We start from the raw sequence: 60948 nt of genomic DNA, 5'->3' as shown, positions 1-60948 counted from the left end.
AACTAATATAAGATTGTAAATCAGCTATACTGTACTTCAGTTTTTTAAAAAGGCAAAAAAAATTCTTCAGTTCTAATCACAAGAGAAAGCCAATCCCAAAAGCTCAATGAAGCAACGTGGAAACACGACCCCAAGTCGCCTCAACCTCCCGCCGCCCCCCCAGCGTCCCCCCCCATCACCCCACCACCCAGAAAAGACAAGGTCCTAGAGGGGGGAGGGTGGTTTCAGACCTGCCAAAGGCCCCAGCCGTCTGCTTCCAGGGGCATCTAAACGTAACTCCCATACCTGCCCCCACCCCGCCCCACTTCTGCGGCAGGGAGCACCCTCTCCCCCCACTTGGGGGCTGGAGACTCCGAAGGAAGACGAGGAGAGAAGAGAATGAAGAATCAGACACCAGAAAAACTTTGGGGGATCCAGGGCGGGGAGGAGTGCTGAGAGAAGCGGGGACGAAGCAGGGGGTGGGGTGGGGCAGGGGCGGGAGAGCCTCTGCGGAGTGGCCACGCCCTCCCCGCCCCTCCAGTCTCGCGCTCCGGGCCCTCCCTCTCCTCCCCCTGTCCTCCCGTTCCTCGTCCTACAGCTTCTCCTCCCCGGGTGGATGGCGGCGGCCAGAGTCGGAGCCCCAGCCGCGCTGCCCGTGAGTGACCGCCCCCAGGGGACAGACGGGGAGGCATGGGAGCCCCCTCTCCGGGGTGGGTTACCCCCGGTTTGCTGGGAAAGTTTGAGAAGGGGGGCCGCAGCCGACGTCGCGGGACGCAGGCATCACCCGGGCAGGCTGGGTGCGCCGCGCGGTGCCCCTTCTCCCCCTCGCCGCCCTCGCAGCCCCCAGAGGGCAGCGCCCGCACGGGGTGAGCCCCACCCGGCTTCCCGTCTACACCACAGCTCTGGGGCTGCTGCTGTGACCTGGGTCCCGCTCTCAAGAGAAAGAAAACTCAAGCAGGAAAGAAAAGAATCTAGACTCAGCTCCAAGGGGGGGCGGGGGGCGGGGACTCGTTCCAGCCCGTGCGGCCCTGGCCTCCCGGCCCAGGGTCACCAGCCCCGGTCCTCCATCCCTCCCCTGGGAGGCTCAGCATCCCCCCACCCCCAGGACTCTCACTTTCCTTGTGTTTTCCTGGCTCCTGTTACTCATGCTGCTACCTTCTCCACCCCCGTACCCCCCATCTTTCTCCGGGAGGCTCCTGTCCCACTGGCTGATATCTCCAGCCTGGTGCCCCCTCCAGCCCTAGAAGGCGATGACCCAGGCCAGGGAGCCATAGCCACAGGGGTCTTCACACTTGCCCAAAGATTTCCTGCAGGAAGGACTTTAAGTAGGAGTTGATGTTCGATCCCTTGGCCGCACAAATCATGCCTTGTGTGTCCAAGGGGAAATGAAAATATATTCCTCCTTGGGATTTTACTATTTCTGTTGGACATCTTTTTTTTTTTAACCTCTCTGACTGTGCTTTCTTCCAATAATAATGATATGTCATTTAATTAGCCTTTCTAATTCTGAAACAAACAGGAAAAAATAATAAAGAAAAAAATAGAGAAAAAGAGTGCTTGCTAACATACTGTGCAGAACCTGATCTTTGGAAAGTAAAGACTTCATTCCATACTTAACTGTTTTAGTGGGAGATGAGAGTTCACTGTAGCTTATTTTCGGACTACCCCAAACAGATTATTGCAGCCTCTCCCAGGCTAGAAGTTTTCATTTGCCTGACATAAACCGCAGTGTTTGTTGGCATTCTCCAGCCTGGCTACTCACCCTGCATTTCTCTTCCCTCCTACTAGCCCTCCTCTCCATCCCTCTCCCAACTTCCCGACTCCCACTTTCTCATAAACAGGAGTTGTGAAAACAAGGCAGTGGAAGAGGCAAAACTGAGCAGGATCGCAAAGAAAAAAACAGCCTCACTTACTTTAATCCTGAGGCTGTTGCTTCAACTTGACTCCGTTTGGGTAGAGGAATGTTTAGTTCACTTGTGTGGTTTTTATGTCTGTTCTCATTAGGGTTGAATCAGTGTTTCCATGACAGCCTTAGTTCTCTGGGTGCTGAGAAGGAGCTTGTTAATTCTCAGATGGGTCTGCTCAAGCCTGGAATCTGGAGGTTTTTGGATTTTTTCTTTTAAGGGGTTGATCGGGCTTGATATTACAAACTTCTGCCCACTCACTCAGAACTGGAGCAGCCGGGGGCAGCCTGAACTGGGGTTTGCTTCCACGTGACCAAGGAGGAAAAAGCTTTCCTAAGGAGTGAGCTGTCTGAACAGGACTGTGGGGAGTGTTGAACTTTTATTGTTTTTAGGGAGAATGCCCTTCTCAAGAACGTAAGCCATTCCTGTTTCTATATAAACAATAAATGTTGTTGTCACATATGTCTTAGATCAGCTTCAGAACAACCCGTCAAAACAGGTCAAGGTGTTGAACTATTCAGAAATAAAGATTTTTTAAAAAATGAATTTCATTGGAAAGAAACTTCTTTATTTTAAGAAGGATATAATTCATTTTTCTCTGCTGATTGAGTGGGGTAGTTCCCCATTAGTATGAATTAGTAAGGTTTTACTGTGGTTTCAAAATGTCATTGGTAAGAAAGTGTTGTGACTTCCATTCAAAAAGAAAGCCCTTAAAAGTTTTGAACTTGTTTGGCCCTGGTGCTTAGAAAAACAATGCACTCAGATAAAAATCTTCAGTCTCTTCCTCTTCCTGAGAATTTTAAATAGTGTATTTAATGTCCCAGAAGTCAGCCTCATACTATTTGCAAAGAAATTGCCTTTCTGCCGTGTTCAGCTTTTGTACCACCTCATGGAATCTTGTTAAACTGGGTGGTTTGCCATCATGCACGAGGGTTTGCTGTGCAGCCCCAAATGGCTGCTCTGGATTCTGGGGATGTAATGAAGGCTGGCTGATGGAGCAGGTGGTCTGGACGGTGAGATGAAGGCTGCATCCCCAGTTAGCCAATAGAAAGCAGCCAGCTATCATCTGACGGGTCAGATGAGTTGGAAACAGACGAACAGTGGAACCTGCAGAGGAGAAAGGAGGGAAGGGGTTATTTTTACTTCTTATTTGTTTTAAGAAGTAAACCTAAAGGAATATGATGTGGCCTTTTAAAATCATGTTGTACAAGGATACCAAATTATATAGACATGCTTAGGGTATTTTGTTAATTTTTTTTTTTTTTTTTTTTTTTGCGGTACATGGGCCTCTCACTGTTGTGGCCTCTCCCGTTGCGGAGCACAGGCTCCGGACGCGCAGGCTCAGTGGCCATGGCTCACGGGCCCAGCCGCTCTGCGGCATGTGGGATCTTCCTGGACCGGGGCACGAACCCGTGTCCCCTGCATTGGCAGGCGGACTCTCAACCACTGCGCCACCAGGGAAGCCCTGTTTTGTTAAAATTTAAAAGCAGGTTATGAACTAGAAAGCATTGTATCTCACTCTTTGAAAATACACCCCCAAAATACTGGAATTGTATGCCTGAAAATGGATGGTGGGATTACAGGTACTTTTGATTTTCTCTGTGCTTGCCTGTATTTCTCAACATTTTTACAATAGTAATAGCTAACATTTATTGAGTATAAAGCACATACATATAGTATTTCATTTTGAAACTCTTTGAGGTAAGTACCAATATTATTCTCATGCTATAAGATTCAGAAACTAGAATCAGAGGGTTGCATAGCTACTATGTGCTAGAATCAAATCTTGAAATCAGGTCAGTGGCCAAAGTCTATTCATATCAATCACTGCTGTCTACCATCTCCATGCACATGTATTATTATTATTATTTTTTAAATTTAATTTATTAATTTATTTATTAATTTATTTATTTATGGCTGTGTTGGGTCTTGGTTGCTGTGCACGGGCTTTCTCTAGTTGCGGCGAGCGGGGGCTACTCTTTGTTGCGGTGCGTGGGTTTCTCATTGCGGTGGCTTCTCTTGTTGGGAGCACGGGCTCTAGGCGCGCGGGCTTCAGTAGTTGTGGCATGTGGGCTCAGTAGTTGTGGCTCATGGGCTCTAGAGCGCAAGCTTAATAGTTGTGGCACACGGGCTTAGTTGCTCCGCGGCATGTGGGATCTTCCCGGACCAGGGCTTGAACCCGTGGCCCCTGCATTCGCAGGCAGATTCTTAACCACTGTGCCACCAGGGAAGTCCAACATGTATTATTATCGTTATTTTAATTATAAGAAAAAATAGAAAAGGAAGGGAAAGTAATTTGTGGTTCAGTAAGAACTGATATTTTGATTAATTGTAAAATACCTCTATCTCCCATCTCTTCCATCTCCCACTGTCACTTCTCTTTGGAAGTCCTTGGGAATTGCTCCAGACTTAGCCAGAGGTAGCTCACCTTCCCTTGGGAGCCAGCTATACCCATGAGAAATAATCCAGAATTCCTCAGACGCTTCCTGGACAGCCTGGAATTCCAGGAACCCCATGGGACTCTGGAACAGTCCTGGTAAAAGGCAGAATTTTTAAAGACCAGCAAATTATGTCTTCAGAGCCCTACCAGTATGGGTGTTCATTTTTCTTGGCATTGTCAGGGGAGTGAGATGGGTAGGAAGGCCCAGGGAAAGCTGCCAGGCTCCCATTTATCTTATCTACGTGTTGTATGGAATGTCAGGATAGGTAGGTCAAGGATTTACCATGGAACAGGAAAGGAAGAGAAAAGTGTATTGCTTCTCGATGTTTATTACTGTGAAAACACAATAATAAACTATTTTTTGGAAGCCTGGCTACGTGGGTGATCCCACGCATTGGCAAGATGAACCAGAGATGGAGATGTTCTGGGGATAGCTCTGGAGAAGAAGCCCACATCCTGTACCACCATGTATCCTCACAGGCAACCAGGCCCCTAGAGGTCACCTTATCCATCCTCTTCCTGGAATATACCTAAAGATGGGCTTTTCTAAAACACTTGGTCATTCAAATAACACACCTTAAGTAGGAGGCTTTATCTCTTTTATTCTTCAAGGAAAAGTTTTCTGAAAGGCTGATGCTTCTAAATCACCTTCTTGTTGAAAAAAAATTGTTAAGAGTCAAGGATCTCTTTCCCACATTATCACACTTGGAACAAAATCCCAGATCTTGTATCTGTTTGACCATATGAGAAATGTCTTTGTGGTCTCAGTGCCAGGAATAGTTCTTGTGAACAACTTGTCTGTTTTGTCTTGTGGGTGCTGTGAATCCTTTAATTGACGTTTCCCATTTCCTATTTGGCCAAAAGGAAGACAGGGCCAACTTAGTGGCCTACTTCTAGCATATGCATAGGACTTTATGGCCTGTACTTCGAATAACTAATAACATTATTATATACCTTCTATTTCCTATGTATACTTGGTTCCACCTTTCTCACCTACTTTACCTTGTTTTGTTTTATTTATCCAATGCATTTTGGAGGCTGCTACTTCTGATACCCCACTCCTTCCTTCTGAGTTCATATCAATGGAAATTTAGAAGTTCTTTCATAGAAGGAAGGCCTTTGGTAAACTTTAAAATATTTATATTGCTGAAAATGTCTTTATTTTGCTCTTATAAATGAGAGTTTGACTGAGTGTGGAATTCTGGACTCATAATTATTTTCCTTCAGTATTTGGAACATATTACATAATTGTCTTCTTTTCGTCTATTGCTGCTCGTAAGAATACCAAATAACCTTGGGCAAGTTTCCTAATTTCTCTTAGTCTCCTTGTCTATAAAATAGATAATAGTATCCACTTTAAGGATAATGTATGCAGAATGTTAGAATAGTGCCTGCCGTATAAGGAAGCACACAATAATTGTTAGCTATTACAATTACTTTTATATTTTTTCAGAATTTCTTGGCTTTCTTGGATTTTACTAGTTCATATAAATGTTAGTTTGTCTAGTTGCACACAGGCAAAAAATCATGTTGGTATTTTTATTGATTTCATTCAATTTATATTCCAGAGAACTGACACCTTTACAATATCAGGTCTTCCCATCTTTTCCTTTTATTCAGGTGAAAGATGACTGGTGATTTCCTCCATAACTGTTTTACACAGCTCTTGCTATATTTATTTTGTATAGGTTTTGTTGATGTTATAAATGTCTTTTTTTCTTATTATAATTTCAAATTGATTATTTGCTGGCCCATAGAAACGTTCCTGATTTTTGAATTTTGATCTTGTATCAAGCATCCCAGTTGACTTCTCTTATTAGTTCTAAGAGTCTGTATGTAGATATTCTCGAAATCTCTAGGTAGACAATCACAAAATAATATTTGTCTTTTCTTTTTAATTCCTTATGACCATATCTTTTTCTTATCTTATTGCATTGGGTAGACCCTCAGTACAGTATTTAATAGTAACAGTGATGGCGAACATCCTTGTCTTCGTACTGTCTTGTAACAAGTGCTTTTAAAATTTCTCCATTAATCGTGAAGTTTGCTTAAGTTTCCAGTAGATATTCTTTATTAAATTAAGGATGTTCCCTCTATTAATATTTTTTAATAACTTAAACATTTTATCATGACTGAGTATTGATTTTATGTAATGCCTTAATGTTTTTATGTAAATTATATGAGGTGATATAATTTTCTTTCTTAATATTATAAAGTGATAATATGAGTATATGTAATTACTTTGAGTCATACTCACATATATATATATATACACATATACAGATGTGTTCTTTTATTCTATGGGATATCATTTGCTAGTATTTTGTTTAGGATTTTTGCAAATGTTCATAAGTGAAACAATTGGTCTATAATTTTCTTTTTTTAAAAAATATTGTTTGGTGTCAAGTTTATATTAGTTCCATGAAATAAGTTGGGAAACTTTTTCTCTTTCATATGTATTTTTCTTAAGCAGTTTGTGAGAGATAAAGACTATTTCTTAGAAGTTTGGTAAAATTCATTGTAAAATCCTCTGCACTGCTTAGTCAGGGTATGTGTGTCAAGTTTTTGACAATGCAATTTCATAAATGATTATTGATAGATTTGATCTATTTCTTTTTGATCCAGTTTTGATAATTTGTTTGTTTAGATGATCCATTTCATGTGTTCTCAAATTTATTAGCATAAATTTATTCATAATTTTCTTTTATGGTTTTTATAAATATTGACTATGTTTTAAGATATGTTCCCTTTTTAGTTCTTAATATTTTTTTTGTTGTTGTTTTAATTTATTTATTTTATTTATTTTATTTTTGGCTGTGTTGGGTCTTCGTTGCTGCGTGTGGGCTTTCTCTAGTTGTGGCGAGTGGGGGGGGCTACTCTTTGTTGCGGTGCGTGGGCTTATCATTGCAGTGGCTTCTCTTGTTGCTGAGCATGGGCTCTAGGCGCACAACCTTCAGTAGTTGCAGCACGCGGGCTCAGTAGTGGTGGTGCACGGGCTTAGTTGCTCAGCGGCATGTGGGATCTTCCCGGACCAGGGCTCGAACCCGTGTCCCCTGCATTGGCAGGAGGATTCTTAACCATTGCGCCACCAGGGAAGCCCCTTAATATTGTTTATTTGTGCCATCTCTTTTTAAAAATTAATATAGAAGTCTACTTAATTAGTCTTTTGATAGAAGCAGCTTCTTTCTTATCTATACTTTTTGCTTTTCATTTCTTTTTTTTCCTGTTATTTTTATTATTTTTTCTTTCCATTTCTAGCTACTTGAGTTAACTTCTAGCTCATTTATTTTTTGTTTTTCAATAAATGCAGTTTAGAGAATTCCCTGGCGGGCCAATGGTTAGGACTTGGCACTTTCACTGCCATGGCCCGGGTTCAATCCCTGGTCAGGGAACTAAGATCCCGCAAGATGTGTGGCACGGCCAAAAAAATAAATGCATTTTAAAGCTATAAAGTTAGCTCTACATGTTGCTTTAGCCACATCATACAAGTTTTGATATGTGTACTTTCATTACCACTTGGCTCTAGACTTTTTTTTTCTATTATAACTTTTTTTTTAATTGGGGTATAGTTGTTTTGCAATGTTATGTTAGTTTCTACTGTACAGTGAAGTGGAGTTCCCTGTGCTATACAGCAGGTTCTCATTAGTTATCTATTTTATACATATTAGCGTATGTATGTCAATCCCATTTTCATATTTCTTTTATTTTCTTTTTAACCCATGGATTTAATTTTCCATTTTCAACTTTTAAAAAAGCTTTTCTTAACTTTATTTAAATTATTGTTGATTTCTAATTTAGTTGCATTATGAAAAGACAGCATGGTTTGTATAATAGCAATCCTCTGTGTCCGATTACATAAACAATTTTTCCAAATATTTCATGTGTGGTTTAAAAGAAAAATATATTCCCTGCTTGGTGGCTGTAGCATTCTATATCAATCTAACAGGTCAAACCTATTAACTGTGTTTTTCAAATTTCTCATGTTCTTTCTGATTTTCTTTTGCCTGCTTTCCGAGTTCTCTTCAGTTTCTTGAGAAAGGAATGTTAAAATCTTCCACTCTGTGGATTTGTCAATTTCTCCTTGTAATCCATCAATGTTTATGCAAGTTCACCATTGTTATTTCTCTGGGGTGAATTTATTATGTTATGTACTGTCCTCTGTTGATGCTTTTGGCATAAATTCTATTTTGCCTGAAATTAATGTTGGTATACCTACTTCCTCTTGGTTATTACTTTTTGTATGTCTTTTTATATCCTTTTATATTAACTTCTCTCTATAATTTTGCCTTAATTGTTAATCTTAGGAACAGTTTTTATGTGTAGCTTCATTTTCATTTTTATTATAACCTGAAAATGTGTCTTTTTAATAATTGAGTTTAAACTTTTACATTCTTTGTAATTTATATGCATTTGACCTCTTTCTGCCGTCTTAAGTTTTTGTTTTTCCTATTTAGCATTTTTTGTTTGCTTCTTTTATACTTCTTTGCATAGTTTTCTTTGGATTGATCATGTTTTATATATTCCTACTTCTGTCAACTGTTTTGAAAGACAAAATTCTATTTGTATTACCTTTTAGTATTCATAAATTTTTAACATGTGCATCCATTGAATCTAAAGTTAATCAATTTCTCTATTTCCTGTCAACAATGCAGTGGCCTTAGATGGCTTTAAACCTAATCTGCCTCTCTTCCGATCTTCCTGGTTATTGTGGTCTAGTGGTTTAATCCCACATTGTGTATAGTCCTCTCCCCACCCCTGCAACTAGTCATCATTGTTATTTCCACTTTTTTTTTCTTTTTTACAGTCAAAATTTATTTAACTTTACCAATTTCTTATCTCAACATTGCCTCTTGCATACCATTCTATACTTCTGTGTTCATTTTCTTCATACTAATAATTTTTTCACTGAAGGTCTAGAGTTGTAATACTCCAATCTTGTGGGTAGTTTTGGTTTGGTTTTGAAATTGTCTTTATTCATGTCCCACTTGAGAGAGAATTTATCAAGGTATAGAATTCTAAGTCGATATTTTCCCCTCAGCGTTTTGTAAATTATTACTCCACTGTCTTTTCATCTCAGTTGTTCCTTATGGGAAATCTCTTTTCGGTCTGCCATTCCTTTGCAGGCAATTTATTTTCTCTCTTGGAGACTTTCAGTCTGATCTTTTTGTCTTTCATGTTGTGCCTTTTCATTATAATGTGTCCAGGGATAGTCTGTTTTTATATATCCTACTTGGAATTCAGTGTGCTCGTTAATCTGAAGACTCATCTCTGTTTTCATATCTAAAGGTTTCTCAGTTGTTTTCTCCACAAATCTATTTTAAAGTAATTATTGAGCACTTATTGTATATCAGGAATGCTTCCAGGTGCTAGAGATATAGAAATGAGCATAAGAGACAAACGCCCCTACCCTGATATTGAGTCCCTCATACTCTGTGTTCTCTCCTTTTGAAATACCCATTAGGCAAATGTTGAACCTTCTCATTTTATCTTCTATGCCTTCTTCGTCTAAGATTTCTCTTTCATACTACAATGGACGCTTGAACAATGCACGAGTTAGGAGTGATGACCCTCTGTGCAACTGAAAATCTGTTTATAACTTATAGTTGGCCCTTCATATATGCAGTTCTTTTGTATCTGCAGTTCCTCCAAGTCCGTGGTTCCACATCTCCCAGATTCAACCGTGGACCGTGTAGTACTGTAGTATTTACTGTTGAAAAAAATCTGCGTATAAGTGGACCCTCATGGTTCAAACCCATATTGTTCAAGGGTCAACTATATATATCTCTTTATCTCTCAGCTGTATTCTGAGTGATTTTTTTAGTTCTATTTTCCAGTTTATTAATTTTTTTCAACTGCATTTGGTCTACTGTTCAACCCATCCATTGTTTTTTTTTTAATTTAATGTCTATATATTTTTATTTCTAGAATTTCTATTTGGTACTTGATATCTACCTGTTCTTTTTTTTTAATATTATCTCTTTGCCTTTTAATTTCTAGTCCTTTTTATGTCTTACAGTATTTTAAACATGTTGTAGTTTTAGATTTTTTGTTATTTCTGCTTTTGAATTTTTTAATTACGATTCATTTTCTCTTGTGTCTTGCATCTTCATTAGGAGTTGTGTTCCATAGAAATCCTATGTACCTCAGGATTGCTAGCATAGCACTATAAAGTGATTTCACATTTGTTCCTGCTGATCCTCTCTGGGTTTTACCCATTCCAAATTAGCCTTTTTGTTAATGTCTTGGCATACAGGCCCTGTATAACCTGAAAGTATGCATTTAAACCTTGTTCCTGCATTGTGCTGTAAGCCTGGATTTCAAATTTTTTTAGGTCACTCGTTTTCTACTCTTTGCCCAAGCAGATGACAAGCTTTCTTACGGTTTTCCTCAGATTGGCAAGTGATGTTCCTCTCGAACTCTTTCACTTATGAAGTAGGCCTTTATGACCTCCAGCCTTATGTAATTGCTTCACTGACAGCTCCTGGCATCAGGTGGCCATCAGGTGGACTCCCCCCACTGCATGCATGTCATGAAAGTCTCAGCCGCCAGCCATTTAGGCCTCTAACTGGTCTGGATGGTTCCATGAGGCCCTTAGCTTCAGCTTCCACTGACTGATCTGCTTTGACTTCCCTCCTTATTTCTGGTATCTGGAGATTTCTGTTTTATCTATGTTTTATGTGGTAATATTTGTTGTTACAGCTTTGTTCAGTGTTTTGAAGTGTTTGGATTGGAAGGCGTAATTTCTTATGTCAACTCAACCTGTCATATTGACTGAAGTTTTTAACTACTGATTTTAAAGTTTTTATGTAAAGTAGAATACAAGTAAGTAAATGCATCTACGTTAGCCCCTGGATGTGAAATCCGCTGCTACTGAATGAATGCAGCGGAGAAGAGGCCCTAACAGTACAGTGTGCTAACACCAGCATCACAGGGGGACTCTGCACTGTGGGATGGTGTCTCACTCAACATCTGGCCACATGTTCTTAGTCCAGAAGGGATCTGAATTTCCTCAGCACCATTCCAGTCCCCAAATGCTGTCCTTTAGATTCTTTATAGTAGATTAAAACCTTCTCACAATCAACCAGCATCCTAACTCATACCAATGTTGAGAAGAAAAGCCTTTATGGAGAGGTTCCTGTTCCCTTTGGTCATGGAGATGATGTTCTCTCTCCCCTGACATGTGTGTTTACTTGTGTCTCTAACGGTGCAGAGAGGTTTACGTTGAAAAATTGATTCTTTACTTGTGGCTGATAGCATCTCTGGGAATGTTGATCGAGATCAGCAGAGCTTGTTTATAATGTTTAAAGAAATCTATATAGACATATCTTTCCCATAGCTCCCAACAAATTCTGTTATTTTAAGGAAACCAAAGCAGCAGTCATCTTTGGCCTTCTTCTCTGGCCCTCACATCTATGTGATAATGGAAAAGAAATGGACTTAGGAGTCAAGCAGATCTGGGGTTGAATCCAAGCTTTGCCACTAACTTAGATGTGTGGCTCACTGGGTCCAGGCTGCTATGACAAAATACCGCAGACCAGGTGGCTTATTAACAATAGAGATTTATTTCTCACATTTCTAGAGACTAGAAGTCCAAGATCAGGGTGCTGGCATGGTTCTGGTGAGAACCCTCTTCCAGGTTGCAGATGGCCAACTTCTGTCTGTGTGACTGCATGGTAGAAGGGGTGAGCTAGCTCTCTGAGGCTTCATTTATAAGAATCCCCATCATGAGGGCTCCACTTCCATGACCTAACCACCTTCCAAAGGCCCCACCTCCTAATACCATCACCTTGGAGGTTAGGGTTTTGACATGTGAATTTTGGGGAGACACAAACATTCAGACCATAGCAGTGGCTTTGGGCAAGTTACTTAACATCTCTGGGGCCAAGTTTCCTTTTCCATAAAACAGTGATAATAAAACCTACCTCAAAAGTTTGTTCTGAAGATTAAGTGAGATAACAGGGAATAACATGGGCCACGTGCTTGGCATATGTTAATGCTCACAAATGTTAGTTTCCTCCCATCATCTCCCTTCCCCTGCATTGGTTCTTCTGAACCAGGATTGTGCTTCAGAAGTTCTAATCAGAGAGACCTCTGGGGAGAGGCCATGGGTACGTCTCCCAATATATTATATTTTCTTGGTAATCAGTTTAGATTTCTCTTGGACGAATTTCCACCATTTTTATTTTGCATCTGTACCACTTCTTCATAGCCCTCCCAGCCTATGGATCAACCTTTCTATAGAATAACTATGTTATTACTTAAGAACCATGCCTCTCTTAACCAGGAATATCTCTTTGCTTTATTTGTTGGTGCTTCTGTTCTTTAAGGAGATAAAAAACCTTCCATTTCATTTTAGAATATAACCTTTTAAATGCAAAGACCTCAGAGAGCGTACATAAATAACAGAACTACTTCTGGGACTAGGTTTTCCCAAGAGACATCATGAAGGCCCTGAGTGATTGAGGGGTAGGTGGGGTTAGGGAATTGACAAAGAAGAGGCAGCCATAGTGGATAGAAGAACCGAAGGTATTTCTTAAGGATTTCACAAGATGTAAAATCGGCCTATTTTACAACAATCATTTATCCAGGCCTGTGGAATCTGTACTTGGCCCAGAGCTTTTTTATGTGTCTTATCAGAAATAATAATAATGATAGTTATGACTGTTCTTAAGTAGAGGAAAAGGACATCATGAAAACAGAACATAATTGGAATTATGGATATGCTTCCATATAAATGTCTGTGGCTCAGAGCACAAAAATAACTTTTCTTGCAGAGCTAAGCCAGGAGTTTCATGGAAGCGGCATTGAGAATCTAATTTAAAACAGCCGTGGCCCAGAACTTCAGAGTTGGGGCTGGCACATTGGCCTCTGTTCATCACTTTGAATGTTTTTTGGTTTTTTTTCCCCCTAGCTCATGATAACTCATATTCAGGCCAATTTGGAGGCCCTAGAAAATGGTAATTGATGCCATCAACCTTGCTTTTGTTGGCCTCAGTTTACCGTTAATACAAACATAGAGAAATGTTTTAATCTCAGATTTTTACAACTGAGAACCCCGCCCCCCTCCTCCCACTGTGCAGCTCCAGGCCTGTTGCTAGTTTGTGGCTTGAAGCAGAACCTTGTAAACTTTGTGAAAGTCCCTGGCTAGTCGTGACTGCAGTGGAAGGTGTCTAGTTGGGGTCATTCTAGGTAGCACACGGGTGGTCAGGTGTTCCTGATTCTCAGAAAAATTATCGTGGGGGAGGGTGGGGAATAGCAGTCAGGCTTTCTTAGGAACTGGGTGATAATCTGAGAATCTTCCAATTCCAAGAAGGCTCAGACCTTCCTAGATGAACATTTTTCCCTCATAAGGAAGGAAATTATTTTAGGGTTTCCACCTCATCCTCCCTTCATTCGTCTTTGACTCTGAACTCCCAGTGAGGATGGCCCTGTACCGCACCTGATGGGGTACCTGGCTTGAGACAGCCCCCTGCTTGTTGAGATGTGCCTCATCCCCACCCACACGTTCCCCACTCCAGCCAGATGCTCCTACTTACCCACTCACACGTGCCCATCCGCATGCTCACATAGGCTCTCACCGGCTCTGGGTGGAACCTGGCTGCAAAGTCCCCCACTTGTGGCATGCTTGCTGTTGGTCTGGCCGGAGGGGACGCCTTTCCCAGATCCTCACAAGGGCGCAGTGTGGGCCCCGCAACTGCATCGTGCCTACAGAGACCCGCAGAATCTCACCACCTGAGACAGGTGCTGGCTCCTTCATTGGTTTCCTAGTCTGTCTGTGCTCTTCATCCTCTGTTCCTGTGGAGAACTGGATCCTTTAATCCCATCCCTCCTGGAACTTTTCTGTTTGTCCTATTTCTGACTTGTTGCCTTGCTCTGACCTGACTTATTCATGCTTCTGGGACCCGACCGTACTTTGTTTAGGGCTTGTCCATCCCCATCCCCTTTTGGTAGATGTGGTTCATGCAAGCAGCCATCACTTATGGAACAGCTGCTCTGTCTGAGGCTCCTGCACACCACGACTTGTGGTGACGCTACAGCCAACATCACTTTTCTGGTGCCACCACGTCACTGTGGAGAATGATGAAGGTGATGTGGTTCTGCACAGTTTTGCGGAAATGGCCCCAGGCCACGAGAGAGGTACGGGAAAACAATCTCTTCTCTTTTCTAATATTTCAGCCTTTAAAACTACGTGTGTGTAGGCTGGAACCATCAGCTTCAACCCTGGTTTCTTTCCTGGATTCCTGCCAGAGCTTCCTGTCTGGTTTTCCTGCCTCTGGCCTCACCCCTTGCACTCCATCCTCCACCGTCAGAACTTTCTAAAATTCTTATCTGATCCTGTTTATTCTCTCTCTAAATTCTTTCACTGAATCCTGTTGCCTTTAGGATGAAATCAAACTACTCAGCATGCTACAGCAGGGCTTCTGCACCTTACTCACCCGTCTGCCTCTTCTGCTGTGTCACCCGCACGAACTCCTGGCCTCAGCCACGCCCGTCTACCTGCAGCAGCAGCCCCTCCCTGGGTTTACACACACACTCGCCTCTCTCCACTCTGTTCTGCCTGATCAACTTATACCATCCTTCAGGATTCATCTCAGAAGCCCACTCTTCCTGAGGCCTTTTCACACCACCAGAACCAGCAGCTTTATTCCTATCAAAATTATGGACATTACCACCATCTCTGGCACCAATCTTAATGAAGCATGTGGCTTAATTAAGTACTGCAATGCCCTGCCTTGGGCTTTATCACATTAACATAACATTTGAGAATTGTCCCTGCTAGACAGAGACTGCCCTGGGGTCACAGACTGTGCCTTTTTCACTTGCACCAGTGCACAGCATAGTGTTAAGGGTGCTCAGTTATCATATTGTTGAGTGAATGTGAGCATGCATGAAAGAATTAACTAATTCACACACACACACACACACACACACACTGCGTGTGCACACACACAGCAGGATGTAGATCTGTATGGAAACTTACTTCAACTCTTACTGGGATATTTACAAAGCACATAGTAGGTGCTCAGTGAATATCTGTTGAGTCAAAGAAAGAATGAATGCACATACACACAGACTATGGAAAATTTACTCCAAAATGTACCCTGAGCTGCAGTGAAGCCTCGCTTCCTCTAACTGCAGTAGAGAGAATGTGGGACTGGAAAACCAGAGATTAGAGTTCACGTTCATCTTCCTGACTACGTTAGCTGTGTGCCTCGCTTTACCTAGTTGGACCTCTGTTTCCTCATCTGTCAAATGAGTCGTTAGAAAAGATATTTAATGCTTATTGAACATTCTAGATTCAATATTTATCAGAAGGCTTAAAGTCAAATGACCAGCTGCTTTCCATTAAGTGGCATGAATTTGGGACTTATGTTTTTTGGCCTCATCACGGAGCATGTTCATGACAAGCCCTGGGAACCGGGCAGAACAGCAAAACCGAGCCCACGAGATTGACCAGAGTTTGCCCAAACTATGGCAGAAGGCCAAGACCTAGTTATAAAGCAAATACAGAGCTAGGGGTTGTGGCCGGGATGGGATGCCCTGAGCACGGCAGGGGCAGCCGTCAGCGTCTGATGGCAGTCTGAGGTCAGAGGTGGCTGGAGATAGCCAGGAAAGAAGCCCTGACAGGGAATGGATAACGTGCTTTCAGGGGTGTGCTGAAAATGTGCCCCTCGCTGGAGAGTCAGGAAAACCTAGTATAAGTCATCAAGACCAGCCGTCTTATGTTGTCTGAAGAATGAGTAGGTGAAGAAGTGTTTAGGCTTAGTCTGTGTCCCTGCCAGAGCGTGGATGGAAGCCAGGAGGAGGTTAATTGGGGGTTAATAGGAGGGAGAAAAGTTTAATTCTGTCCAAGTGGTAATGAGATGAACTCACTTATAAAGTAACGAGGTCTCCATCACTGCAAGAGTTTCCACAGCAGCTGCGTAATTCCTCAGCCGAGATGTGGTGTTAAAGATTCCCCGTTTGTGAAGGTCGGACTGGAGGATGTTTAAAGTTTTTATTTTTCTGATTCTAAGAGAGGCTTTGCTTCTCACGTCTTCCCCAAATCTTGTTTAGGGAAGCACTTCCGGATTTCATAGCCCTTCCTTTTGTGACGTGATCCCAGCACACCCCACTGTGATCAGCTTGTGACCAGCCTTTTTTGGGAACTCTTTGGTGTTCGAATGTCCCCCTTAAAGTGGAGCACCCTGGACGGGACCTCCTGTTTCAGGACGTGGCTTGGCCAGGGCCTCTCCAGGGACATTCCACAATTATGACAGGTAGTGGACCTCTTAATTTCTCATCTACCTCCTCGCTCTGTGCTGAGCTGTAAGAGGGAACAGCAGTGAGCCTCGGCTTCTGGTGTGTTCTGCGCCACCTCAGGTGATGCACAGACTTCATTTCCTTCCACCTCAGAGGTGGATTTCAGATGTCTCTGTGGTAAATCTGCTCATCTGGACGCTGACTCTCAGGCTTGGGGGAAACTTTCTGTACTGGGATCTTCCATGGCATTCCATTCCTACCTTCTCAAGAGCCTCACATCTCACCCCAAATGCTTTCTCTCTCTGGTGTTTGTTTCCTTTCCCCTTTCTTTTTTCTTCTGCATTTCTTCTTTCCTGCTGAGTACTATGACATTTCCACTTGCGCAATGTTTTTCTTTTCAAATTCTTTGCCCTCCTTGTATCCTGGTGAATAAGAATGCGGGTGGCTTGTCCGCTCCATTGTGCATATGAAGAAAAATGCCCAGACAAGTTAAGTGATGTGCTTAATTTACTGGCAGAGCCATAGAGGCTGGAACCGGGTTTCCTGACTTCCGTCCCAGCCGCTGTCCTGTCCCAGAGGTCACACTGCATTTGCTAATAGCACTGTAGTCAAAAAGAGCATCAAGTATTTCTCTGTGTGTGTGCTCACTGTACCAAAAGAACTTACCCAGGGACCAATCCCAGGCTTTAGAGACTCAGTCTGTGAGCACACTGAAATAAACTAACAAGAATGACAAGAGCTAAAGAACTTATGGAGGGCTTCATATTTTTCAAAGAAACTTGCAGTGCTGTCACCTTATGTGATGCTCCCCAAAGCCCCTCGAGGTGGAAGACCCCAGGTGAGCCTCATTTGGCAGGCCAAGGTCACAGGTAGAGTCCAGGCGTGAGCTGTTGGGGAGGAGCCCCTGAGCAGACACCCTGGCTCCTGGTCCACAAATCTTCCATGTGTTTGTGCTTCTGGAAAATCAGGGAAAGGGGAAGAGTTGTTTCCATCTGGTACCAAAGGCAGTGGAGACCCTGGGGGCAACCTAGGGTTCTGGGTTTGGCAGTTGGCCCAGGAAGTGGCCTCATGCTATGTTTGGAGGTGGGACCTGGGCCAGGGGGCTGGGGCGGGGGTAGGGGGTCCGGCTGTGGCCCTGGAGGTCAGGCCGACTCCATCCGAGTGGGTTGGGAGAATATAAGGCCAGGTGGGAGGAAGCGTGCAGGCTGGGGTGTCGGTAGTTAAGATGTGGGGAAAGGCGTGGCTTTCTAGGATCTGGTAGGTATGCTAGCTGGGGGTTCCAGAGTGTGAAGAGCGACCCGCTTTCACCCAATGTGGGTCTTGTTGCAATCTTGTGTTATTCGGCCACTTATTCAGCAGTGTCAGCAAGCACCTACTGAACGTAAGTAGATCTCTTACATAGTTACGGCTTTTCTCATGAAGACCTCATACATGTGTGCGTTTGTATCTGTATCTACCTACAGCTATCTACATATCTCTCTAGATCTCACATATATTTATTCTTATTAATGCACATAAACAAACCATGGGGATACATAGTATTTTCCTCCATTCATGGGTTAGGAAACTAAGGCCCAGACAGGGTAATTGGTTTGTCCAAATTCCTATAGTTACTTAGAAACTGAGCCAAGTCCCAAATCCATGTTTTCTGAGTTCTTTTGCTGGTACTTGTAACTGCTTTCCACATGGTAAGCAGTTCCTAACCTTCAAGGTGTAAGTATGCTTTGAAGAGAAATAGAGAAAAACACCTTCGTGGTTATTACCCAGGGTTTCACTTTATCTTTAGAGGCTGGAAAACCTCAATGCAGAGTTGGAACGCAATCCGAGCCCTTTTTACTAAACCCTCAAATGGGCATTTGTAGAGGTGGCATTCACTCTTTAAGTCAACCAGGTACAAGTCCTCTTCTTCGATTTGGAGTTAATGTCTGTGCTCTGGCGCCTCCTGACCTGTGTCGGGCTCCCTAGTTGAATGGCCAAATGGAGCAGTGCAGCAGGAAGAATAGACTGGTTTCCTTGGTGAAGTGGTTACGGGTGAGAGGGCTGGGGTCATCGTGCCACCAATCTGGGTCCTTCTGCAGTGAAGCAAGTTTCCTATCCCAAAGCTCCCAGGGCTGGAATATGCAGCTCAGCTCACAGCTCAGGTCTCCTTCCCTACCGCCATGGCCTGCTCCATGACCATGGGCTGAGCCCCTCTAAGCCCTGCGCCTGCCCCTGTAAAGGGCACATGAAGTTCTACTGCCCTGAGCCCTGGGATTTGGTCCCAACAAACTGAGCAAGGCTGACTCCTGACGGTGAAGCCCCTGCGAAGGCTGCCTAGGTCAGGTGGGCGCTTCGCTGGAGACTGAGCTTCCTGGGAAGCCTGGTCCTGGCCATGAATTTTCTTTCTCCTGTCAGAATGTTCTTCTGCCCCGCCTCCCCACCCCTTTTCCTTTCCAGCCGGAAGCAGCTGGTCTCCTGTGCTTTCATTGGCACGGTTCTTGCCCTACAGGTAGCCTGTAAGAAACTCTGGGAGGAGTCAGAACCTGGCTTCAGCATCAGGTACCTTCTTCACTCATTCACCACACATTGGACCTATCAGTCTGTGCCAGGGCAAGGCACCCAGCCCTGAATAAGATCCTGCCAGTCCCTGCCCTGGGGTTGCTCCAGCCTAGAATGGAGACCCCAGGAGATACCCAGCCCCCTGTGACAAGTGCTATTGCGAACTCCTGGCCAGTCACCTACTCTGGGGGGTTAGTGTCCTGGTGCTCTTGTTTCTGTCACACTCTCCGGACCCTGACATCTACCTTGGGAGCCTTGCTCTGCTGCCCTAGAGCCGCATCGTCCTTGCTCCAGTTGTCTATAGCTGCAGAAAATCACTCCAAAGCGTAGAGGTTTTCATCGATGGATGAATGGATAAACAGAATTTGGAATACACATACAATGGAATGTCTTTCAGCCCGAAAAAGGAAGGAAGTTCTGGCACATGCTTCAACATGGATAAACCTTGAAGGCATAATGCTAAGTGAAATAAGCCTTTTGTGACAAGAGGACAAACGTTGTATGATTCCACTCATATGAGGTACTTAGAGTCATCAGATCCATAGAGGCAGAAAGTAGAATGGTGGTTGCCAGGGGCGGGGGTGGGGGGCATGGGAAGGCAGTGTTTAATGGGCACAGAGTTTCAGTTTGGGAAGATGAAAACGTTCTGGACATGGATGGTGGTTGCTCAACGATGTCAGTGTACTTAGTGTCACAGAACTGTACACTTAGAAATGGTTCAAAGGGTAGATTTTATGTTTATGTGTATTTTACCACAAGAAATGTAGAGGCTTAAAACCACAATTTAGTATTCTCTCTCCTGGTTTGTGGGTTCCCTGGGCTCAGCTGGGTGGTTTTTGGTTAGGGTCTGTCATGTTGTGGTCAGATGGTGATGGGGGCTGGAATCACTGAAAGCCCAAGGGGCTGGATGTCCAAGACGGCGCCTCAGCGTGGCTCCTGCATGGCCTGGGCTTCTTATGTGGTGGCTCAGGGCTCCAACAAGCAGGAAATGGCAGCTTCTGGGTCAGCTCAGGCCCAGAGTTGTCACAATGTCACTTTTGCCACATTGTATTGGTCAGAGGAGCAAAAGGCCCACCCAGATTCAAGGGGAGGGGAAAGAGAGCGCCCTCTCAGTGGGGGAGGGACAAGGTGACCTTTCAGAAGGGCATTAGATGGGCGATGTTGCTGCGGCCATCTTTGGAAAACTTGCAGCCTGGGCATGGTTGCAGGAGTCCTAAGGTATTTAGGTAGGAAGGGGTCTTCAGGGAGGCACATACTTCTCTGCAGACTCCTTTTTAGGAGAATTCATCTTCATAACTTGTTAGAGTTTGAAGGGCCCTTGAAACCACTTGCTAGCAGGGACTTGTTTTAAATTACAGAGCAGAGGGAAGCAGAGCTGGAACCAAACCTCCCAAACTCTGGCCTCCTGGCTCCCAGGCTGGGCAAGCAGCTGTGGAGACTGTTAGCAGTAGTACAAAGATCTGGTGGAGAGATGGGTGTGGCGGGAGAGCAGAGCCCTGGGTGGTGTCCACTGGAGACCCAACATCTTAGAGGCTGGGTGAGCCCCTTGCTGTGCTGGCTGGTTCTCGCAGGAGCACATGGGCCTCGCTGGGCAGGGCTATGCAGAGGCACCTGGGGCGCTTGGTGAGGATGTTGGAAGTTACTCATTTACATGAAGACTCTGAGTCAGGATGAAGGATGTCACTCTGCTATAGGCTCAAGTGCCCAGGTTGAGACTTAGAGACCCCTAAGTTTCAATATAAGCCAACACCCATGGCTGAGAGTGTCATATGACAATTCCATTCATTCATATCCACTCACACATTTCTGATCAGACTTTGCTCTAAGTGCAACCTTCTTTGTAAAGCCTTTAATGGCTTTCGAAATGTGATAAAATTAACAAATATTTTGCACACGCTCCCTTTGGACTTAGAGACACAAGTATTAGTTTTGTGCATGATATCTGCATTTGAGACTCAGAGCCCAATAAATGTTGATCTATACTTGGTTTGTAAATAGGACCTTACTAAAGGATTTTTAAAGATCTTTCCCTATTCTTGGAATTGCTCAAGTTTTGCATATTTGTACACACGTACATTCATGGCATTCCTGACAGTGGTGAGAATCGAAACAAACGTGCTGTGCCCTCTGTACGTCAGTGCTTCCCGCCTCTGCATTCCCACTGATGTGGACATCGCCAGGTGAGCTTGGTGGTCAGCAGTAGCCTCGGACTAGCCACGGATAAACCAAAATGCATTTGATTTGGAGAACGCAAACAGCCCTGATCACCTCTGAGGTCATCTCCGTGGCTCGCGGCCCAGTTTGGGCAGCCGGAGAGGAGACCTGCCAGAGCGATGTTCAGGGTGTGTGTGACTGGATTTTGTGTCTGCGTAGTGGAGTGAATGCAGCCAGCTGGGAGAAATTCCCTTATGCTGGTGTCAGCTGGCATGTGATGCAAATGCACAGACACATGGGCAGAGGGTATGATCACTGTTGCCTGATCTGCTGCCCCTTGTCTCTGCCCAAGCTGATGCCCCCTCCCCAGGAAGCCTCTTGCCCTTGAGCCGGGACTTTCCTCTCCAAACCTCCCAGTGCACATTAGTGCAGGAGAGTGGGCACATTCTGCCTGTCATTTGTGGCTTTCTCTGGTCTTTCCTTCCAGGTTGTAAGTACCTTAGTGTTGTTGAACACAAGTTCATGTGCCCAACACACAGTGAAGCCAAACGAAAGAAAACATTGGAGTTTGGAGGGGAGAAAGGTTTATTGCAAGGGCCATACAAGGAGGACGGGGCGTCTCATGCTCAGAAGACCTGAACTCCCCGACGGGTTTCAGGGAAACATTTTTAAAGGCGAGGTGAGGGAAGGGAGTCACAGGGTGTGTGATCAGCTCCTGCACAGTTCTCTCTTTGGTTGTTGGTGAAGTAACAGAACAGTGTCACAGGGGTTAACACTATCAATCCTCAAGCTCTAGTAGGTCTGGGGACCATGTGCTCATGGTCATTAAGTAGTTAACTTCTTCCATTTGGTGGGGGTTTTAGCAACTGTAAAACAGCTCAGGAAATGTACATTAGACACAGTTATCTAGGTACTTCAGGGAGGAACTAGAGATTCTGTGACTGCCATATGACTGACTTACTGTTTCAATTGTTACCAGTTCTTCTGGCCCCACTGCTACTTTTGTCACTACCTGTTCACATCCTTTCCATCATTAATTCTTGAACCAGGCTTCTGTGACCCCGGGGAGGCCTGGGAGACTACAGCTTTTATACAAACAAGAGGCAGGCAGAGGACATGGCAGGAGGGGTCGGTTGCAGGAAGGCCCCATAGGTTGCATTATGAGCAAGAATCCATAGTAATAACAGCCTCTACTTAGGATCTCCCCCGCCACCTACCGTTTTATAGATGCACGTACTTAGTTTGTTCTGGCTGCCATAACAGGACACTACACTACACACTGGGTGGCTTCAACAACAGAAGTGTATTTCTTACAGTTCTGGAGGCTGGAAGTCCGAGATCAAAGTGTCGGCAGGTTGGGTTTCCTCTGAGGCCTTTCTCCTTGGCTTGGGGACAGCTGCCTTCTCTCTGTGTCCTCATATGGCTTTTTCTTTGTGTGTTCGAATCCCTGATGTCTGTGTGTCCAGATCACTTCCTGTAAGGACACCATTCAGATTGCCTCAGGGCTTACCCCAATGGCCTCACTTTAACTTAATTACCTCTGTAAAAACCGTTTCTCTAAATACAGTCACATTGGGAGGTACTGGGGGTTAGGAATGACTTTGGGGGGGGATATAGTTCAGCCCCAAACAAATCCTAAAAGTTAACAATTATCATCCCTGTTTCGAGCCTGGGGAAACTGAGGCTCAGGGAATTAAAGTAACTTGCCCCAGGTCACACAGGTAGTCAGTGGCAGGACTGGGATTCACAGTCTAAACCCTTCTTTCCCCACCTGACGACCAGTGACTCAGGTCTTAATCTGTGGTCTGCAGTGTGCTCCACCCAGGATCCAACACTCAGAAGACATAGTCACTTATTCACTGAATGAATGAGCAGGGTGTGTGGGACAAGAATTTGTACCAGAATGTTTGGCAGACGTTCCGCAAAGTCCAGCACCCAAGGGTCGAGATCCTGCATCTCTTTTGGCATATGATGGTCCTTAACTTCTCGTACAAGCTATTCCAATCTGAACGCAGTATGATTAGTGTGTCAGAAGGAATCACATTTTAAAGTGTTAATTAGCCTTTCTGGGCCATTTAGCTACTGCCTCCTCTCAAAATACTAAAAGCAATTACATGGTAATTAAGAAAAATGACCAATTTTCATAGCAAAGTGGTTGCCTTTGGTTTTCCCCCCATTAAATATTGAAGTCCAGAGAGAGACTCTCTTTATAGTTCTTTAAAATACCAGGACTTTCTGCTTATCTTCAGGAGGTCCCGTGGGCCTGGGGGGTGGGGGGGAAGAGAAAAAGGAGGAGATTTGCATATTTAAGATGTGTGATCTGAGCCAACGCCCCTGCAGCTACAGCTAACTATATCCCACATCTTTTTCATGGATTCCTTTGAGAACTCAGAATCCAAATCCAGGAGCTGCCATCTAATAATAACCACAGGGCCCCCCACCCAGCCCTGCCCTGGGGGCCCCTATGGAGATAATGCCCTCGCTCCTGAGCAACCCACGGGACATAAATACCAACAGGCAGTCCTGAAAGCGGGCCTTTGAAAGCGGGCCTTATTTGCGCAGGCCCTTGCCTGCACGCTGTCCCTGGCCCCGGGTGGGCTGGATTTTTCAGAGAGTGGGAGGCCCTGGGGCCCTTTTGTGCTCCAGAGACCAGGAGGTAGGTAAGGTATGAAGAGGCGGGCAGTTATAAGGCTGCCAGAAATCAGTCCACCCAGGAAACAACACAGCCCCAGAGCTGCAGAAACCCAGGAACTGGAGCGGTGGGGCAAGGGAGGTGGCCAAGATATAGCCCAGACTCTGCCCATGGACCCCCAGGACCCGTGCTCCCTTTGCTTCCAGACTGGCCTCACTCCCACCCCTGTCACCGTTGACCTAATCACCAAACCTGAAGGTCGTCTGTCCGTCTCTATTTTCCTGCCCCTTGCAGCTCTTCAAGGTCCCATGAAGACCCGCTTTCTGCCTTTTGGGTCCCTGCGCCTCCTGCTTTTACCTTGGCCTCTTGGGCGTGTCTTCCTTTCTCCTTTTCTTTTCCTCCTGTAAAGCCACCCAGTCCTCAGCTTTGGGCACCCTGTGGCCTCTCCCTTTCTCTCCTGCGTTCAACTCTCACTTACCCAAAAAAGACCCCCAATTCTACATGTACTGCCGCCTGTTTTCTCTCCAGGTACCATCCCGTGTTTCAGGCTCCTTGCTGGGTGTTTCCACTTGGATGTACTTCAGACTTGACCGACGTGTGTAAACGCGGCTCCTCTTCCTGCCTGTACTATGTCTCTCCTTTTCCAAGTGCCAGACTTCCCCTTTCCCATGTTTTCTAGATCACATTTGGTGTCCGAGTCCTGTCAAGTCTTCTTTTAAAATATCCCCCCCGCCAAAAAAATAAAATAAAATATTCCCTTATTGCCCTCTCTACTATTCTTTTTTTTTTTTTTTGATTTAGATCTGTATTTATCAAACTGGAGGGATATCCATAATACATTATTAAGCAGATATTTTAAAAAGCAAGCATCTGCCCCGGTCTGGGAAGATCCCACATGCCGCGGAGCGGCTGGGCCCGTGAACCATGGCCACTGAGCCTGCGTGTCCGGAGCCTGTGCTCCACAACGGGAGAGGCCACAACAGTGAGAGGCCCACGTACCGCAAAAAAAAAAAAAAAGCAAGCATCATGTATAGCATGATCCTAAAGCAAAACTTCCATATGTGTACATATATTTGTTTGTATTTATATGAACATGGAAACAGTGTGGAAAAACGCATACTGTGCTTTTAACAGAATTACCATAGTGGGATGAAAATAAATGGAAAAGGATTAACTTTTCTTTATGCATTTTTGGATTGTTTCATTTGTTGAAATGAAACAAATGTATAACTTCTGTTTATATTTTTTCTTTTCCATTATAGTTTATTACAAGGTATTGAATGCAGTTCCCTGTGCTATACAGTACAACCTTGTTGTTTATCTATTTTATAATAGTAGTTTGTATCTGCTGATCCCAAACTCCGAATTTATCCCTTTCCCTCTGCCCTCTCCCCTTTGGTAAACGTAAGTTTGTTTTCTATGCCTGTACATCTGTTTCTGTTTTGTAAATAAGTTCATTTGTATCATTTTTTTAGATTCCACATATAAGTGATAACATTGGATATTTGTCTGACTTACTTCACTTAGTATGATAATCTCTAGGTCCATCCATGTTGCTGCAAATGGCATTATTTCATTCGTTTTTATGGCTGAGTAGTATTCCACTGTGTATGTATACCACATCTTCTTTATCCATTCATCTGTTGATGGACACTTAGGTTGCTTCCATGTCTTGGCAGTTGTGAATCCCTCTCTCTTATTCTGATCCCTGCTCTGGTAGACCATGTGATGTAGTGGAAAGAGCAGGAGATTTGCAGACCGACACAGGGTTCAATTCTGACCATTTTCTGGTTGTGCAACTTCAGGCAAATCGCCAAATTGAAGCTTCCTATTCACTGTCCACAAAGTAGACACATGCAGGGGGGTGGACACCCGCTCACCACACTCAGCTCACTGACCTCAATATAGGGCAGGATTTCTCAGCCTTGGCACTACTGATACGTTGGGCTGGATAATTCTTTGCTGTGGGGCCATCCTGTGCCATATAGGATCCGTTCAGCAGCATCTACTCACCAGATGACAGTAGCCCCTGCCCACCGCTAGCTGTAATGACCCAAAATGTCTCCAGACTCTGCCACACGTACACTGGGAAATCAAAACACTTGAGAACCGCTCGTATGGAGTGATGCTGAGTCTTGGGTTGTGGGTCCCAGGTGTTGAGGTTTTAAGTTTACAGCCACCAAGCCACATGGAGGAAGGGAACCAGCAAGGATAATATTGGAAGGCATGGATAGGTTTTGCTGTGGTTTAATATTTTACAAATGGTATTTCCTGTCACAGCGCTGAACTAAATGCCACATGTGTTTGTGATGAAATATTATGGGCTGCAGACGTATGTGTTAATAGTACATGCAGGACATGCAGTGGGCACCTCTCCTACGACTTAGGTTGAGAGTGTGCTCTGCAAGGGTTTTCCCTCCACTTAGGGTTCTGTGTTGTCTGTTTCAAACTTTCAGTTTCCCCTTTAAAGGGAAAAATTCTAGAGAATATTTTAAACACTTTCTTAGCAAACCTTTAAGAAAATTCTTCATGGATGCATTTTGCACACTGGGCTATCCCTGACTTTGGCTTTGTTTCTGGGATATCTCAATATATCCCCGAATGCAAAGAGGGTACTACAGACTCCCAACCACACAAAATGAGGGGGAGGTTGTTTTTTTCAAATGCAGCTCCAGCCTGGTTCCACTATTGCAGTTGAGGAGTCAGGCATTGGGGAGAGTCAGAGAATTCCTTCTTTGGGGGGCAGGCAATGAAACCACACAGAAACTGACATGAAGACATTCTTTCTCTAGATTATGCAGCGTTGCTGTAGAGCAATAAAGTCACAGGCATAAAGGACTAAATTCAGCCCTCTGTAGAGGCGAGGGCGTTGCTCAGGGTCCAGATGTGTTCGTGGAGCTTGAGTAGGAGTCAGCCCGACAGTGACAGTTTGGGCGGGGCTGAGAGCAAGAAGCTGCTGCTAGGTATCGGTGGCGCCTCCCTGAGCGTTGCCGGATACCTCTTCAGCATCAGTCCTCCCCCAGCACCTGGCAGAGACAGAGAAGCAAGAGCCTAGAGATCATCCTAGAGGGTGGGGGTCTCCACAGATGACTCGCTGAAGTGGGGACAGAGTCTGCGGCTGCAGACCACCTGGAATGCTGATTTAACAACCAGATGCCTCTAATCTGATTTTGTTTGACGATCTACGGAGAAAGGTAGAACTTCATAGCTACACTTTATTTGCATGGTGTCTCCAGAGAAGCAAAGGAAAACTGCCAAGAACAGCAGAAGTAGACCCTGGAGAATAGAGGCGGGAGGGGGATGGTAGGGGAGGAGGGACAGTTGCAGGGAGTTACGCAGAGTTTGGGGACTTAGACAGTGCACCAAGATGGTCTCGAGAAGAGAGGGTGGACCTAAATGTGTGTGTTGGGCAGCAAGTCTGAATAATTGTTCATCACTAAGGGTGGGATGGCCAGTTGATGCAGTCGAAAAGGGATGGGAAGTAGGGCAGGCTGAGATGTGAAAGCTACTCTCAGAATTGACCCAAATTGCTCCTGAGTTGTTGTTCTTGAGAACAGCTGTCTCAGAGTTTGTCTTACCCACAGCCTGATGTCCCAAGGCAGACGCTTGGTCTGGACTTTGTGGAGAAACAGGCTCTTCTCAGGTGAGAACAGCATCCTTCAGTTTAGAGAGTTCCTGGCTCCAGGAAGTGGTGGTTCCTGCCCTGGAGCTTTCCCCTTAGTGAAAGGTGGCATGGTGACACCGGCAAGTCCTTGGATCTGTCGGTACCTCTCGGGTGGTGGATGCTGTCAGTCATAGACTTTGGGATCAGACAGACCAGGTCATAGTCCAGGTCTGCCTCTTACTGGCTGGGTGACTTTAGGCAAGTAGATAAACCTCTCTGAGCCTTATTTTCCTTTTCTAAAAAAATGATAACATATAATTTTATATTAGATCATATTATATCAACCTCTCATAGGGTTGTAAGGATTAAATGAGATTATGCACATACAGTCCTCAGCAGACCGTGAGCACCTGGTACTTGATACATGTTTGTTGTTGTGTTCGGTTAACACAACAATAAACTCTAAATTCAGTGATTCTTTGAACTGGGGAGGGCAGTATAGAGATTTACTTTATGGAAAACTGAAAAGACCGTTTAAAATTATTCAATCAAAAATTTATTGAGGTGCATATTTATGTCAGACATTTGCAGGCAATGTGGAAAATGCCCTAATGGATGAGACATGACCCCTCCTTCTGACTCTCAAAGAATATATGAATTTTTCCTACAATAACTTGAAAACTTGTATCCCAGAATCCTTTTTGGTGAGGTCATTTTTCCATACCAGTGCTCGTTATTCATAAGGCTTATTGTAAATAATTTGCAATATTATTAATAATATTTAAGGTATTTCTATTGGTGAAAGCTTTACTTTTTAAAATAATTTGAATAAATTTATGACAATCTCCATACTACTTTTATAAGAATTCCAGTATGATTTATTTTTTTAATTGAAGTATAGTTGATTTACAATATTGTGGTAGTTTCAGGTGTATAGCAAAGTAATTCGTTTATACATATATACGTATATATCTATATATATTTTGTCGACTCTTTTCCATTGTGGTTTATTACAAACTATTGAATATAGTTCCCTGTGCTATTCAGTAAATCCTTGTTGTTTATCTATTCTTATGTGTTAGTGTCCATCTGTTAATCCCATACTCCCAATTTATGCTTCCCCCACCCCTCCCCTTTGGTAACCATAAGTTTGTTTTCTTTGTCTGTGAGTCTGTTTCTGTTTTGCACATAAGTTCATTTGTACTACTTTTTTAGATATGTGGTATCATATAATATTTGTCTTTCTCCTGGTATGATTTCTTCAGTGGAAGAAGGGGGTCAGGTTCAGGAATTGTGTGTAAGTACAGCCTTTCTCACGTTTGTCGTGACCTGGGGCCCTCCTTTGCTGACCCAACACTTAGAATGGTGGTTGTAATTAATTATTTTAGGGCTTCCCTAAATATTTTGAGAGGTGGTTAAATGCTTCTGAATGCCACTGTCACAGGTGTTGAGGTAAAAGGTTGAAAATCCACTGTCTACCTACAACCTTGTTATTCCCAGTGTAAGCATGTGCAGTGACTTTTAATGTGTTCTTAAGTTTACTGGACCCTGATGCTGCTTTGAAAATAGGCAGCTGAAAAGAATGTCTAATAGTCTTAAGGGGAAGCAAACACGCTCCCCTAGAAACCTTCAAACCTCAGAGATTGACTTCTAGAAATTTCCACCATAATACATTTTACTTTTCTCTCTGTGCCTTATTTGGAGTCTTCGTGTCTTGCCCTGTCTGTGAAGTTTGTCTGGAATTGTCTTCTAGGAGTTTCAGGATAATCCAGATCGACTGAAAACAGACCTCTGAAAGGATTAGGGTATGTAAGATAGGATGGAATCCACAGCTGAGGAGAAAGCCAGGGAGTCGAACCAGGGGAATCTTTGCTTCAGGGGAAGGCAGCTGGGGACGTGGTCCCAGGAGTCCTGGGTTCCCAGCTCTCCACTAACCGGATCCTGACTTTGGAGACGGCATTCCAATGCTCTCGTCACCTCTGGATTGTTGTAAAGTCTAAATGACATGTTGCCTTGAAAGGGCTCTGGAATGGTAGAATTCAGGGCCCTCTGGGAGGCATAGATTTAAATCCTATTCCATTTGCAATGCAGAAAAAAAATACTGAGGTTAAATAGGTGTTATTGCTTGAATACTTTTGGATTCCAATGTCCTGAAGTAGATGGTGTGAAGTTGCAGATGATTAAAAGAAGACACATTCTAGATCCCTTGCCTCTGAGCTTTCTCATCCCTCCCTGAGACCCAGTGGGCCTTGGACAGACCAATGCTCTGGATAGGATGTGGCTCCCCCCTTTCCCTGCTTGGGGTGGGGATGGGTCAGGAGGGAAGGAAAGTGCTGGTTGGAATTGACTCTGGTTGTTGACTTCGGGAGAACTGCTTGGGGTTCGGGGTGCTTTGAGACTAAAATAGAAAGATGAGGTCATATAGAGAGGGAAGGGGCAAAAGAGGTAAGAGAGAAATGGAAATACGTATATAAAGGATTGATAAGGGCACAAGAGGGGTACAGAGAGGAGAAAGAGGAGCACAGTGGGAAACAAACCTGTCCCTGACCACAGAGCGCTGGAGTCTTAGCTGCTCACCTCAGAGCAACATCTAAGTGCTGCCTTTTCAACAAGGACAAAGGTTTGGGTTCCTATTGGGCACAATTCTGTTTGGTTGGATTAAACTTACGTTATATTTGCTGAGTGCCTCCCTGTGGAAGAGTCTAACACGGGTCAGAGTGCGCTTTGCATAGATTTTGCCTTCAAGGTAGGAGACTTTTTTGCAAGGTGTGCTTTTAAAAAGTTCAAGGGTCACTTAAAAAGTAGTGGGATTGATTTCTTTATTTGGCTTATGGAAGTCACTTTTTTTCTCATAATAAGCAAAAACTCTGAAGAAACCAGTATCACTTCCAAATTTTGAAGCTCCCAATGGAAAATGGATGAAGTGAAATGTTTGGTGTAGATCAGAACAGAGTTCAGTCTGAAGCTGAATTATTTCTTCTCTTGTTCTTTCTTTCTTATAAACCCAACTAAAGCAAATATTTACACAATCTCTCACCCTATATGAAGAATTATTTTGGCTGGATTCCTTCTGAAGATGGTGGGATGGGATGGATCAAGAAATATTGTTGCAGATTTCCTGCCTCTGAGCCTCCTGGCTGTGTCCCATGGAAACACTGCTCTTCCTGCTTCAAAGGGAAAGTGCTTTACGGCAACTCTAGCTCAAGGGCAGTGACAGTGAAATGCCCTCCAGAGAGAGCCAGCTGGCCTGGGCTGCTGCTCCACCGTGTGTTTTTGTGCCCTCAGGAATGTGTGGATTTAGCAAATGACAACACTGAGCGTGCCCGGTCCCCAGTGGAGCCCCAGGCCCTCTCTCTCTTTGTGTTGGCTCTTTTCCAAGCTTGAATGACTGCACTGGTTGAGCCTTCATTATCCACAAGGGGAGGTGAGCAAGCGGGTCAGAGGGAGAAAACTTGCCTTTCTCATGGGCTTTATTCCAACAGAGTTCGAATTTTCACATCAGTAGATCTCATGGAGTTTTACTTTCTGTCAGTTTGGAAGTTTGGTTAAAAATCCCAGTGGTAACACAATTTCTGCTTTGGAAAAAAAATTCAGTTGGATGTCAACCACAATAGAATTATTTTAGAGTTGGAAATGACCTTAGAGATTATTCTACTCTAATCAGTGAATGTCCAGAGGGGCTTAGCACACAGCTTGTAAGTGGTAGAACAGTGACCAGCATTCGGGTATCCAGCTCCTAGGTCAGTGCTGGGGCCTGTACAGCTCATTGCCTCTGATATCATTAGAATACTTCCAATAATATACATTGTACTAGATCAGGATGAAGTGACCTGTGTTCAAAATCTGGTTCTTTCCTAGCTTAGGTATATACCCAAGAGAAATGATCACACTGAGACTTCTACACAAATGCTTATAGCAGGAGTATTCATAATGGCCAAAAATTAGAAGCAAACCAAATGTCCCTCAACCCATGAGTGGGTAAACCAAATGTGAGATACTCTCACAATGAAATATGACTCAGCCACAAAGAGGAATGAAGTTCTGATAAATGCCACAACATGGATGAACTTTGAAAACATCATGCGAAGTGAAGGAAGCCAGGCACAAAAGGCCATATGTTGTAGATTCTATTTAAATGAAATGTCCAGACGAGGCAAATTCATAGGAAAAGAAAGGAGATTGTCACGGCCTGGGGGAGGAGGAAAACCAGAAGTGACTGCTCATAGGTACAAAGTTTATTTTTAAATTGATAAGAATGTTCTGGAATTAGATAGTGATGGTTGCACAGCTCTGAATATCACTGAATGAAACATTGGTGAATTGTCATTTTATATATGTGAATTTTTCAAATTATTTATTTATTTAGGCTGCACTGGGTCTTAGTTGCAGCACTCGGGATCTTCATTATGGCATGCAGGATCTTTAGTTGCGGCATGCGAACTCTTAGTTGTGGCATGCATGCAGGATCTAGTTCCCCGACCAGGGATTGAACCCGAGGCCCCTGCATTGGGAGCGTGGAGTCTTACCCATTGGACCACTAGGGAAGTCCCTATATATGTGAATTGTATATCAATAAACCTATTATAAAAAAAAAATCCTAGTTCTGCCTCTTACCAGTTGGGTGACTTTAGGTAATGACTCTAAATCCAAGTCAACTCAGCCATGAAATGGGAATAATGATATATACCTCCCAGAGTTGTTTTGATAAGTGGGATCATGAACTTGAAAATGCTTCTAAACTGTAAACCTTTGGGCCTGTCAATGAGTTATAAGTTCATTATGAATTGGGTTTTTATCTTCTCCTGTATTTTCTATAGCACTAACAAGGTCTAACTACATAGTAGTCATTCAAATAAAGACTTTTTGAATTGATTCAAAAGCACTGCAATTTAAAAAAAAATTTATAAATTGGGGTATAGTTGTTTTACACTGTCGTGTTAGTTTCTACTGTAGAGCGAAGTGGAGTTCCCTGTGCTATACAGCGAAGTGGAGTTCCCTGTGCTATACAGCAGGCTTTCATTAGTTATCTATTTTATACATATTAGTGTATATATATCAATTCCAATCTCCCAATTCATCCCACTCCTCCTTCCCTCCTTTGTGTCCCTACATTTGTTCTCTACATCTGTCTATTTCTGCCGTGCAAACCAGTTCATCTGTACCATTTTTCTAGATTCCACATATATGCGTTAATATACGGTATTTGTTTTTCTCTTTCTGACTTATTTCACTCTGTATGACAGTCTCTAGGTCCATCCATGTCTCTACAAATGACCCAATTTCGTTCCTTTTTATGTCTGAGTAATATTCCATTGTATATATGTACCACATCTTCTTTATCCATTCGTCTATTGATGGGCATTTAGGTTGCTTCCATGACCTGGCTATTGTAAATAGTGCTGCAATGAACATTGGGGTGCATGTGTCTTTTTTGAATTATGGTTTTCTCTGGGTATATGCCCAGTAGTGGGATTGCTGGGTCATATGGTAATGCTATTTTTAGTTTTTTAAGGAACCTCCATATTGTTCTCCATAGTGGCTGTATCAATTTACATAACCACCAGCAGTGCAAGAGGGTTCCCTTTTCTCCACACCCTCTCCAGCATTTGTTTTTTGTAGATTTTCTGATGATGCCCATTCTAACCGGTGTGAGATGATACCTCACTGTAGTTTTGATTTTCATTTCTCTAATGATTAGTGATGTTGAGCAGCTTTTCATGTGCTTCTTGGCTGTCTGTATGTCTTTTTTTTTTTTTGCGGTACACGGGCCTCTCACTGCTGTGGCCTCTCAGCCTCAGTGGCCATGGCTCACGGGCCCAGCCGCTCCACAGCATGTGGGATCTTCCCAGACCGGGGCACGAACCCGTGTCCCCTGCATCGGCAGGCCGACTCAACCACTGCGCCACCAGAGAAGCCCTGTCTGTATGTCTTCAGTGGAGATATGTCTATTTAGGTCTTCTGCCCATTTTTTGATTGCATTGTTTTTGTAATATTGACTTGCATGAGCTGTTTATATATTTTGTAGAGTAATCCTTTGTCCATTGACTCGTTTGCAAATATTTTCTCCCATTCTGAGGGTTGTCTTTTTGTCTTGTTTATAGTTTCCTTTGATGTGCAAAAGCTTTGAAGTTTCATTAGGTCCCATTTGTTTATTCTTGTTTTTATTTCCATTACTCTAGGAGGTGGGTCAAAAAAAGATCTTGCTGTGATGTATGTCAAAGAGTGTTCTTCCTATGTTTCCCTCTAAGAGTTTTATAGTGTCTGGTCTTACATTTAGGTCTCTAATCCATTTTGAGTTTATTTTTGTGTATGGTGTTCGGGAGTGTTCTAATTTCATTTTTTCTCATGTAGCTGTCCAGTTTTCCCAGCACCACTTATTGAAGAGACTGTCTTTTCTCCATTGTACATCCTTGCCTCCTTTGTCATAGATTAGTTGACCATAGGTGTGTGGATTGATCTCTGGGCTTTCTATCCTGTTCCATTGATCTCTATTTCTGTTTTTGTGCCAGTACCACATTGTCTTGATTACTGTAGCTCTGTAGTATAGTGTGACGTAAGGCAGTCTGATTCTTCCAGCTCCGTTCTTTTCCTTCAAGATTGCATTGGCTATTCAGGGTCTTTTGTGTTTCCATACAAATTGGGAAATTTTTTGTTCTAGTTCTGTAAAAAATGCCATTGGTAATTTGATAGGGATTGCATTGAATCTGTAGACTGCTTTGGGTAGTATCGTCATTTTCACAGTATTGATTCTTCCAATCCAAGAACATGGATTGTTGGTATCTCTCCATTTTTTGGCATCATCTTTAATTTCTTTCAACAGTGTCTTATAGTTTTCTGCATACAGGTCTTTTGTCTCTCTAGGTAGGTTTATTCCTAGGTATTTTATTCTTTTTGTTGCAGTGGTAAATGGGAGTGTTTCCTTACTTTCTCTTTCAGATTTTTCATCACTAGTGTATAGGAATGCAAGAGATTTCTGTGCATTAATTTTGTATCCTGCTACTTTACCAAATTCATTGATTAGCTCTAGTAGTTTTCTGGTAGCATCTTTAGGTTTCTTGATGTATAGTATCATGTCATCTGCAAACAGTGACAGCTTTACTTCTTCTTTTCCGATTTGGATTCTTTTAATTTATTTTTCTTCTCTGATTGCTGTGGCTAAAACTTCGAAAACTATGTTGAATAATAGTGGTGAGAGTGGGCAACCTTGTCTTGTTCCTGATCTTCGAGGAAATGGTTTCAGTTTTTCACCATTGAGAATGATGTTGGCTGTGGGTTTGTCATATATGGGCTTTATTATGTTGAGGTAAGTTCCCTCTATGCCTACTTTCTGGATGGTTTTTATCGTAAATGGGTGTTGAACTTCCTCGAAAGCTTTTTCTGCATCTATTGAGATGATCATATGGTTTTTCTCCTTCAGTTTGTTAATATGGTGTATCACATTGATTGATTTGCGTATATTGAAGAATCCTTGCATTCCTGGGATAAGCCCCACTTGATCATGGTGTATGATCCTTTTAATGTGCTGTTGGATTCTGTTTGCTAGTATTTTGTTGAGGATTTTTGCATCTATGTTCATCAGTGATATTGGCCTGTAGTTTTCTTTTTTTGTGACATATGTGTCTGGTTTTGGTATCAGGGTGATGGTGGCCTCGTAGAATGACTTTGGGAGTGTTCCCCCATCTGCTATATTTTGGAAGACTTTGAGAAGGATAGGTGTTAGCTCTTCTCTAAATGTTTGGTAGAATTTGCCTGTGAAGCCATTTGGTTCTGGGCTTTTGTTTGTTGGAAGATTTTTAATCACAGTCTCAATTTCAGTTCTTGTGATTGGTCTGTTCATATTTTCTATTTCTTCCTGGTTCAGTCTTGGAAGGTTATACCTTTCTAAGAATTTGTCCATTTCTTCCAGGTTGTCCATTTGATTGGCATAGAGTTGCTTGTAGTAGTCTCTAAGGATGCTTTGTATTTCTGCGGTGTCTGTTGTAACTTCTCCTTTTTCATTTCTAATTTTTTGATTTGAGTCCTCTCCCTCTGCTTCTTGATGAGGCTGGCTAAAGGTTTATCAACTTTGTTTATCTACTCAAAGAACCAGCTTTTAGTTTTATTGATCTTTGCTACTGTTTTCTTTGTTTCTGTTTCATTTCTTTCTGCTCTGATCTTGATGATTTCTTTCCTTCTACTAACTTTGGGTTTTCTTTGTTCTTCTTTCTCTAGTTCCTTTAGGTGTAAGGTTAGATTGTTTATTTGAGATTTTTCTAGTGTCTTGAGGTAGGATTTATTGCTATAAACTTCCCTCTTAGAATTGCTTTTGCTGCATCCCATAGGTTTTGGATCATTCTGTTTTCATTGCCCTTTGTCTCTAGGTATTTTTTGATTTCCTCTTTGATTTCTTCAGTGATCTATTGGTTATTTAGTAACGTATTGTTTAGCCCCCATGTGTTTGTGTTTTTTTACGTTTTTTTCCCTGTAATTGATTTCTAATCTCATAGCATTGTGGTCAGAAAAGATGCTTGATATGATTTCAATTTTCTTAAATTTACCGAGGCTTGATTTGTGACCCAAGATGTGATCTGTCCTGGAGAATGTTCTTTGTGCACTTGAGAAGAAAGTGTAATCTACTGTTTTCAGATGGAATGTCCTGTAAATATCAATTAAATCTATCTGGTCTATTGTATCTTTTAAATCAATTAAATATCAATTAAATCTATCTGGTCTATTGTGTTTCCTTATTAATTTTATGTCTGGATGATCTGTCCATTGGTGTTAAAGTCCCCCACTATTATTATAAAAGATTTCCTCTTTTATAGCTGTTAGCATTTGCCTCATGTATTGAGGTGCTCCTCTGTTTGGTACACATATATTTATAATTGTTATATCTTCTTCTTGGATTGATCCCTTGATCATTATATAGTGTCCTTCCTTGTCTCTTGTAACATTCTTTATTTTAAAGTCTATTTCATCTGACATGAATATTGCTATTCCATCTTTCAATTTTCATTTGCATGGAAAATCTTTTTACATCCCCTCACTTTCAGTCTGTATGTGTCTCTAGGTTTGAAGTGAGCCTCTTGTAGACAGCATATATATGGGTCTTGTTTTTGTATCCCTTCAGCAAGACTGTGTCTTTTGTTTGGAGCATTTAATGCATTCACATTTACAGTAATTATCAATATGTATGTTCCAGTTACCATTGTCTTAATTGTTTTGGATTTGTTTTTGTAGGTCCTTTTCTTCTCTTGTGTTTCCCACTTAGAGAAGTTCCTTTAGTATTTGTTGTAGAGCTGGTTTGGTGGTGCTGAATTCTCTTAGCTTTTGCTTGTCTGTAAAACTTTTGATTTCTCCATCAAGTCTGAATGAGATCCTTTCTGGGTAGAGTAATCTTATTGTAAGTTCTTCCCTTTCATCACTTTAAATATATCGTGCCACTCCATTCTGGCTTGTAGAGTTTCTGCTGAGAAATCAGCTGTTAACCTTTTGGGAGTTCCCTTTTATGTTATTTGTCATTTTTCCCTTGTTGCTTTTAATAAATTTTCTTTGTCTTTAATTTTTGTCACTTTGATTACTATGTGTCTCAGCATGTTTCTCCTTGGGTTTATCCTGCCTGGGATTGTCCACGCTTCCTGGACTTGGGTGACTACTTCCTTTCTCATGTTAGGGAAGTTTTTGACTATAATATCTTCAAATATTTTCTTGGGCCCTTTCTCTCTCTCTTCTCCTTCTGGGACCCCTATAACGTGAATGTTGGTGCATTTACTGTTGTCCCAGAAGTCTCTTAGGCTATCTTCATTTCTTTTCATTGTGTTTTCTTTATTCTGTTCCACGTCAGTGAATTCCACCATTCTGTCTTCCAGGTCACTTATCCGTTCTTCTGCCTCAGTTATTATGCTACTGATTGCTTCTAGTGTATTTTTTATTTCAGTTATTGTATTGTTCATCTCTGTTTGTTTGTTCTTTAATTCTTCTAGGTGTTTATTCTTTAATTCTTGTAGGTCTTTGTTAAACATTTCTTGCATCTTCTTGATCTTTGCCTCCATTCTTTTTCTGAGGTCCTGGATCATCTTCACTATCATTATTCTGAATTCTTTTTCTGGAAGGTTGCCTATCTCCACTTCATTTAATTGCTTTTCTCGGGTTTTATCTTGTTCCTTCATTTGGTACATAGTCCTCTGCCTTTTCGTGAATGTGGTTTTTGTTCCACAGGCTGCAGTATTGTAGTTCTTCTTGCTTCTGCTATCTGCCCTTTCTGTCTTAAGATATTTTCTAATTTCCTTTTCGATTTCTTCTTTGACCCATTGGTTAGTGAAGAGTGTAGTGCTTAATTTCCACATGCCTGTAAATTTTTCAGTTTTTTTCTGCTGTTGATTTTCAGTTTCATTCTATTGTGGTTGGAAAAGATACTTGATATGATTTCAGTCTTCTTAAATTTTTGAGACTTTTTTTGTAAACTAACATGTGATCTATCCTGAAGAATGTTATGCATGTGCTTGAGAAGAATGTATTCTGATGCTGTTGTGTGGAATATTTTGTATATGTCTGGTAGGTTCATTTGATCTATACTGTTGTTCAAGTCCTCTGTTTCCTTATTGATCTTCTATCTGGATGTCCTATCCATTATTGAAGTTGCTGTGTTGAAATCTCCTACTACTATTGTGTTGGTATCTTTTTCTCCCTTCAGTTTTTTAATGTTTGCTTCATATATTTGGGTGCTCTGATTCTCATAATTGTTATATCTTCCTGGTGAGTTGACCCTTTTTTCATTATATAATGCCCTTTTTTGTCTCTTATGACAGTTTTTGACTTAAAGTCTATTTTGTTCTGTATTAGCATGGCTACCCCTCCTCTCTTCTGGTTTCTGTTTGTATAGAATATCTTTTTCCATCTTTTCACTTTCAGTCTATGTGTGTCCTTAAATCTAAAATGGGTCTCTTATAAACAGTGTATGGTTAGATCTTGTTTTTTTAATTCATTCAGCCATCAAAAGTGTTACAGTTGCTTTTTTTTTTTTTTTTTTGCGGTACGCGGGCCTCTCACTGCTGCGGCCTCTCCCGCCGCTCTGGATGCGTAGGCCCAGCGGCCATGGCCCACGGGCCCAGCTGCCCCGCGGCACACGGGATTCTCCCGGACCGGGGCACGAACCCACACCCCCTGCATCGGCAGGCGGACCCCCAACCACTGCGCCACCAGGGAAGCCCTAAAAGTGTTACAGTTTTTAAGCATTTCTTTAAACTCAGTTAATTTATAAATCTGGATACTTTTAAATCCAAGTGTTTCTCAGAACAAATGTCCTCTAGTAACTTGAATTTTTCCCCCTCATTTTATGTTCTTATTTTCTCTTTGTCCTTTAACAGAGACAACATATCTGATTCATTGGCAAGACCGCAATCTGATCCCAAAGATGTGCTCCACAAACCCAGGCAATTGGGTCACATTTGATGATGACCCTGCTTTTCAGTCTTCTCAAAAGTCAAAGAATTTCCCTCTGGAGAATCAAGGCATTTGTAGGCCAAATGGACTTAAACTGAACCTTTCTGGTACTAAGGAATTTCCCAGTGGATATTCCTCCACCAGCAGTACCCCTCTCTCCTCTCCCATCATAGACTTTTATTTCAGTCCAGGACCTCCAAGTAACTCTCCTCTTTCTACACCTACCAAAGACTTCCCAGGTTTTCCTGGCATCCCCAAAGCAGGGACTCATGTGCTTTATCCTATTCCAGAATCATCTTCAAACAGTCCACTTATACCTGGAGCAGGTTCTTCCATATTGCCTACTAAACCAACCTGTTTATCCCATGCTTCCTTACTCAGTGACCACTCATGTATACATCCAGCTCCCAAAGTGGGTCTTCCAGATGAAATGAGCCCTCACCAGGCTGAAAGCCTAGGGTTCCAAAGTGATACTCCCCAGTTTCAGTATTTTCAGGAGGACTGTGCCTTTTCAAGTCCATTTTGGAAAGATGAAGGCAGTGCTTCCCAGCTCACCTTTGACCCTCCAGGAAGCAGAAAGATGGTCCCATCAAGAGACAAAGAGATGCCTATTGATCAAAAAGGCTTAAATCAATGTTCACTCAACTATATCTGTGAGAAACTTGAACATCTCCAATCAGCTGAGAACCAAGACTCATTTGGAAATTTGTCTACGCAGTATCTGTATGCTGAAGATGCTGCCTCTTCCTTTGTGCCCCACATGCTCTTCAGGAGTCAGCCAAAAGCCGGATGGTCTTTCATGTTGAGAATTCCTGAGAAGAAGAACGTGATGTCTTCCCGTCAGTGGGGGCCAATTTTTCTAAAAGTCTTACCTGGAGGAATTTTGCAAATGTATTATGAGAAGGGGTTAGAAAAACCATTTAAAGAGTTACAGCTCAATCCATACTGCAGGCTTTCTGAACCCAAAGTTGAGAACTTCAGTGTGACAGGAAAAATCCATACCGTGAAGATCGAACATGTGTCTTACACAGAAAAAAGGAAATACCATTCTAAGACAGAAGTAGTTCACGAACCAGACATAGAACAAATGCTGAAGTTGGGATCCACAGAGTACCATGACTTCCTTGACTTTCTGACCAGTGTGGAGGAGGAGCTGATGAAGCTGCCAGCTGTTTCAAAACCAAAGAAGAACTATGAGGAACAAGAAGTTTTCCTTGAAATTGTGGACAACTTTTGGGGTAAAATCACTAAGGAAGAAGGAAAATTGGTTGAAAGTGCTGTGATAACTCAAATCTGGTGCCTCTGCTTTGTGAATGGGAACACAGAATGCTTTCTAACCTTGAATGACCTTGAGCTGCAGAAGCGAAATGAATGCTATTTTGAAAAAGACCCAGAAAAGAAGGGGATTGATATTCTTGACTATCATTTCCATAAGTGTGTGAACGCACAAGAATTTGAGCAATCAAGAATCATTAAGTTCGTACCTCTGGATGCCTGCCGGTTTGAGCTGATGCGTTTCAAGACTTTGTATAGCGGCGAAGACCTTCCCTTTTCCCTGAAGTCTGTAGTGGTTGTCCAGGGGGCGTATGTGGAGCTTCAGGCCTTTGTCAACATGGCCCCGTTGGTCCAGAGACCATCCTTGAGGTCCTGTGACAACATAATGATACACTTTCCTGTGCCATCGCAGTGGATCAAGGCCCTCTGGACCATGAACCTCCAGAGGCAGAAGTCCCTGAAAGCCAAAATGAACCGCCGGGCGTGTCTGGGGAGTTTACATGAACCTGAATCTGAACCTGTCATACAGGTCACTGTGGGGTCAGCAAAATATGAGAGTGCCTACCGGGCCGTCGTATGGAAGATAGACCGGCTTCCTGATAAAAATTCAAGTAAATATTCAACACTCCAAGCTGATTTTCATGTGAAATCACTTAAATGTATTCGCCCCCCTCCTCCCTGGGTTGAAACCAGGCTGAGGCAGATGGGGTAACGTCATTCAGCTGAGGCCATGCTTACATCGCTGGGTGGGAGATGGAACATTTAGTCAAACAGCTGGTTTATTGTGTCCCCTTATGCCTATTTCTACCAGATAAGTTTAGCCTAACATTTTTTTAAGGTATCATAAGAAATACCATCCGAGGCTAGGATTTTATTTTGGATGGTGGTACCGAGGGAAAATTTCTAGTTGGACTTCTTGACATCAACCGTCAGCCTCAGATATTAAAATTATTGTTCATATAGCTTAGATTCCCTAACTGACCTTTTAAGATCTGTCATCCTTGAACATACCTGAACTTTTTTGTGTTCTCAGCCAGTACCACTTCCTCCTTAGGGTTTGTTCCCTGCTTCTTGAAATAAGACTACCTTTCATTTTCACCCAAGTTAATTTCTTTTGCTGAATTGACCAATTTGACCATCTTGACAGGTTGTTTTAATTTTAATTAAGCATTAAAATTCAGTTACATTTTTTTATTTTGTAAGGCAAACAATGAATCTAGAAGCTTAGAACTTTGAAGAGACAGCCCTAGTACTGCATTTATTTTAAAGTAGTAAGTTAGTAGTGGGTGTAACATAATAAAGCAAAAAAGCAAAATTTGAAGGTAGGGCTGCTGCCTGTTTTAGTTCAGTTACTTCTGGCAGAACGCTGGGCTGTGGAGCTAAGTTGGGGGCAGATTTGGGGCATCTGAGTTGATGCATTCATCATTTAGGCAAACCTTTATTGAGCACTTACTGTATTCCAAGTGCCACATCAGGTGCTGGGGCTAAAGAGAAGTAAGATTGATCCCTGTTTCCAAATAGCTCACATCTGGTCTAATCCTTCAGGGGAATTTAATTACATCCTAGGGCCCTCCACGCCGTGGACTGCGGAGGAAGCATTTTTATTCAGGGTGGACCTACAGCAGTGTTTCTCAAAACTGGCCGTCAGAATAGCCTGAGAGCTTTTAAATAACCTTGATGTTTAAGCTCTACTCTATGCCAATTAAATCAGAACCTCTGGGGGAGGGCCCCAGGCACCCATATGTTTTGAGAGCTCCCCAGGTGAACCTAATGTATGACCCAGGTTGAGGGAAACTGCTCTGCATGTCTCGTGTTGTTTTGGGGCCGGAAGAGCTAGCCCCAGACTACGGTGGACCTAAGGGGCAGCATGCCACCTTCTCTGTGCCCTGCAGTTTTCTGGCTTAACATCTGTCAACTGATTGTATCTTGAGCTACAGACAGGGCCCAGCAGGTGAGAGACACAGCTGGCATCTGAGGAGCCCTAGGCCCCTGTGCTGAAGGGAAGCCCCCATTCAGTAGCCTTTCCTGACACTCCCTGCTTTTCTCCATTCATGCCAAATTCCCCTCCACCGTGTCCTCCTGACTCACAGTAGTTGGTGGTTACCTTCTAGTCCCAAGGAACAGCCAGGAGAGCCCAGGCCCAGGGCGGGGAGAGGCAGTGATAGGATAGCGTGGTCACAGGCGTGGCCTCTAACGGTACCTCTTGGTCAACTCCAGCATGATGGGAATATCTTCCAGGATATCATCCACAGCGGTAATGCTTCCTGCCTTCTTGATAACGTTGCTGGAGGAGCAAGTTCAAACCATTCTCAGATTGTCTTCCCCCCCAGGGAAACAGATTTTGAGGTTTTGAGTGTGTGGTTCCAAGGGATCTGTTCTCAAAGTTATGTGTGCTGCCTTTTAGGTGAGAGACGTTCTAAAAATCAGAATATCGTTGCCTTTTATTTTGCTGAACACAGAGGGAAAGGGGGAGGTAGGCTGGAACGCGAACCGTAACCTCCTTGGTCCACAGATGTCCTCTGAGGTCTGGGTGATAACCTGACTCCTGTTCTCCTTTGGTCCTAGGGATGGTCACTGGGCCCAGAACAAAAGGTCAGGTGCACCTTTTGCCTGGATTTGCAGCAATGCTTATGCCTCTGAGAGAGGAGCACAGAGGGCTCAGCCTGCTGGCTTGTCCAGCTGGGGTCAGCGGGCCAGGGGGACAGGTTCGCAATGAGCCCACTCCAGCTGCTCTGCCTCGGAGCAGGCACTCCAGCTAGACCCTCCGGGGCAACCACGCCTTTTTTTTTTTCAACTGAGAACCTGTACCAATCATTCTTTTCTAATTTTGGAAGGAGAACAACATACAAAGCTTCTTGTGAAAATGTTCCTGTTCAGAACAGTGCATTTTCTCAGAATTAATGGTAGAGTTAATTGATTCAGTCAACAAGAGGTTAGTAAGAGGGCTCACTCATTCACACGTCCATTCCACAAACACCCACTGAATTTCCTCTAGGTACAGGCTCCGTGCTGGGTGCTTGGGGGATACAGATGCAAACATGATCCCTGCTGTCTGGAAACATAAGTCTAGTAGGCGAGGCAGACGCGGAAGCAGCTATCCAAATGAGCTGTGGAAATCTGCTCTCTTCTCTTCTGGAACAGGTACAGACGTTATCTAATAGGGATCCCAGAGGAAGGAGTCATCAACTGCAGGGGGCAGTAGGGAAGGCTCTGCTTCAGCTTGGCCTGTGAGAATCAGTGAATAGGAACAGCAGAAACACAGGCGTGTCGGTGGGGGACCTTACCTGAGTTATGGGGCCGAGGGGGTAGTTGGAGAAGAAACCAGCCTGCCAGGAGGGTCGTGAGCCAGGCTGTGGGGTGTGGAGTTTGTCAGCAGGGCCTCAGGAATGTTTTCAGGCATGACTGTGACAGAATCCTACCTTGTTTTAGAAAGTCAGGCGTACGTTGCAGAGGAAAGATTCAGGAGTAGATTATAGTACAGGGAGGCTGGTAGGAGGGGAGAGAGGTTGACCAAGGTGGAGGGCAGTGGGAGCACTGAGACAGAGGTGAGCGGTGGGTGAGCGAATTCAGAAGAGGTGACCTCGAGACAGTGACAGTGGTCTGTGGGCCTGGGGGAAAGGGAGGGGCTGGGAGGAGGTCCGGGTGGGCGATGGTGCCATTAGCTGAGATAGCCTCTCCTCCTTTTAAAATCTGTTTCCCAGCCCTGGCTGCATGTTAAGAGTCCTTAAAATCATTAGAGCTTTAATATTTAAAATACCCATATTTAGGCCTCATCCCTACCAATCAGACTCCCAGGGTGAGGCCCAGCTATTGGTGCTTGTAAGAGGCTCTCCCATGCAGCTGGCCTCGTACCTCTCCTGGGAGACCTGTCATGGCCTCCTAGACATCACTCCTCCCTGCTGTGTATCCCTGTGTCTTCTAGAGCCCTGTTATTGCCCTCCCATCCATATTTACCAGCAGTTGAGCTCACTGAGAACAATTCGAAGAGTGTGCATTCCCAGAGAGGCTGGCTGGACTTGGCCTTGGCCTTTGGGAATATTTGTGGAAGACTGTCATAGCACCAGGCTCACACAGAATGTGAGCATTCCAGACAATTACGTGGTGAGAATTCACTGACCAGATTCTTTGGGATAAAGCTGCTTTGTTCAAATCAGGTCTGTGCACCAAGAGGAGGCCCGGGAAAAGGCAGTGAGGCTGTGTCTGGTGGAGTCTGGGGGAGGGGGCAGGGGGCAGCTCTGAGCCAGGCTGGGGCCCAGACACTTCTGGGATCACGTGGCCCTGTCGCCGAGGCTTCTCCACGATAGGGGCTGGGGGAGGATAATGCGAAGAGTAAGAGGCTGCCTGGCATTTTGCTTCCTGAGAAGAAGCATAGAAAGAGTAAGGTTGGGGCAGAGAGGAAATCTTTATCCTAAGGCAGTGCTTCTCAAACTTTTGTGTGCATATGAATCACCTTGTTAAAATGTGGACTCTGAATCAGCAGGTGGGGCTCCCCAATACTGTGCCACCCACACGTGCTCCAGTGATGCCAGCGCGGCTGGCCATGGACCTCACGTAGAGGAGCAAGGACTTAGAGCATCTCGATGTTTCTATATGATTTTAAAATCACTTGGGCATTTAGAGAACAGAGGATTTTAAAAGAGGGTCTTTAAAACGTTACCCTTTCAAGCTAGTTTCTGAAAAACCTGTTAGAAAAAAAAATTTTTTTTAGAAAGGAAACTAAAAAAATGTATGAAAAAAAATGTATGAAGTATATGTACTAATTAAAAAAAAATTTATGCCCCTTTCCTGGGGATTTTTGAGATCGGAATTGAATTTTCCTATTGGTGAAATAACTTACATGTGATATCAGGGGAGGTGGGAAGGGATGCTGGCTCCTTAAATGTCTCTTCTACCAGCACATCGATGCTTAATATTCCTTTAACAGTGGGTGAGCCTTTCGTTTTACAACAAAGGTTGGCCCCAGATAGTTCATTCAGGCTAAGGTGTGAATGACAACAGAGGACAGTTTCTTGTGCACAGATTTTGCTGGGGGTGGGAAAGAGGAGGAGGAGGGGGGAGAAGGAGGAAGAGAAGGTGGTGGAAAAGGAGGGGGAGGGAGAGAGAGGAAAAGGGAGGAAGGAGAGGGAGAAGAGAATGAGGACATTTGAAAACACCGATTAGTCATAGAGGGTACATATGGTAGCGTAGAATTAGAAAGAGAAGTGAGCATGGTGGAGGGTCAGTTAACAAATGTATCTATCTCCACTTTCCCAGTTTTAACCAATTTTTAAATATGACTCGCCTTTACTTTTTTCTTTGCTTTCTCTTCAGCACATTGGTTGTTCTCTCCTCCTCCACTACTTGTGTCATCCTTCTACCATTCATTCCCTCCAGCTGTCACCAATTCAGTTTCACGTGTGAAATATTTTGGTTCAAGAGGGACCCGGTATCTACTAGACCTAAATAGATTTCGTGATTTGCATTCCTGGTCCTTAGAAAGTGATGAGGGACTAATTACCGAAGCCCGAGAGTGCCCCCTGGTGGTCAGTACTGAGATAAAGAACATGATTTTCCTCTATCTTTTGTGCATTCACTTGTAAATTCCACAAATATCCTTTGAGCCCCTAATGTGCCAGGCTTGTGCTAAGGACGGACATGATACTGCTCTTCATGGATATCAAAGTCCAAAGGGAGTGTGAGTTATTAAACATTGTAGAGTATTTAGAGTTTTAAAAGCCAGGAAAAATATGCCAGAAAACTTGAAAGGAAAAACGTTCTCCTTTTACCAGTTTTTTAGAAAAGGGGGTAGAAAGGTTTTGTTTCTAAACCCATTTTTGGAGTACTAGGTCTTCAGCTTGGGTGATTTTCATTGCAAAAGTTCCAAAAGAGTTTCTCTTTAAAATGTGAATATCAGTATTCACATCTAATATCAATTAGATCATCTCCAATATCATTTTCAGCTCTACAAGGGTAGAATTCATGGTGCTTTCATTAGCAAAATTATGGTAATTAAATAACAATACTGAATTTGTAATAGAATAGCACTGTGCACTTCTATCTATACCACTATAGTATACCACGTCCCTAGAGCTCTTATGTGTGCCAACTAGCTTGTTTAATCCTCACAGCAGTCCCATAAGGTTTGTGTTGTTATCATCATCATCACCCCCATTTTCAGTTGGGGAAACTGAGGCTCAGAGAGATCAAATAACTTGCCAAGGGTCACCCACCTTTTAAGTAGCAGAGCTGGGATCTGACCCTGGGCCATCTGAGTCCAGTGTTCATATGCTTAACCACTATGCCATAAAGGACTGAAGACTGCCTGAATTAAGTTTAAATAAACTTATGTATCCTGCAGACAGAAGGCCAGAAAGGCTAATGGATTGTGGACTCTCCCCTGGCTTTGTGTGTGTGTGAATAAAGTTATCACTTGCCTGCAGTGATCTGGGTAGCTTAGAGCACCTCTGAGGCCGCTGTTGTCCTGCCCTACAAGTGAGAGGAAATGCTAATGAGCATCTGTTGGTTAATTGATGGATGAGTTCTCAAGGCCTTTTACAGCCTTAGAATTCTATTAGTCTCTCTACAAGAAACAGGTTGTAAGGAATGAAAGGCAATTTATCTTTTAAGAATTAAGTGAAATCCTTTAAACTCTTGTTTTTGTGCCTAACGCTATATTCTGATGGAAATTTTCTTTCTTGAGTCGTGTCAGTGGTATAGTAATTTAATCTGGCTTTTGAAATTATTGTCATCTCATACATTTAGTTTAAGTAAAGATAGCTGCATGGGATATGTAGATGCTGTGGACTAAAGGAACAGAATCATGGAACATTTATAGAGTTACTATAGTGGTTACGTTGAAAATATTTTTTACTCCATTGTAACACACACACATAAACACACACACACAGTACCTGACCCCTCTTAAAGCTTTTGTGTATATCTGATATCCCTAGGTCTGGCACAGGGCCTGGCTTGGCATAGAGTAGATGCTCAATATATGGCAAAGTGAAGTGAAAAGAGATATTGCATTGAAACACTGAAAGTCAGTATGCCCATATTTACACGGTACATTTGTTCCAGTCAAAGCTTTAAGGAGGGTGAGTGGGAATTAGTGTACTAAAAAATAATCCATTCTACTAAAAAAAGAATTCTTGGCCTAGAATATTTTCTGAAATGTAAAAAAATCCATTAAGTTTAACTTTTTAAAAAATCATAATTCTTTATAATGTGACCTAATTTAGGCTGAAATTTACCTTTGCATTATCTATCAATAAATAGAGTGGTAAGAAAATGAATAAATTAAGAATTACTGTAAGATCTTATTCAGTCTACTTAAAGAAAGTTTTCTCTCTTTACAGATCTTATGCACATTATAGCCAAATAATGATGCTTAATATAAATATTACTCACCTTTTAATTTAAAAAACTTAGCATACTTTTATTATTCTGAATTAGAATCACCCAGTATAAGGCACTCACATATGAACTTGATATAATTCTAAATTTTTCGGATCGCTGTATTGTTGGTCATTGTTTTATTTGAATAATTAAATGAAATATTAAACTTTCTTTTTTAAAAAAGAAACAGCATACTTCTCATTGAAAACATTTTGGGAGTTAACATATATAACTATATAATGATAAAGTTGTACTTACTTCAAAGCTAGTACTTAAAAAATGCAGGTAGACTTCCCTCCAGTTAGTGCAAAATTGTGAATTTTGATGGTATGTCGTTTAATGGAATTCACACAACCATAGTGCTAATGGAAATGCTTATTAAAGAGAGGGTTACATGCCTCTTATGCTCAAGAGAAATGTTCAATGGCCGTTGAAATACTTTGACTGACCATTTGATTTTTTTCTTCAAGGTCCTGATCATCCCCATTGTTTGTCATACAAACTAGAACTCGGATCAGACCAAGAAATTCCCTCTGATTGGTATCCATTTGCTACTGTTCAGTTTGGGATTCTTGACACCTGTGCCTCAAGGACAGAGGTCAGGTCTCTGGGGGTGGAGAGTGATATCCAGCCACAGAAACATGTTCATCAGCGAGCCTGCTACAACATCCAGGTACATCCCGAAGCCCTTGAGTTCAGGTTGGGGCTTCCGAAGCTTTGACCTGATTTGGCTTTAGATATTTGCTTTGCCCTGTTAAGTGACTGTGTGTGTGTATGTGTGTATTTGACCTAGAAAAGAGTGATGGTCACCAGTGAGCCTAGTTCTTCCCCTCAGTTCTAGAGAATATTGGAAGCCTGAGGACACAGTGCTGTGTATTTAACTCAGCTCTCAATGAAAAATAGGGCATTAAAAATAAGTTCACATTCCAGAAGCATATTTATAATAAAGATTTTGTTAGAACAGCATTTCCCAAGGTGTGTTCTATGGAACATATGTCCCCTATAATGATCCAAGAAAAAAATAAGTTGGGGAACATCGTACACTAAATTAATGTTGAACAAAGGCTCTGAGAAGTTCTGCAATAAGGAAACTTGTTAAACTTAACTCAGTTTCTCCCAACTCATCAATTATGGAATCTTGTCTCCTGTAAAACACCTATCAATATCTTCTGGAATAGTATTCTGTGGAGCAGTCTTTGGGAAATACTGAGTTACTCTATCACCACAATTTTAAATGTTCACCATCAGCTCATCTGCATTCTTGCGCCAGATGAATTAAGGAGTGACATACACTTGCACAAGTTTGTTCCTAAACTTGCTTTTCCTTCTCATCTTCAGACTTAGATATAGAGATAACCTCTGCCACACATTTCCAATAGTGTCTTTTTTTTTAATTAATTAATTTATTTTTGGCTGTGTTGGGTCTTTGTTGCTGTGCGCTGGCTTTCTCGAGTTGCGTTGAGCAGGGGCTACTCTTCGTTGCAGTGTGCAGGCTTCTCACTGTGGTGGCTTCTCTTGTTGCGGAGCACAGCCTCTAGGCCCGCGGGCTCAGTAGTTATGGCTCGCGGGCTCTAGAGCGCAGGCTCAGTAGTTGTGGCGCACGGGCTTAGTTGCTCCGTGGCATGTGGGATCTTCCCGGACCACGGCTCAAACCCATGTCCCCTGCATGGGCAGGCAGATTCTTAACTACTGTGCCGCAAAGGGAAGTCCCCCATAGTATCTTGAAATGGTGTGATTATATAAGTCATCATTAGCATCAACTGGTGGTTCTATAATATAGTAACCAAGTCTGGATTTTTCTTTATTTTGGACTATCTGTTCAGAAGCCTGTAAGTTTGGGTCTGGTGATTTTTATTCTATTGGTAAAATGAATGATGAATGGGCGCTGTTCTGTGCAGCCCCTTCAGGACTGAAGGACTTATTCCCTCGGCAGCTGGGAATTGCCCTGGATGAAGAAGGATGCCATGCTCCAGGTCATGCCCCCTTCCTGGGGCAGCCTGTGTCCAGTAACTGGTGGATTAGGGGTCTAAAGACCCTTTTACCTCAAGTTGGAATAACCCTGCAGGGCCTTCGTAGCTTCAGCCCTCCCTGGGAATCGGCTGAAGCCTTTACTGGGACTGCTTTGCGGCCCGACTTCTCCCTCTTCCTGTTCTGCTCCCTTCCCTCCCCTCCTTGTCAGGTGTCCTCCCCGGCAGCCCTCCCCAGTAAACTTTCTGCACATCAGTCTCCACCTCAGCATCTGCTTCTTGGGGAACCTGACCTGTAACACTAGGCATCTAAGTATTGTGTGTGACTGAAATGTGTGTCAGGTGCTCATGGAGATGTCATTTATACTGTTTGCTGTTCGTGGGATGTACCAGTTTCACATAGTTGTAGAGGACCGCTCACAATTATATACCAAAGTCTCTTTAGCTTTAATAGCATGGGTGGCAGTCAGTTTCAAAATGTTATCTTCCATTTAATAAGTATTTATTGAGCAGTTTCAAAGCGCCAGCTGCTGCCGTAGATGCTGGGAATACAAAGGTGAACAAAAGACCACCCCCTGTTCTCATAAACCCTACCTTCTAGTGGTGGAACAAAAAATAATTAGTAAACAAGCAAATAACATAATTTTAAGTAGTGACAAATTCTAAGAAGAGAGTAAAAGAGGGTCACAGGATAGAGAGGGATGGAGGGCTTCCTTATCTAGAGTGGTCCTGGAGGGCCTCTGTGAGGAAGTTTGAGGTGAGATGAAGAAGAAGAGGGGCAGGCAGATGGTTTGGCCCAGCTGTTTACTGTTGTAAACTAGTTTTAGTTAGAGAGATGATTTTGGGTGTGCTCTAAATCTCAGGTGGGCCAGAGGCTGGATATATGATACTCGGGGGCATCTTTGATCGCATGTCTAGCCAGATTTGTAAATGTCTTATCAGTATATGTAGTCCGTATACATTTTATAAAACCTGTGTCTGACTTGGAAGAAAGTTTGTCCTCTTCCAGATCTGACCCTAGAAGGGAAGGATTTGGGAGACTCTGCTGTTCCAAAAGAGAGCAGTGTGCTTCACTTGGGAACGGGCACGACCGGATAGAGGGGCTGTGTTTGTGTCCAAAGGATGAGGTGGCTAGAGTCCTTGCCTCATTTACAAACGAGGACTGAAGAGATGTTGTGCTGTGTTGCATTTGTTAATGCTGCCCCTGTTTTGCTTTTGCATGACAGGTTGAAATAGAAAAGAAGTGGATTAAAATCGATGGAGAAGACCCAGATAAAGCTGGTGACTGCGTAACTCAGTAGGAGTAGCAAGAGTCAGTGATGACGACCCACTTTCCAAATACGCAATTCACAGAAACCACACAAAGTTCTGCTACTGTAGAGTGGAAATGACAGGTCCAGTGGTTACGTTTAGAGAAGTTAGACCTGCAACCGAACCGTCTGTACTTTATGCTTTTGATATGTTTGTGCCCTGGGGGTGTGATCTAAAATGTGTCTATAATTTTCATGATGTTTTTGTTTCCTAGTGAAACTCAGAGGCGCTCTTATTGTGACCTGACAGCCACTTGGCCAAAGCATTTTTGAGTTTTGATTGCTTGGTGGCTGATTGTTTTGCCCTCTGGGTTACCTGGGGCCATAGTTATTATCCTCCAGCCCCTACCTCTTCTTATTGCGCTAGCACTAGTACTAGAGGACGAGGCAATCAGAGGAGACGTAAACCGAAGTACTTAACTTTCCCTCTTGCTCTTGTCTGAAACGTGGTTAGTTGTAGGATGATGTTGAAACCACAGGCTAACATGGAGATGTGGGACTATCTCTGACTCTGAATTATTTATCTTCCTGTCCTGTTACCACACTGGTGAGTAACCATCAGCTGTATTTGGTACCTGTCTTTCACCCACGGTATCATTATTTTCAAAATACATTTGTATTCTGATGTGTGCTGCAAAGAAGCTAGTTCTGTTGATATACATATTTCAGTACAAATCACTAAGACATATTGCCCTTTGCTTGGAGAGATTCCTTTCAAAATGGAATCCCAGTATTGGACACTAGTTAAAATATTTATGTATGTTAAAAATGAATTTTTAAAGTTCATGAATATTGTTTCCCAGAAGTGCAGACTCTAAGAATGTATTTTGATAAAGTATTTTTTTTTGTAATTAACACAAGCTTCTCTTGAGTAGAAGTCTAAATCGTATTATGATTATTTTATGTTAGCTCTGCTATCATGCTATTTATGCTAATTCTGCTTAATTTAGAGTAATTTTCTTTAAAAGATGAGCGAAGTGAAAGACACTAGATTATTTTATCTACATTTCTAAGAAGTGATATTTCTATTCAAAGCCAGGTAAATGTTTGTTTTTTAACGAAAAGCCAATGGCATTAGCAGTTATAATTCTGTTTATAATTTCCTTTCAGTGTTTATAGTGAAAGGTCAGACTTTTAAATTTAGGAAATCTATATTCTAGTTATTTTTTTAGTCAGAAAAACACGTGGAAAAAACATGTGGTATTAATGTACCTTCAATTTATGTTGATCCTTAAATATGATTAGTGGGTATTTTTCTTTATTTACTAGATTTGTTTTGAGTCAAAACTGATATAATAGCGTTCTTCCAAACAACATTATTTGTTGGCCCACAGAGTTTGTCTCATACATTTTATTTAATGTTACATTACATTCATTTTAATCTGTTAAGAAATGCAGATTTTATAAAACAAACATTTATGATCTGTATCAATCAGCAGATTTAATGCTTTTCATTATTTTACTGTAAAGGCAAAGAATGCAAAAGTTGACTGTTAAAATGAATTGTTATTGCTCTTTTTAACTTCAGCTGATGTATTGCTCATAATATCATATGCTTGAGACTCACTGTTGATGTATAGGAGGGCAAATCTATGTGCGCGTCATTTAAAAAAAATTCCACCATCCGGCCTCATCATCTGGTGTGGCACATTCTGGAGTGACTTCAATCTGCTCAGAACAAATATGGAGGCGGGCTGAACCTGATGCTGCTCCACGATACCAGGGACGGTAGCTGGGTTAATTACTGCTGGTCCTTGCAGATCTGTTTCATGGCGTCCTGCCCATAAAGAACTCAGAGTCTGATTCAGATGAACTTGATGAATATTTACACCTCAACGTAATTTCAGCACAGGGTTCAATTAATCACTCCTTAGGCTTCACAGGTTGCCAGTATGTGTGGGTACCTCACTGCTGGGGTCATTTATTCACCAGCCCTTCAGCCTTCAGGAACGTCTCAAGATTCAGTGCTGGAAATGTAACAAAAGGCTGACTGAAGCCCAAGTGAGTTTCTGCAGCAATGCAGAGGTTGATGGCAGGAACAGCGGGGTGCTGCAGCATAAGTGTTCATTTGCACATCTATTAGGATCCTTAAATATTCATTACTTAATGTTAAATTAACATTCTGTGTCAGGTGGAGAGGCTTTTTAATACAATTCTTCTGACCTCAGAAATGGCGGAAGGTCAAATGTGATCCTGATGCTCTAAGTGAAAACTCAGGTAGGGTCCACTTAGACTTACCAATTAAGAAGTAGAATCTCCTTTGCCAGAAAGTAAATGATGATCTTCAAAACAACAACAATAAAAACTCCTGCTTTTAAAGTAGGGAATGGAGGAAGGAAGTGAATGAAGGAGGAACTACTCCTTTCTAGCATTTTAATTTAGGTAATTTAGATCAATGCTTTATGAGTTTGACCCCCTTGGGGTCATTTGTTTAATTGACACAATGGCAGACTTCCAAGGAGTGGGCCAGTTTGGGATGAATTGTTCTGCTCTAATTGGTTTGGTCTGGTTGCCTTACCAGTCAAAGGATCGTATTAGCCGCGTAAATGCATTCATGGCTTGATGGTTACCTGATCAATTTACAGATCTGAATTTAAGGACATTTCCTTTTTTTATGGGGATAGAAATAGTTTATCCATTAAAAAAAGTATGGAAAAAAACCCTTCCTAGCATAAATAAAGGCTGGCATTTTTTGACCTGATTTATATATTAAACAGTTCTAGGGTTTTAGTTCCCTTCATTCTGGGTCTGTGCTTTCGATATAGCCCTTCTTCTCTTATAAATTATGTCAGAAGGCCTTCCTTGATAATGACTAAGTATTATTATATCTTATTCAAAATATGATTTTATGTCATCAATACAGATATAAAACAGATTGAGCCTTAATAATCATGTAACAAAATATTTTGTAGATTGCATATAGATTTTTTAAAATTAAAGATGTATTTCAAATGATTCTTGCTGTGCAATGGACTTATATCTTCTTTTGCAAGGTCTGGAGCAATTTTTTTTAAGGTATGAAATCAATTTCAATAACCTTAACCAATTGACTCTGTCAGGCAAATGTATACCTGCTTCACTATTAAGGACTCAGCGTACATGGCGTCTTGGCACATCCTGGAAAAATAACACAATCAAACTACAATCTGTGATGTTAAAGGATGATTTTTAAAAGAGGATATAATCATTACTCTCATAAATGATATGAGTAGATGCCCAAGATCTTACTTAACTCATTAACTAACACGGGAACTGGTAAGATGTTACAAGTGGTTCTAAGGAGAATTCAAAGAGCAGAGAGACATGTACAGGAAATAAGGAATTCTGAAAAGAATTTACAAATAGATGCAAAATGGATCTATCCATAGGCCAATATCAATAATCAATTTCCCCTAATTAATTTGCATTTGTATGGACAAAGATCATGTACGTTATTATCAGTTTTCTAAAATTTACAGAGTTGTAAAATAACTCAAAGACAATGAAGGTGTTGATAACCTGGATAAATGAACTAGTTAGTCTTTCACAATTCTTCCCAACGGGACGAACTTTATCACCAGGAGAATTCTAAGGAACTTTCAAACTTTGGCAACTGGAAATGATGTGCATGTAAAGAAATTTTTTTAAGTTTAGAAAATTATTTTTTTGCAATTTTACAGAATCTATTTCAGATAAAGTGTGTGTGTTTTGGGGGGGCATTAAAGATATGACGATAAATCAGCTCTAATAAAAACCAACCTAACAACCTCTCCACCCGCCCTTTGCATGAGGAAGCTGCCATGTGTTGGAATTCAATTCTTATCTAGCTATATTAAAGTTAAATTTCAAAACTGCATCAGGAAATGGAACTTCATAGAGGCCAGATCATTTGGAACTGTTTCAGCCACTACTGAAATTAACAGGGCTTGATTCTCATTGGGCAGGAACAACAAAAAGATTAAGTAACATAAACCAATCCTATTTATAACAAAAGTTCTCAAATTCCATCAATCATTTATTTCCTGTTTTGTCTCAACTTCACCTAGACTCGCCCCCCCCCTTTGCGTAGACACAAGGTGATTTCACTACATTTTGCTGGGTCTCTTCCAGCCCCTCCCCATTCTCAGCAGCTACTCTACTCCCAGGACCTTTTGTGCTCTTACCCAGGGTCCTAACGGACAAGGCTATTAAATTGACAGGACGGACAAGGTATTTAATTGAACCATGTGAAATTGACAATATTTAACCATTCTTGATGGCAATTCCATGGCGCTCAACCTGATCGCCTGCATATTTCCCCAGTTTATACTGAAACAAAATATTTTTGCTATAATTGTTAATAAGATCCTGCTTAGACCTGGCATCTAAATACGAATTTGTCAATTTTTAAAGCAAGACAGAATTGCTAGCCAGAAAGCAAATAGGTGAGTTACAAAAACTACCTTAGATAAAAGCTCCAGGTGATTTTATGCCTTAAAATCATGTCCTGTCTGTAAGGAGAACAGATTAGACGAGTTGCCCCTTTTTTTTTTTAAAGATTAAAGTTCATTTCTATGAGACTGCCTAGGGAAGAAATGCAAATCACCACTATACTTCGGGGGCTGCAACATTTCCCTCATCTTCGCCTCATCTATCTGCTCCAGAAGAGCCGTACAAACCTCAGGTGGGAGGATAACATATTTAAATAATATGATTGTGTGTGTGGACATTTTCCTGAAAAGCCCATTTTTGTACTATCCAGAATTGCTGTGAATTCCCTGTAATACAATTTGCGGTATTATCTTGAAACAGAAGAGGGCGCTCGCAGGCAAGCTGCTGCTACCCAGAATGAGAAACAGCGTTTGAATTTGATGGTGCTTGTATTATGATTAATAAAAGATCTTGGGGGCATTTTGTAAAGCATTTTCAAAGCACTGTGAATCCAGTGGAGTATAATTAAAATTAATGCAATAGACAAACACTCTAAAGTATTCCTAATGCCTTGTCTAAAAAGGCTGTTAAATACAATTTTACACATCCCGAAGATTTAAATACCATACTTATCTCTAAACATTTGTAAGTACTAAAGAGATAGAAAAATAGTGCCTTTCTTCTCAACACATTTCAAACAAACTTTTTCTGATGAGAATTAATGAACTCTAAATCTGCTTACTTTGAAAGATGTATAACATATTACAATGAATCTATCACGTTCAGCTTCTGAGCTTCCAGGTACATATATCAAGATCGATGTGGTCTCTAAAGAGCTCCAGCCCAGGATTGTACTTTCAGGTTCTGAGGTAAGAACAAGCAAATATGTGCTTTCAGGAGAATATTCCATGTCACCTTGACTCAGGGATAAGACTTTACCCTGTTTAGTTCTCTGAAATCAATAATGAGCATTGTCTTTTCAAGATGGGCTCTGTCTTTCTCTCAGAAATCTTTCTGGGTAGAAAGATTTGATGTCATTCCCTTATAAATGTCATTCCCTTATAAAGGGAATGATGTCATTCCCTTATAAAGCCTGTTAGAACGATGTGTTTCCAAAAACCTTAGAGCATTAGTAAGTCTATGAATGTGGCTAAACATTTGAGGCATTCCTGAAGCTGTCTTCCACACTCTGAAGTACAGAAGGCTTGTTTAAGACATTGGGTGCCTTAAGTGGTGACTTTGAATCACCTCAAAATGTTATGTGACCATTGCTCCAGTTAATTGTCTTGCTAATTCTACTGTTTGCTGCGTGTCTACTAAGTACCTGCATTTTTCTAGGCACTGGGGGTAAACAATCACAGAAACAGTAAGTTCCTGTTCTTGTAAAGGATATGTAATAGTGGGGGAAGTGAGACAATAAACAGGTATCAGGCTGTGATCATTGCTATGTAGGGAAAAAAAAAAGCAACAGAGTGGCAGAGAATGCCCTTCTAGATAGGTTGGTCAGGAAGGTACTGTCTGATGAGATGACATTCTAGCAGAGGCCTGAAAGAAATGAGAAGAGTGTGTCCAGCAGAGGGAACTCCTAGTGCAAAGGCACTGCAGTCAAGGTGTGCTTAGCCTGTCAGAGGAACACCAAGGAGGCAGGTGGCTATAAGGTGGCCAGGGCAGAGTGAGCAAGGAGGATGGTTGGGGGAGGAATCAGAGAGGTTGTGGGTAGGTGAGGGAGGCAGATCAGTAGGCCTCAACGGGCTATGGGAAGGACTTTGTGTGAGACGCAAACCACTGGCAGGGTTTGTGCGGAGGAGTGACGTAAGCTGAATTACACGTTAAGATGGTTCCATGGACATAGAAGCGGGGCAGTGAGAGAAGCAGAGAGAGCAGTTAGGAGGCTACTGCCATAACCCAGGTGAGAGGGGATGGTGACTAGGGTGGGAGATGAAAAATGGTTGGAATCAGAACACGTTTGAAATACAGAGCTAACAGTGTGTGCTGATGGGTTGGATTGGATTCCCAGAGTGAGGGAAAGAAGGAAACCAAAAATGACTCCCGGAGTTTTGACTGAGCAGCTACAAAATGGAGCTGTCTTTTACGGAGAAGGGGAAGACTGTTAGGAGAAAGTTTGAGGAGAGAGATCAGAAATTCGAGTTTGGATGTGTTAACTCTGGGATGCCTATTAGATATCCAGTTGGAGACACTAAGTAACAACTGGCTATATAGGGAGGGACAGAGGTCTGGGCTAGGGATGTGACTTTTATAGATATCAGTACTTAAAGCTGTGAGACTGGATGAGATCACCTAGGAGTGAATATAAAGGGTGGAAGTGGTCTGAGAACTGACCCTTCGCATTCTCTAAAGTTCAGAGGTCAGGAAAGTGAGGATGATCCCATAAAGGAGACTTGGGAAGAGTAGCTCACTAGAGTAAGTGTAATCAGCTGCTTCAAATTCTGCTTATAGGATAAGATGAGGACTAAGAATTGACCATTGAATTTAGCAACATGGAGAACATCAGTGAACTTGACAGACAACTCAAGTGCATGTGGAGACCGTGAGTAGATGGCTTTTGGGGGGAGCTTTGCTGCAAATATGAACTTTGGGACAGTAGCTGGTGAGGATGAGATCTTTCTTAACATCCCTTCAACCCTTGAGACCTAAGTCTTGGCTTTGGTCTTTACTAGTGTCTCTCCATTATTATTATTTTTTAACCTTACTGATGTTGACTCTTGCTAAAAATTTCCTCCTCTTTCTCACTGTCAGCACTTATAGAAAATGATTCCTTGTCATCTTTCAATCCCATGTCATCTGAACCTTGTGTCATTTATATCTTCAGATGTGCCTATTTTTTCAGTTTTCATTAACTGTATGTGTGGTGTTGAAGGTATTATATACTTCAATATAAATTCAGCCATTGCTTCAATTGTCTCTTGTTTTGCTTTTAAATATTTTCTTGATTGAACTCTACTGGTCAATGTCATTTCATGTTGATGTGGTGAACACCTGCAAATTCCTCCAAGTTCCTAGAGGACAAAATATACGTAACTATTTTTTGTTTGTTTGGTTTTGGCTGCGTCAGGCCTTTGTTGTGGCATGTGGGTTCTTAGGTTGCGACGTGCTGGCATCTCTCTAGTTGTGCTGCGTGGGCTCTGTAGTTTGTGGCATGCAGGCTCTCTAGTTGAGGAGCACGGACTCAGTAGTTGTGACACACGGGCTTAGTTGCCCCGTGGCATGTGGGATCTTAGTTCCCCGACGAGAGATCGAATCTGCGTCCCCTGCATTGGAAGGTGGTTTCTTTACCACTGGACCACCAGGGAAGTCCCATACACAACTATTTATTTAGTAGTTTTTATATTTACCTAAGAGTTTGTACTTTGATTCTTTGTTATAGTCTGGTATAATAATACTCTATGTCAATAGTTTTCTAGTAACTAATAAATGAACTTTAGTGAAATTAAAACATTTAGAAAAAGTACAATTTAAGTAGCTGCTGATGTAATGTTTTATTTTCTTGATTCCTTCTTTAGTTTTAAAACAATTAATGATTAAAATAGAAGAATAAATGTCCATATTAAATATATTATTATTCAAATACAGTATTTCATGTGTAAAGTAACCAAACAAAACTTACCAAACAAAACTATTACATCTTGCCATTCATACTCTGCTACAGTCTTTTTTTTTCTTTTTTTTTTTAACATCTATATTGGGGTATAATTGCTTTACAATGGTGTGTTAGTTTCTGCTTTATAACAAAGTGAATCAGTTATACATATACATATGTTCCCATATCTCTTCCCTCTTGCGTCTCCCTCCCTCCCACCCTCCCTATCCCACCCCTCCAGCCTTCTGCTACAGTCTTTTAAAGACACAAATAGCAACTCCAAGTGGTCACATAGAATGACAAAACTGAAGTAACTCAGGTTCTATTTCTTCATATTTACGATCATTGTTTATTTTGAATCTATGGTTCAAACCCAGGAATACGTAGTACCAAAAGGGATGGAGACAAGAATTGTGCCTGAAGCAAGTTTGAACAATTCTGGGCCATTATGTATTCGCACAACAAATATGTGTATCTAAGTCCACATGTGTCCTGGTCCAACTGTGTAACTGGGAGTTTTCCAAATTAACTTCTATGTAGAACACAGTGTTTATTAAATGTTAAGTTTATTAAATGTGTTTATTAAATGTTAAGAAATTAAAATATGCTAATGAAAAAAAAATGTGCCAATTTGAAGCTTACATATGCATTATTAAAACAACAGTAATTGTAGCAACTGTTTAGAACACTATGCCAATAAAAAAGTTGGGAGGGGGGCATTTTAGCTCAGACGTTGCTTAGAACTGTCAGCACACGGTGATAATAGAAAGCAGATTTTTATGGGAATTCCCTGACAGTCCAGTGGTTAGGGCCCTGCACTTCCACTGCAGGGAGCATGGGTTCAATCCCTCATTGGGGAACTGAGATCCTGCAAGTGGCATGGTCAAAAAAAAAGAGAGAGAGACTTTTAGTCAATTTCCTCATGTATTTAAATTCTCTACAGACAGTGTGTACCATTATTGCCTGCACCCAGGACTGACTGCCCTCTCCCCCCTCCTTGGTATACATCAGGTGGTGGATATCTCTGCAGGCTAGCAGTGATCAGTTGTGAAAGGAAAACTGATATTGCAGAAGACAGAGAGGGAGAAAATTGCTAGGGCCTTATCTTTGAGTAGATCAGAGGGGATGAGATCAGCCAGCAGAGGGCTGATTTAGATAAGGGCGTAAACAGTTCACACATTGCAGTTGGAGGCAAGGCAGAGTTTACGGGTACAGATGCAGGCAGGCCTGTATATCCAAGGTATTATTTCTTAGTTTCTTTTACAGAAATGGCATTGGATTCAGAGACCTTCCACCCTCCCATAGAGGGTGGGTGTCTATGAATTTCCTTTAAGGACCCTTTATGACCAACTTTGATTTTATTTTCTTGAGTACTTTGGTCACGTCCTTCAATTTATTTGCTCTTTACTGGTATTAATGCTTGAATATCAGCTATGCTGACCCAACAGGCACATTTTTGTGATTTTTGGAACTGAGACTATGAATTCCCTCTAACAGAGAATAAATGTTCTGATTGGGGAAACCCAATTGTGATCAGTGTAGAATTTGGTCTCCTTCTGCTTCTCATCTCTGAGAAGGATGCTGCCAATCTGAGAGTGGCTGCATGGGGGTGGGACATGGCACCCGGTTGCAGCACTTGGCCTTTTCTGTAGGGTTTTGTTTTGATATTTTCACACTGCTCAGAGAGAATTCCACCCAAAGGTCCTCAAGTGCCATGAAAAGGACAAGGAAAGAGCATCTCTGAACGGTGGCGTTGTTAAATGCCAAGGGCCTGCCTCTCCAGTGGACTATTTTGAGACATTGAAATATTTTTCAAAGGCTTTGCTAAGTACTCATTGTGGAAAAGGACAAATTCTATATTAAACTTACACTGGAACCAGAAGTGGCCTTGGGTAAAATTGTGAACTAGATGATGTTTGTCACCTTTTATTACCTTTTCCCCCATCAGTGGGTGCTCCATCCCCTTCCCCTAAAGTCTCTTGGAGTCTTCCCCCTCTCTTCCTCTTTGCCTTATATGATTGACTGCCAGAAAAGGCTATACATTGGTAACTTAGATCTTGTTCTTCTCCGGGGAAATTGCTTCTGCTGCAGGCTTTTCAAACAGAGCTGCTCATTCT

General features: G+C 42.3%; 1 protein-coding gene across 1 annotated transcript; it reads left to right on the top strand.

Moving 5' to 3' along the window:
- The first annotated feature begins 582 nt into the window (after positions 1-582).
- Positions 583-55193, top strand: STON1 (stonin 1). The gene is made up of 4 exons (XM_079941082.1): positions 583-634; positions 38840-40801; positions 48038-48240; positions 50761-55193. The coding sequence occupies exons 2-4, from the start codon at positions 38887-38889 to the stop codon at positions 50833-50835; spliced, it is 2193 nt and encodes a 730-aa protein (XP_079797208.1). The 5' UTR covers positions 583-634; positions 38840-38886; the 3' UTR covers positions 50836-55193.
- Positions 55194-60948: the final 5755 nt, after the last annotated feature.

Source organism: Stenella coeruleoalba, assembly GCF_951394435.1.
Source record: "Stenella coeruleoalba genome assembly, chromosome: 13".
Classification (NCBI taxonomy): domain Eukaryota; kingdom Metazoa; phylum Chordata; class Mammalia; order Artiodactyla; family Delphinidae; genus Stenella; species Stenella coeruleoalba.
Note: the sequence above shows the minus strand (reverse complement) of the source record. Positions and strands in the feature narration are given on the sequence as shown.

What these genes read in the sequence shown, in the direction of transcription:
- STON1 (XM_079941082.1), top strand. Translation starts at nt 38,887, where the DNA reads ATGTGCTCCACAAACCCAGGCAATTGGGTCACATTTGATGATGACCCT. An exon ending in GCTTCCTGATAAAAATTCAA is followed by an intron (nt 40,802 to 48,037) that starts GTAAATATTCAA and finishes TTTTTCTTCAAG; the next exon opens with GTCCTGATCATCCCCATTGT. An exon ending in GAGCCTGCTACAACATCCAG is followed by an intron (nt 48,241 to 50,760) that starts GTACATCCCGAA and finishes TTTGCATGACAG; the next exon opens with GTTGAAATAGAAAAGAAGTG.